Source organism: Rhipicephalus microplus, chromosome 10 (assembly GCF_043290135.1).
Source record: "Rhipicephalus microplus isolate Deutch F79 chromosome 10, USDA_Rmic, whole genome shotgun sequence".
NCBI classification, from domain to species: domain Eukaryota; kingdom Metazoa; phylum Arthropoda; class Arachnida; order Ixodida; family Ixodidae; genus Rhipicephalus; species Rhipicephalus microplus.
Genome location: NC_134709.1, coordinates 28,549,881 through 28,606,595, shown reverse-complemented (window position 1 = coordinate 28,606,595; position 56,715 = coordinate 28,549,881). Strand labels below are relative to the sequence as shown.

The window sequence follows — 56,715 nt, the reverse complement described above, 5'->3', positions numbered from 1 at the left end:
AACCGGTATTACATGGAATCGCTCCTAGACTACAAGTGTACTATTGATGTTCTCTCGAAATTTTTTAAATTATAAATATAGATATACATGTGTCTATACACACACAACTACGAAGTTTTTATTTGCCAGAACCTTTCAACCACAGCTTTCTTTCTTCTTTTGTCGCTTCAAAAAACACTACTACCGTGCACCCTTAAGTCATTGCCAAGCCACAAATTTCTCTACGTCTCTTTTTTTCCTTTCCTCGTCTGTTAACACTAGCGTGTCATCTACCTCCAACCCGCCTTTTTTAATTTTTTCCTTTCTTTCTGCCTTTCTCTCGTTGATGCTTATTTCCTTTGCATTCTGAATTTCTCTATTTCTCTGCCAACATGCCGCCAAATTCTTGAGGCAATTCTGTTGAGCGGGCCACCTACGGGTATAGTGAAAGCATATTTTAACCAATGACTTTCCCAATTAAACACATTCTCTTCCGAACACATCTGTTGTCACTTACCTTTGAAATCTTAGCATTTAAAAGTAGCTGCCTGCTTCTCTATCGCGCCTTTTCGTAACCGCTTTCTTACGAGTCCTATTCATAGATGTTCGAGAACAGCATAGGAATTTATCGTCGGCAACCCTTTGTGATGGCCAAACGCGGGGACTGTCTGCTGGCTTCAAACTATAAAGCTCTTCGCTTTTTTTGCCTCTGTAGCGGCAGCACACCGCTCCTACTTTGCGTGTTTCCTCTTTTTTGCTTCCATTTTTTTCTCTACCCTCCGAGAACATTGTGAATTGCTACCAGTGAACTTGAAATGAAGTGAGGACTGCACTTGTTTGCTTTCTAGTTTTTTTTTTCTTTTCCGGCGGCAATTGCCAACAAAGATACGCACCACCACCAGGAGATGACATCTCTACTAACCCCCTTAAAGCTAACATGCCAAGGATGAGAAGAAACGGCACTTTTGACGAACATAAGTCCTCCTATCGAAACATCAGCCAGCCTATCTGAGGAACTTCCACTGTTCACCCAGACTATCCCACTCTTCACAAGTTTTTTCTGATCCTAAGGCAGTTTTCAAGGCATTCGAAACACTATGGGCTGTTTATATAAGCTCTGCACACACAATTTAGCCATCTGATGTACAATAGGCAAAGTATAACAGAGTGACTTGTTGGGCTTTACACTCTTACAGAGTATAAAAGAAGGAAAATTCGTAACTTCATATCTAACTCAGAATACATGCAACAATCATTACCTCTTACAAAAAATTAGGAATGTAATAAGCACCAGCACACACTTCGCAGAGCTGCTCAGAAATGCATCTTGATAAAATAGTTAAATATTGCAGTAAATTACGAATGCAAAAACACAACACCAGTGCGCTAGTAGAGATGCCTGGTTGGCACCAAACTGCTGTACTTAAGATGCATCATGGAAGCAAGACTACAGCCCACAACTAATATACGCTTCAAGTAACCCTTGACTGCTAAACTGAAGGCCACAAAATCAAACCATGGCTGTGGTGGCTGCAATTTCGATTAAGGAGGAAATGCATGACACGTGTCTGCTTAGACGTGGATGGATTTAAAGAACCCCAGGTGGTCAAAATATCTGAAACCCTCTACTCCAGTGTCCCTGATAATTATATCATGGTTCTAACACGTTAACCTCAGTAAATATTATTCTCATTACACTTGACATGAAATAAAGCAAGCAGATATTACTATGTAGTTGAAAAAATTCACCATTCAACCCTCCGATCCAAGGACTCACGTTACAATATTCTAGTATGCCTTCTATCAGTTATCATTAACAATGTTAAACATGAGTATGTATCACTGTAAAATATCCGACATGGTTTGGTATTGGCAAAGTTAGGTACGATGAAGTATGACAGTGGGAAAACACTTGATTGTACTTATGAATTGAACTTCCCAAAGGCAATGAAATAACTACAGTGACAAAAATATATTAAAATAGAATATTCAGTGAAGGTTACACTGAAGATAAAATCATTAATGTGCTACTTTTTATCACAACACAAAAAGTGTTTCTAAATGGCCAATTGCACATAAGGCATCAATTAACATGACATGCAAGTCTGGCGAGCAACACACTCAGTAGATCTTGGAAAAAACAAAATATCCAATAAAGAGCTCAGTAAGCAGCACTGACACATTCTTAAATGCACTGCCTAGTTACATTGAATTTTAGCCTTAGGAACAGAAAAACACCTTGGCAGATTGTGTCCAGGGGGACACAAAGTAATAAAATAATGCTGTCATCTGGCCTATCAACCAAAAATATTGAAATTTTAGTAACGCAAATAAGCAGGTATGTTTGCATTAAAAAGTTGGAGGCAGTCGTGTTTCTACACAGTCCCACTTGGAAAACTTTTTTGATTATGTTTATGCTCCTAGATATCCCGTTTGAAAGTTTAATTTTGCTTTTCATGATTACGCATGCAAGGCAGTGAGGTTTAGCAAAATATCACTCCATAGCGGAACGAGCAGTCGGTTCTTGCTATCGCCAGCGAATAGCAAGAGTAACCATTTTAATGTTTGCCCATGCCTTCCACCGACGGTCAGATTAAATGCATGAAATCAGAGTCTGTGCTAGTGCTCACTGTCCTGCACACATAATAATGCAAGCCGCAACTAAATTTCCAGCAGGATATCTGAGCACAGGCATGCTAGAATTCTTACAAGTGACGATATGTAGAAATGTGACTGGCTCAAATATTTAACACATACATGATCTCCTGCTGTGGTCACTATTAAGTTGATTAATAAAACTTAATGGCACCGCTGACAGTGATAATTATTGTCTCACATTGCATCCTCCTCGATACATAGCTATCAGCAGAGGTGGCTTTACATAGATAACTTACAGCGCTGACTTCTCTTTTAAGGAAAAACAAAAGGGTTAACTTTGAACACCCTGAACCTTTGTGCTCCTTGAATACAGCTACCAGGTGGCTCTCTGCAGCTCGCTTTTCAGAAGAAACAGAAGCCATGCGCCACTGATGTGCACCAGCAGTCAAATTTTCCACGAGCCAGCCTTGGATGATGGGCTAGTCCAGACGTCTCCCACACTCTCTTCCTACGACGAGCATGTATAGACTGCGAGAGAAACAAAAAAACAATTTACTGATGTGTCTAGCGAAGCAGAATTTGGAACTCAATTTAGAATGATCTGGAAAGTTTTGTTTTAAAAGAGTAGGATGTAGGAAAACCAGACATGCTACAACAAAAACATCCTCAATGTTTTTGGCGAACATAGCTGCAACCTTACGAAAGAATATGCATTTTTCACATAACAGATCTGTCACAAAATATACTTGAATAGCGCTCTGGCATAGTGCGTATACATGCCAATTCAATAATAGGACAGTGCGTACATGACGGTATGCACTTTGATCAAGTATCCATTGGAGGTAACACATAAAAGTTATATTACGAATTTTGGTTTGAACACAACTAATGCAACTCTCTTTCGGCTGCCTACATTAGAACGATTATGCCGATAACGAAGAAAATTGGTTTCACTAAATTACTATTGTCAACTGCTAAATTATGGCTGTTAATTTAATGATTCCAGGTGGCTAAAAAGGCAGTGCCCCTCACTCATCCCTAACATACCCCTCATTACAGGCTGTCTAATAAATAATGGGAAAAAATGTGGAAGTGCTAATACAACGCACCCATCTTGAGCTAAATACCATCCCAATAAAGCATGCAAGCTTCTGCAACGATCTCTAGTAACAAGAATACTGGAAGGCATTGGTCACGATTTAGCAATGCACAATAAACGTTTGACGAGACTGATTTCTGAAGTTGTGTAATTGCGTCAATGCCAACAGCTTGGAAACATGCAGTCTATATTCATGATTGTCAGATGAACATACTGTCCAATTTTCCATTTTCACAGCAACACGTGCATGCCTTATGTATGCATACTATGATGTATAACATTATTGCAAGTTTTGAGCGTTAAATGATATATTTGTTTCTCCAAACACCACAGATCCCTTCTATAACTGTAGCGCATGCCTATAGAATTTACTGAAGCTTGTCATCTGATGTGAAGACAAAACAACATGCTGACCCTAATTGAAATCATGACGTTTTGGCCCCCACACAAAAGCCCTATTCACAAGTGACAAAGACTGTGCTTTTATTCGAGGCCAATGTGTGGTTTTTCAATGTTTTCATGTGTGTTTCTGACCAGATCGGCATAAGCTTGTCATCTGTTATTAAATGCCATTGGAGGTGATGGTCTAAACTGTTCTTACTGTTCGTACAAGTAAAATTGCTTAGCGAAGTTTGAACACAAAGTTTTGGCGAGGCACATACAATATTTAATAAACCACCACAAAATAATGAAATCTGAGCATAGCGAAAACAAGCTGAATAAAATAAAATGTGCTCTACCGCATGAACTACTGATCGAATTAGGGCTCGCTCAGTTAAGCTACAGTTATTCGGCCCCAATAAGCCGTGAAAATTTTGTTCGGAAATACAGTTCAAGTTTAACGAACGGCTCAAAATTCATGGGTTCCGAACGCATCAGACAACCTATGTTGCGAGTGTATAACGTAAGCTCAGATTTGACTAAACGGACTGCATAAACACGTAAGCGTACATACGTGCAAGCCTTGCGAGCCGTATCTAAGACGAGGCAGCATGCTGCACGCGAACTCGAATAACACGGTAGTTCGAAGATGCGTGCCGGCGTGGATGCATACACCGGCATACGTTCGGCTGCCCGCAGCAATTTCTGATAGCAGTTTAAAAAAAGGGCGTACAACATACGAAACTTTTCAAACTGCTTTGGACGTACAACGTATGAAACGTACAACAAATGAACCCGTTGACTCCTGTAGCACACAATATGAACAGGCATGCAAAAAAAAAAAAAATCCTCAAGTTAAGAGATCCAAACATACGCGCCCTAGGCGTAATCAACGCTTACAGCTAACAAACGCCGTCTTCGCCCAACAATTATTTAACCAAAATATTGGTCCATCGCGAGCAGGGCTCCCTGCCAACACCACTGCCGACAGAGGCGAGCGCCGTCACAACTCGCACAAATCCGCCGCCGAATTCCCACTGCGCAGGCACGCGCCATGTGCTTCACACACCGAAGCATGCTTGAATCGAAAGAAAAAGCTCGCCCACGCTTGACTTCCTACAAAAACGCCTTCATCCTGATGAAATGACACACACAAACAGGTTCGCTACGTTAAAAAACTTCACTTATCGCCCACATGTAACGAAAAACGTAGCATGGCGTCGTTATCACGCTCTCGGTGTTGACAAAGCGCCGACAGCAGGAATGTGGTACGTACCTGGCGAGTGTTCCAAAATGCGACGCCACACGTCCTCGCTTGAGTAGAGTTCATCTTCGTAATAGGCAGCACCGGCAGAACACAAAACACGAACGCAGCGCGCAAGCACACCTCAAAAAACGAGAAAAAACGATGCAGAACCGACAAGCTGCAGCGCCCGACCAGCGAGCACGCCAAAACAAGTTCGGGGTTACAGCTCCGCAGACGTACAAAGGCGCAATAAAATGCTTAAGTAATGCGGTTAAGTATAAAGAGTAAACGGAAATATAAATAACATAAAAACAAAGCAGGAAAAATAATTTTATTTTCACAAAAAAACGAAATAAAAAATTAACACGTGACTTTAGCGCGCGAAGTTTGAAACGCTTGCAGGTACAATGCATTTTTAACAAATGAAGAACAGCGGTAATAATCACCTAAAACACTCATGTTCTTGACTTCGAAATGTACTATGGTTGGCGCACACATTTACACACAAAATTTTATTGCAATGATTGATGGTGCCTATGCATAGGCGTGCCCACCACGGGGGAAGGGGGGCGGGGGCAACCCTTGGTCACTTAGGGGGCAATGTAAATCCCTATAGGTACATAGAGAAATAGAGGGGGGGCACTGTAACTCGACGTAAGTTTTTTAACTCGACGGGGGTTGCAGCGCCCCCTGCTGATCACCTCATACACCCCCCCCCCCCCCCCGAGGGGATGTCAAAGAGAATAGATAGCAAATACAAATTTTACGGCGTGGGTCGCAGTGTCCCACAATATATATATATATATATATATATATATATATATATATATATATATATATATATATATATATATATATATATATATATATATATATATATATACATATGTGTGTGTGTGTGTGTGTAGGGGGGGGGGGGCGAGAGGCGTGTCTCTTCCTCCTCTCGTACCCTTCTCCCCTTCGCTTCGCAAAGGCGCTGCGTGCACTGACCGTGCCATTCTCTGACCTTTATTTCTTCACCTAAAAAACCACTTCCCGTGCTCCCGCATGGTTGCAGAAGGTAGTGCATTGTTTTCTTTTTGGACCAAGCACGCCTCGTCTTCGATAATCTTGTGAAAACAACTTGCACTCGAACGGCTTTTGACCGAGCAAGGGTTTTTTGTAATAAATTCAAGCTTTTTTTTTCTCAATTGCTTCTACACATGAATATGTGCTGTCCGTAGATCGTGACAGTAGCCCATTCATTTATTCACATATAATGTGGGCGATATAAAGCGGCAAAGCATGTCGAATCATACAGTGCGAGAAGAAGTTAGTCTCTTTTACATTTTCTCAATTATTCTTATTGTTTTGTAAAATTTGTCAATGCCTCAATCATTTCCTTGATTTTTTTCATCCCTGCGACATTGTTATCTTAGGAAAGGCATGCATTCCTTGCGCTATGCGTGGTATTTGATTTGCAAGCATGGATACAGCTCGATTCTTGCACGTGCATTCCCGCGCCGGTGGTCTGGTGCTTATGGTGCTGAACTGTTGACCCGCAAGTCGCAGGATTGAATCCCGGCAGTTCACGGCGGCCACATTTTTAATGGACGAGAAAGAGTGCGAGACCTGTGTAGTTAGACTTAGGTGCACCTTAAGTAACCCCAGGTGGTTTAAATTTTCGGAGCCCTTCGGTACAGCGTCTCTAATGATTATATGACAACTTTGGGACGTTAAACGGAACAATTTTTATTCCAACAATTATAGGTGTACACCCTTCTGTTCTTCAACACCCTCACGAACGGCATAATAACACCCTTTTTCCCGTTACACCCTTCTCTGAGGGTGTACCAGCAAAGAAAAGGGTGTTAAATTCATTCAAAGAGGGTGTAAATCTTGAAAACACCCTTTCTACACCCATAAGGGTGTAAAAATTTTTATTGTGTAGACAAGCATTTTATAGCGACAAGATGAGCTAGCTCGAAGTTATGCAGTATTTCTGGCGCTCATATTTCGTTCAGCCTTGCCATACTATGTATCATTATGAGTACATACTGCGTCGCATATTTTGTTTATGATTATTATTCTACTAACATGAGTTTATTCCTGTGTTACATAGTTAACACTTCTTTTTTTTTAAGTTCTACAATTAGTTTTGTATGATTTCACTTGCTGTAGCAGTACTGTAAAAATGTATTAGCCTTTTTGGTTAGTTCCAACGATCATATTCTAGTTCGCTATAGTTTCAACATAAAAAGAGCAGCAGCACATCTTCCTACCCAAGGAACTACAGGTCACTTCAATATTCACTGTGAAACATCGAAGCAGAAAGTTAAAACTTTTACGTTGTTCTAAAGTAAGGAAATACTTCTTTTTCGATTTCGGGTAAATTGAAGGTGCTTAGAGTTACGAACTAACTCTTTTGTTGTTGTGTCTAGTTTAAAAGAATGTATATTTAAAATATTTGGCCAGACACAGAGAGAGAAAACTGTCGAAAGTGAGCGGGCTACTCGCTAAAGCTTTTGTATACTCTGGCGGTTGGGTTTCGTCAAGCTACTTACGCAACTTTTAACCCAACGCATCCGTAATGACTGAAGAGATCAGCTTCTCGAAACTGGGGCAGCTTTTTGCTTTCCCATAGTAGAGTACATCGCACTCCAAATCGTCGAACATTTGCTCTAAGCCAACCACATTCACCTAGCCTCGCAGCACGTTATAGCTCGCGCAATGGGTATACCTTCGACCTTCTTTGTCACCAGTCGGCGCTGCTAGCATGCGGTCTGTTAAGAAGAAGGTGAACGAAACACAAGGGCACATGTGTAAAATGGGAATGCTTACGCAATAAAAACTGTAGACCTACCGAACATTTAAGCAAGAAATTGCAAAGGAAAAGATCTACGAGAATTCTCGGGGTAGTTATCTGCTCTTCGAGGCTGGAACGGGAGTATTGCGGACCAAGACGTACCGAGAAAAATACGAAGGCACAGACACGGTGTGTAGTGCGTGTGCAGAGGAGGAGGAAACGGCTGAACATTTGATAATGTTCTGTAAAGGGCTCCACCCTATAGTCGAAGATAATGGCGTCGAATTTTTCATGGCATTGGGGTTTGGGGACAGTGAAGACAAAATAGGCTTTAAACGGGTAGAAATAACCAGGAGCAGGCAAACTTATTGGTGGCTACAATCGAGGGGCGAGTGAAATTCTATCCATAAATACACAGTGATAGTACTTAACTTTATGGCTAGGTGGCGTGAGCCACCACCTGATCTAAAGGGCACAGCCGGATCCATCCATCCATCTATCCATGCATCTATCCATCCATCCATATATCCATTCATCCATCCTGTAAAGTCCCTGGATATTTTTAGGAAAGTACCGCCATTCTTTTATTAACCGCGCCAACATGCCGCGCACCCTCCTCTCCCGACTCTCGTGCCGCCACGATCATCAAGCGTGTTATCAGCATAGTATTCTTGGTAGGAAAGTGACGCGAGTCGGGTTAGAAAACCGGTGCCCGCATGGTGGCCGTTCGGGAGAGGATACAGAAAAGGTTTGGACACTTGGGAGAGGATTGTTGGGCGCTTTGGAAAGGATATGGAAGAGAGTGTCAGTACTTTCTCCATATTAAGGAACTTTCGTTGTCTGCGCGTGGGTACGGTTACGTCCAATCTCAAGGGCAATGGCACACTGGTTTCGAGCATGCGATAAGCAAAATCTGACGCTATCCCTTCTATTTAGCTGTTGCGAATACTCCCCCCCCCCATCATGGCTCCCCCTCCAAAGATAGCTGACCTTCTTCCAGAGATTAGAAGTTTGGTGTATTCCGCCTTTGCCACTCGCAGCTATTTCACTCTCGAGCCATGCCCACTCCGGCTTTGATCTCGTTCTATCACCCTCCACTACAGCGCGGCGCTTCGACGATATCGTGGAGCACGCGACGGTGTCGGCGTGCGTGGACTTCTACGAGCACACGTGCGCCTACTGGCGGGAGGCGAACCCGATACCCGACTACGCGTGGCGCCACTCGTACATGGACCGGATACGCATGAACATCGAGGCTGACGTCCGCGACGCACTCAAAGGTACACGAACACACCACCGTTGCATGTGCTTCAACGCTAGACCACCTTAGAAGTGTGGCAGCTTGGGCTCGTGGGTATGACATCATCATCATCTGCCTGACTACGTCCACTGCAGGACAAAAGCCTCTCCCGTGTTCCGCCAGTTAACCCGCTCCTGTGCTTGCTGCTGCCAATTTATACCCGCAAACTTGTTAATCTCATCTGCCCACCTAACCTTCTGCCTCCCCCTAACCCACTTCCCTCTTCTGGGAATCCAGTTAGTTACCCTTAATGACCAGCGGTTATCCTGTCTACGCGCTACATGCCCGGCCCATGTCCATTTCCTCTTCCTGATTTCAACTATGATATCCTTAACCCCCGTCTGTCCCCTAATCCACTCTGTTCTCCTCTTATGACATGATGATAGTTAAAGCGCGGGAACAAAACGACGACACAGAGACAAGAAGTGTCCTTCCTGTCCTTCTTGTCTTTGTATCGTCGCGACAGAGAAACAAGAAGCGTCATTGGTGTCCTTCTTGTCTCTGTGTCATCGTTCTCTTCACGCGCTATAACTATCAGCTAGACCACCGTTAACTGCTGAAGACAGCTAGGCGAACATTCGAAGTCTCATTTGCGTTCTGACTAGATCGGCAAGAAGGGGTAGCTTATAGAACACGCCATCGGATTAGGTAAAAGATCCTGTGTATGCATGCTTTACCTTCTGCCCGCCTCCTTTTTTTCTCCTTCTCGCCCTCGCATCACTCTCGTCTCTCACTTATCTTTTCCAGCCCTTGATATGCTACACTAGCATCGCGTTGATATACTCTATCTCCTCCTCACTCTTACTTTCCATTTGTACCCTTTGCTGTAGTATACACAATACATGACTGGCCTGTGATTATCCCTATCCACCCCTCCTTCTGTGCATCCACCTTGCCGTAACTGCTCTTTCCCGACCCTTGCTTTACTATACCACGCTATACATGACAACGCTCTGCCTTAACTTTTTCCCTGCTCCTTTCCTTTCCCTTCCCTCGCTTCACTTTCCCGTCCCTCGTTGTATTATATTTTAGTTTGCGATGCATTTACTCTGCGTTTGTATGTGTGCGTATATATATATACATATATATATATATATATATATATATATATATATATATATATATATATATATATATATATATATATATATATATATATATATATATATATATATATATATATATATATATATATATATATATATCTTAGCATGCAAAAATGAAAATGTTGGGCGAGGGGAGCTTGGCTTTAAACGCCCTCCCATCCCTGTCGCAGCCCTTTCGGCTACGTCAGTGATGCCAAGTACTTCTAAGATTCTCATGACTTCTAAGAACTTACGGTAACAAGTGGTCTGGTGCAACATGAGAAGTCCAGAGCCCATGCCCAGACGTCCGAAGCACGGCAGATGATCGCTTCCACGACTAGAGAAATATACCCCTTCATGCACTTGGCTACATGCTTCGAAGGCGTGGCCAATGGCAAGAATTCTATTTATGACGCCAGTCAGGAGTGCACGCTTATTGGTGCAGATTTGTGTAAATCTGCCTTTGGGGAGCAAGTGCTGCACACTTCTACAGTAGTAGGCCACTGGAAATAGACAAATAATGTCGCTATTGGGGAAATGATCATGTTAAAGTTAGGCAACTTCATATAAGTATTTCCCCCATAAAGCCCAGTGGTCAAGCGGCTTCGCAATAAGCAACATCGTGTACTTTTTTCAGCCGAGAGCCGGAGACGAGCCAGGACAATCTCGACAGGTCTCGTCGCAACGATGATTGACATCTACAGAGGCTGCATCAGTAAACGTAAGTGAAATACTACGACCTGTTGCCTGTGTTTTGCACGGTGACTAGCCCGTAAGTTAAATCGATTTTTCACGCGATAGCGTTAAAAAGCTCGTGTCACAGAAAACCCACCGCCGGTGTCAGCCCCGTTGGTTGTGAGCGAAAAATTGTGTGTGCGTCTGTGACCGAAAAATCAAGTTACAGAGATAGCCGCGGGAGGCTGCTACTTGTACATGCATGCGTGCGCGATCACGATAAAAAAGCCGCGCATTCGAAGAAAAAAAAATGCTCAAGGTCACGAGGCGCAGCAGTTTCTTTGCCCTGCCACTCCTTCCTGATTAGCTTCCAGTGCTTTCGTCGGAACGAGCGAAGAGATAATGCAATTGCAACATGCGACAAACCTTTGTAACTCCACTCGCACTGGACGGATTTCTTTAGATTTTTTTGACGTCTTGAATTGGTGAGGCAATAAGCTCTTCTAGTAAATTCATTTCTTGGTTACTTGAAAAAGTGTTTGAGTACCCCTGAAACACATTTTGTTCGACAGGTGTCACGACGAAAACGAGCCCATTCGGCGATAATGGCGTGCGCTCGTCCGATCTACTGTGTGTGTGTTTGTGTGCGTGCGTGTGTATGTAAAAAAACGTATGGATAAGTATGCACTTAGCGGTTGAAGGGTGTACTAGGGGCCAGATTTCGCTATCACGTTCAACTCTTCAAGGCGAAGCTTAAGGGTCCCCCAATTGTTATAGTAGTTCGTGCTTATAGAACAGGGCTCTCAAGCTCATCTAAGCTAGCGTGCCGCAGTGACGACGAAATTTAGTTTCGAGAGGGCCGGGACTGTGAAGAAGCTTGGAGCAGAGGTTGAGGGATAGAGGTGGGGTGACGGGGGGTGTAAGAAAATGTCACTTAAAGTGGCCCCGCGACACTTCATGAGCGTTGGCAGAAAACGCTGCCGATTGGTAGTCGATCTAGGCTCTCTAGAAAACGCGAGCCAAATATTACAGCGCAGCACGCGGCCTAGAATTTACGACAAATTCTCAAAGCCTGCTTAAAATCACTTTCTTTTCTTTCAACAGGACTAATCACTAGTAGGCGTACCTGTCCTCGTTTTTACTTCTTTTTTTTAAGACATGTAATAGCCTGCTCCGGAGGACAATGGAGTCCCAAGTTTTGCATCAATTTTTTCGCAAAGAAGAAGTTTTATTAATTTGTGCCATTTTCCATATCTGCTCTACATCAAGTCTCGCTGAGGACATTTAATGCCTTGCAACAGAAAACGGTAAAGTACGACCAGAAAGTGTTCTCTTTCTGCATTTGTTTTGCACGAAGAGGCACATTCGTGTGGTTTAGATTTACTGTACATGTATTCCTCGCGCGGACGCATGGGTGTGTAGCCTATAGTGGTACAGACACTCGTTTTCGGAGCATGAGCGTACGCGTTCAAATCCCAGTGTCGGAAAGAAAGAGATTTTGATATTTTGTTTATACTGAAGACGTTATCTGGTCTGACCAACCACTCGTGGCGCTGAAAGCAGCGCAGTAGCCGGGCCGCAGGACCCTACGGGAGTGTCCGCTCGTTATGTAAGTATGTCTCTATGCCGAAATGCTGCGCATTCGAAGGGGGGAAAAAACAAGAAGTGCTCGATGTCACCAGACGCGCTTGAAGTATTTTCTGTACCCGTGCCATTCCTCCCTGTTTAGCTTCCAGCGCTTTCGTGGGAACGGCAGAAGATATAATAATGTTGCAGCGTACAAAAAAAAAATCCTTGTAGCTCCGCTCCCACTGGACGAATTTTAAATATATTTGAGAGGAGGGATTTGTGAGGCAATGAGCTCCTTTCGAGGATCAATTTCATGGCTACTTCGAAAAGTGTTGCAGGACTCGTTTAACGTAGCCATTTGGAAGAAGGGTTGTACTGCACCTCGCATATGGATCAATTCCGAAGTGATCCGACGTCAGCTTTCCATATATTGGTATTGATGTCAACTATGACTAAAATGTGGACGACCGGTATTGAACAGGAACTCTTGTCAACACCTTGATACGTACCAGTATAAAGTTTTTCATTCATATTTGCCGCGCTAAGGTTTTTTCTGGCTGATTTTAACCAAAAACGAGTGCTAAGTGAAACCCTTTTCCTCCCTCCATCGCCTGCATCAAAAACGCTTCATCATTTAAGGCTGCACTAACCGATTACATCTTCAGCCTGTAATAGCTCATAGTTTATTTCAGCATGTGTTTTCATTTCTTGATGTATTTTTGCGTTTTTGTTTTTGTTTATAACCTAGCCTCCTTTTTAGCGCATTCATGCGTCCTGAGGGTAAAATAAATAAATAAATAAATAAATAAATAAGCACTTTTTGTTTAGCGACAGTGCCTAAAAACAAGGTATGGCCGCATGGGGGGTGCTTCGCGAGAGACAAACATGCATCAGAGCAGTTCAACCTCTAACCTACCCGAACAAAGCAGTATTAACCACATTGCAGCAGAAAATAACACGAGTGCCATTTGGTGGAGTCACGATACCTTCTTCCTTTTAAAGCCGCGCATTTGGAATTCCTGCTATAGACTGGCAACACAACACTCACGGCTATTGACTTGAGGACAAGAGCATAGGCCTCTGCACGAGAGGGGGGACTTCTATTTCTTTTTGAATAATAATGGTAGAGCGTGGTAACGATACACAAGAACACGAAGACACACACAGCGCTACACTTTCAACGAATGGTTTATTTCTGGTCACCACATGGTTCTTATGCACTTTGTTTGCATACAGAAGGAACTAACATGTGTGTGTACACGAGCAATTCTTTGTCATCAATTTTTTATTGTCTGATAATCACGAAAGCGAACCATATCGCACAATGCGGCACAAAAAACATTTGTTATGATTAATGGATTACAAAAAGAATGTGTATGAAGCATTTCTTGTGCTCTCGCACGTGTTAGTTGCAGCTGTGAACAATAAATACATAAGAACCACGTGGTGCTCAGAAATAAAGAATTTGTTGGAAGTGTAGCGCTGTGTGTTTGTGTGTCGAGTTGAGTAGGCACACCGCCGAGCATCTGATAGAGTCCCTCTCTATCACTGAAAAAAAGCTAGCGCTGACTGGCGGTCGGCTATGCCAATTAAACCGATACGCCTCTCACTGGCGGCTGCAACACGTTGGCGACGGATGCTCTACCACATTGCATTGATTGATAAGTGGGGTTTAACGTCCCAAGAGCACCATATGATTATGAGAGACGCCGTAGTGGAGGGCTCCGGAAATTTTGACCACCCATGGGATCCTTAACGTGCAACCAAACCTGAGCACATGGGCCTACAGCATTTTCGCCTTCGTCGAAAACGCAGCCGCCGCAGCCGGGACTCGATCCCGCCACTTGCAGGTCAGCAGCCGAGTACCTTAGCCACTAGACCACCGCGGCGGGGCCTACCACATTGCAAGTGTTGTGGTTAATCAATAACAGCGCGTATGCTTCTCTAACTTGCAAGGCATGCATTGGTAGACAGGATCGAATGAAAGTAAACTTGCAGCAGCGTCGGCAGGTTTTTCCGTTAGATGATGTGGGTATTGAAACTTATCAACACGAATGAAAAACATTTACCTGTTTGCGGTATTTTATACTGAGATTAGACCTAAGCTAATTCCTGTAATCATGTACGTAATGTGTGCAAATTGGGCACCCAGTGTCACTCAGTGCGGGGTGGCCATCGTCACACACCGTCGCCAGTAGTCAAGGTTGTAATAATTCGAACTGCTGACTCCGCAGAGAACCCCGAGAAAGGCAGAAAGACGATGAGCGACCTGGACCTCGCCCTGTTCCACGGGAATAATCATCTGGTGTCGCAGGCGCTCATTCAACTCGTGCTGCAGTTCGACGTGGACGCCTTCTTTCGGGTCCGCTTCCTCCGTTCGCAGTTCGCCTACCCCAGGGAATACCTCGAGGTGAGGGCGCGACTTGATAAGACCGATGCTTAAGCCAGGTGGTGATTGGGAATCAGCATATTTACACACTCTTTCTGTCCTTGTTTTTTCTGTAGTTACGTCGTAACTACTCGTAGTCTTGCGCTGTGCAAATATGTCGAGGACACGACCCCTTCTGCGCACGCGCCAGGACATGGCACGAGAAATTCGCGCTGGCAACTCGACCGTTTCAACCGATGAGGTTTTAAATGAATTTTTGCCGAGGAACCGCGTCAGATTTACTTCAAGTTGACGAAACCTGTCTGTCGAGCACTAGGTTGAACAAGGCTCTTGTGTAGCGGGTCTCCTTGAAAGGTGCTAGCACTTTTGCGTTGCGGTGCTACTGCTACAGGCATGGCCTCAACAGTTTTCAAGGTCACTACGCTGCGACTTGTGCTGCCGACTGTATGTATCCCATTGTGTTCCGTTATCCCTTCAAAAGCTGAATACGCACGCCAATCACAAGAATACAGAGTGGAGCTATGCCTATATATATATATAGGCCAGTGTATCTCGAGATAAGGCAAAACGTAGTCTTGATTGTGATAGGAACGCTCTTTCCTTTTCGCTCTCCGATCCACGTTGCTAGGTGCCTGACGAGTGAGGTCGTGTGCTTCTGAACACTCGCTTGTCCGTGTGGGCAGTAGTTGATGTTCAAAGCACGCACGCTACGAATTCACGGACGTGTTTATGTGCGTATGAACACACATACGCGCGACCTTCGTGCGCGCGTTTGTGTGCACATGCGAATAAAAAAAGTTAATTTGGGGGGAAGGATTATCGCAGTTTAATTTGAGGATGGGTAGCACTACTACATGGGCAGAAAACGAGTATATGCGAAAAAATACACTCACACACGTAACGCAAGAAATTTTCTAAAGCGCTTGCTTATATAAACGAAAATATACTTCGCGCTCAGTGGGGCCAGAATATAGATAATGCACGCACGCTAAGTAATGGTATACTCACCGGGGAGAATTAAGTCGTCACGAGTGAATTGATTGTAACAAACTACCGTATACAATTTCCATCAACTTCAATGCGTATGTTTCTTATTTGCACCGTTCTCCGTCGCGCGTCGTGTGCATCCCTAATTCGGGAAGGGATTGAACCATACGTTGCCGTCTGTCCACTTCGAAGCCTTCCATTTCAGCACGCTGCAATGGTCTTTGGACATCACTTTTTTTTTCAAGCTTCCGTGTGTGGCATGGCGAAAATAAAGAAATTGTGCGTGCGCTTCTCAACGCTCTCAACGTGGTAACACATCCCCATTTCAAGGTTGACCCAGTTAGCGCAATCTCCAGGCTCGGCCACTAGGTGGCGACCGCTCAGCTGTAGTGGCGAATAGCAGCAGTAGCGCGTGATAAGAAGGTCATCTCGCGAGTGTCGACCTGCCTAGCGTCCCAGGCTCCTGGCGGCACGTTTCGCAACTCGGGAGGTCAAGAATGCGCATTCTTCTCTCCCTCGTTGGCTGTTTCATGCTACAACAATCGCCCCTACGGCGAACTCGGCACTTTTTCACTCTATTTTCAGCCTTCCATTAGTTGCAATGAAGAGTATTTCTTCGTGGTCTCTTATCTCTGCGGGTGATTGCAAAATTGCTGGGAAAAATGTGCGTTTGGCACTGCTTCGTTCCAACAGCTACCTCAGACGGGAACGATCGTACAGCTTAAGGAACTGCAAAAAAGAGTGATTGAACCTTCCCTGATACCACCCTCTCCCCAAAAGAGTATTATGGACGTGGTACTATTGTAGTTCTTGCTCGATGCTCGCGCGATAACCTTGAAATCGCGCTCGACTGTACAGACGGCCTGAAAGCGGCCTGCAGGTGAAAGAACGAATGCTTCGTTAGTGTGAACTCTGCTTGTTCTGGGTCGGGTCGCCCTCCAGCTGGACTTCCCCAGCCTGGTGATTCGTCCCGAGAACTTGCTCCAGAAGGGGGCCGTGCTCAAGGAGGCTGACAGGCGGCTGCTGCACGAAGCCACGCTCGAGGTGTACGACGCCCTGCGCCTGCACACAGCACCAGAACGTCGAGCACGTGCCGAGAAAGTCGTCGACGTGGTCAAGGCCGTGACGACGGTACGTTTGTTGCGTGTGTCTTGAAGTGACAGCCTCCCCCCCCCCCTCCACGGTGGATGAGTGGTTATAACGTTCGACTGCTGACCCGAAGGTAGCGGGATCGAATCCCGGCCGCGGTGGCTGCATCTCTATGGCGGCAAGACGCTCGATACCCGTGTGATTCGATTTAGGTGGTTTCCATGTTTGTCAGTATGTTTGTTGGGCTGGTTGGCAATCAATGAAAGTCTTTTCTTAGAGAATGGGCGAAACAAATTGGGACAGGCATTTAATGGAATGCGAATAGCCCAAACATACGCAGATTCCCAAGCTAAATTTCTAATTATACGAACCCCTTTGTAAATTGTGTCCATCATTCCAATTTTTTTAGCGCTTGTATGTATGGCAATTTTTTTCGTGCCTTGCCTCGGACGTCAGCGCTATGGAAGAAATTCGTAGGTATACGTGCACGTCAAAGAACACCCAGGTGGCCAGAACTTTTGGAGCCATCCACTACGGCGTTCTTCGTAACCATGTCGTCGTTTCTTGACGTAAAACCCCAGCAATCATTGTTCTTGAAGTGATACCGAAACTTCAAGTGCACTGCGCAACAGACCACGCACAAAATGGGAAGCACCGTCAAGGTGACTAAGCATTCAGACATGTGATCGTCGCCCATTTTCATGAATTGTGTAACACAAGCGAAGCTTGGATGCTTGCGCCTGCGATCAAAATATGCATGGAAGTGAAGTCGTTATAATTTTTACTCAAGCTGGCGCAATCGTATCTTGCCTGTTTATTGGCTTCTTGGTACCTATTAGGAAATAAAACATTTGGTAATAAAAACAAAAATGCCCCCACCTCCCTGAAGGGAATCGTGTGGAAATGCGAATGCATTTTTCACGCAGAGAGTACATGGCGTAGTAATTTTAACGGCGTAAATAATGACGAGACGAGGATTTGTACCGTAACGGTTTATTTACACATTCATCGGCCAGCGAACCGTCGACAGTGAGGCGCGCGCTTCACTTCATTTATATATACGTACGAGCGAGCGGACAGGAAAGTGGGCTGCAGGGAGGAGAGAGAGCGAACGGCGAGAGGAGCATAGAAGCGCTGCACCTACCCTCTCCACACACTCCACACACGCGAGAGGTCCGGCGAGCTCCCGCGTTGCGAGCGCCCTCACATGCTCCTCTCCACTCACCGCTACTCCGCCCACACCACCTGCTCGGTTGCTAGGGGCGACGATAAGCGCACGCACCCGCAGCTGTTTCTATGGGAGAGGGAGTGAGAACGGAAAGATAACACCTGCCGGCGCGCGGACACCGGCAGACGCCTGACATCCCCCCCACTAATAAATGCATTTGCATTTAAAAGGTGTCAGCAATGCATCCCTAGGTAGGTGTTGCGTGATGCATTCAAAATTTTGGCATGAACCATCTAGCTTTCAAGAAAAGTGCTCAAGACGCAACACGGTATAGTACAAACAACTTTATTGCAAGCATCCTGATAACCCCCTTTCGGCCCCCCCCCGCCTGCCTGACACCACGTGGCGCTCCCAGGTGGGAACATCATCTGGGGTGAACCGACAGATGATGTTGAAAGAAAATGGGAAACCTTTCTAAGCTGTAGAAGGGCTGCATCCCTTCTGATCAATGAAAAGATTAGAAGAAAAGGAGCTCAGTGGCTGGCAGAAGTACACAAAAAAGATAGAAAGTCAGCTGCGAAATTTTGGAACCATCTAAACTCCCTAAGAAATGAGACGAGCCTAGAGCAGAGTTTTATAACTACAGTCCAAGGTACCAAGCTAGAAGGGGACGAAGCTATTGAATATATAAGAACAAGGGTGACAGAAAAATTTCAACAAAGAAGTACTTTATGCACCACAATAGACAAGGACGAATCAAGTGGTGCAATGGCTCCATTTTCACAACGAGAGTGGGAAAGGGCGGAGAAATGGGTTCCTAGTAGTACATCAACAGGCCCAGATGGCATTCCAATTAGGCTGATAAAGACATTAGGTCCGAAGTCTAAGCAGGCTTTGAGAGAGGCAGTGAGCAAAATAATAATCGATGGTGAAGTTCCCGATGGATGGAAACTTAGCAGGATGAGCATGATCTATAAAGGAAAGGGGGACAAAGCTGACTTTAACAACTACCGTCCTATAACAGTGACATCAGTGGTCTACAGGCTGGCGATGCAGATTATAAAGGAAAGACTGCAGGCACGGATAGAAGATGAGGGGGTGCTGGGGGAACTGCAGAATGGGTTTCGGAAACACAGGAGCTTGGAAGACAATCTGTTCTCACTGACGCAGTGCATCGAAATAGCAGAAAAGGAACACAGGTCCCTGTGGCTAGCATTCTTGGATATCAAGGGAGCGTACGATAGCGTGGTTCAAGAGGAATTGTGGGGAATACTGGACACACTAGGCGTGGAACATGTAGTCACTAATCTTTTAAAGGGTATCTATAAAGGTAACGAGGTAGTTATAAAGTGGGAAAAACAGGTATCCAAGCCTGCAGAGGTAAAACGGGGGCTTAGGCAGGGGTGCCCACTGTCAGCCTTATTATTCATGATGTACCTACAAGGATTAGAGGCAAAATTAGAAGGAAGTGGACTGGGCTTCAACCTCTCTTTAGTCAAACAAGGAAAACTTATTGATCAGGCACTACCAGCATTAATGTACGCAGATTATATAGTGCTAATGGCCAACAACAAGGAAGATTTGCAGAGATTGATGGACATCTGCGGTAATGAGGGAGATAGGTTAGATTTTAGATTCAGTAAGGAAAAATCCGCAGTCATGATTTTCAATGACAACGAAGGTAGTGAGCTTAGGATACAGGAGGTCACGATTGAGATAACAGATAAATACAAATATCTGGGCGTATGGATAAGCAATGGGACCGAGTACCTGAGGAAACACGAAATATACATGACGACTAAAGGTAACAGGAATGCAGCAGTCATGAAAAATAGGGCACTGTCGAATTACAATAGGTATGATGTTGTGAGAAGAATATGAAAAGGGGCCATGGTTCCTGGGCTGACGTTCGGCAATGCGGTCTTGTGCATGAGATCAGAAGTTCAAGCAAGATTAGAAATTAAGCAACGTGGAATAGGTAGGCTTGCTTTAGGAGCTCACGGGAATACACCAAATCAGGGAGTACAAGGTGATATGGGATGGACATCATTTGAGGGCAGGGAAGCTAGCAGCAAGATAAAATTTGAGAAGCGATTGAGAGAAATGAAGGAGGAGGTTTGGGCTAGGAAGGTTTTCAGCTACTTGTACATGAAGAATGTCGATACAAAATGGAGGAAGCGAACCAGGAAGTTGACTGGTAAATACTTAGAAAACAGCGGGTGGCCAAACCAAAAAGAACTATCGGTTAAGAAGAAAGTGAAGGAAACGGAGACTGACATGTGGAGAATGGGCATGATTAAGAAGTCCGCACTAGAGATCTATCGAACTTTTAAGCAGGAAATTGCCAAGGAAAGGATCTATGATAATACTCGGGGTAGTTCTCTACTGTTTGAGGCAAGGACGGGAGTACTGCGAACCAAGACATGTCGGGCCAAATACGAAGGGGTAGACACAGTATGCAGTGCGTGTGGAGAGGAAGAAGAAACTGCCGAACACTTGATAATGTTCTGTAAAGGGCTTCACCCTATAGTTCAGGATGATGGCGCAAAGTTTTTCAAAGCACTGGGGTTTAGGGACTGGGAGGGCAAAATAGACTTTAAGCAAGTAGACCTAACTAGAAGGAGGTTATCTGATTGGTGGCTAAAGTCAAGGCACGAGTGAAAATTAAACTCTTCACTGCAAAGCACGAATCCTCAAACTCACTTTTTAAGGAAAAAAGATAAATATAGTTTTGGGTTCATTAAGTATTACGGCTTGGTGGCGCTAGCCACCGCCCGATCTAAAGGGTGCAGCCATATCCATCCATCCATCCATCCAGTTCGATCTAGCCTGACAACCGCATCGGAGGCACTCTGCAAAGCCCGAAGTTGTTAGTGATGCTTCGATTGATATGATATGTGGCGTTTAACGTCCCAAAATTACTACATGATTATGAGAGACGCCTTAGTGGAGTGCTCTGAAAATTTCGACCATTTGGGGTTATTTAACATGCACCCAAATACGAGCACATGGGCCTACAGCATTTTCGCCTCCATCAAAAATGCAGCTGCCGCAGCCGGGATTTGATTCCGCGTCCTGTGGGTCAGCAGACGAGTACCTTAGCCATTAGACCACCACGGCGGGGCCATATAATGATGCGTAGGAGCCACTGTTATATAATGGGTGGTGTTTCACGTAACAGAATATGAATATGGGCTTCGAAAAATTTTCACCATCCGTTGTTCTTCAACGTGCACCTACCTAAATCTTAGTACACGGGCCTCAAGCATTACTCCGTCATGGAATCGCGGGCGTTAAGGCCTGAAGTGATATATTGAAAGAGAAACTAGGAATAAGTTTAGAATCATACACGCCATCCTATGATAAGAAGAGAGCAGAGTGGACCAGGGAACAAACCGTGGTTAGGGATATCATAGATGAAATCAAGAAGAAGAAATGGACATGGGTCGGGCATGCAGCGCGTTGGTAGGATAACCGCTGGTCATTAAGGGTAAGGCTGACTGGATTCCCCGGAGAAGCCAAGCGGGTTAGGGGGAGGCAGAAAGTTAGGTGGGCAGATGAGATTAGGAAGAGATAGATCGTGCGCCAGTAGCAAGCGACACCGCAGTGCTCCTAGCGGCCTCCACTCAAACCAAGAGCACGCGCCGGGAGCGAGGGTTTAATTGTTTTTAATGGGCACTCTAAGTGTCACACTGATGAGAGGACAAGGCTCAACCATTAAGGAGCTTCGCCCTTAAATGTTCCCTAAACGCCCCTAAACGTTCCCTTTTGCATTTTCTAAAGGCCGCTGAAAGGCCATCTACTTTGTAGATTAAAGTAAATTCTCCCCCCCCCCCCCCCGGAAGGTCTCTGCCTCGAACCTAATTTAGCACTGTTTTCGACATCAGAGGGGCTGGAGGCTTTCTTCGCCTCACGTGGTTTTGCAGAGCCTGCTGGATCGGCACCTTTCACGAAGCGAAGAAGGCGGGTGGTGACCACATCATTTGACGTAAGGGTGTACGTCATCACTGTATGATGATTTACATCACTCGGGTTGACGCCGACTGTCGCTTGTCACTGTTGATGAGACACCTAAGACTTTCGCGTCAATAGTTTTTATTGGTGCTCCAACCGTTCGTTCATTCTAGGGAAGTCGGGAACTTCTGCACGTCGAACTTGCGATTCTTCCGAACGTCGCGGAAGAACAGTTATAGAAGTTCCGGACTGTTGCAGGCGCTAGCAACACATGCTGTGCGAATCAACCGAATTGCTGTGAAATGCGGTTGTCTTAGAATATCAGCCTCTAGACTTTTGACTCTGACTGTGCGTACATTCTAGGTATATTTCTTATACACCCCTACTAACGAACACCGTCCCTGGCGTTCTCGTCTGCAGAGGATACTGAACCTCAGAGCGACCGCGGTAAACAACCCGGTGGCCTTCAGGAAGGTGTCCGATTTCGGGGGTGCGAAAGTGGTGAGTGGCAGCGAGCTGTTGTGATTTCTAATCCAGACGCGACCTGTTGCCTTATCTTCGCTCGATCTTTTGCGAGAACTGCCCATTTAACGCTTACGCGCAATATTTTAGACAGTGGCATCACTGACAAGCTGACAACAGCACATAACTGCGGCGTACTAAAGGACTACTGACACCAATTTTAATAGTACCCCAGTGGCACGTGCCCCTCGTGTGGACGCACGAAGACACTCGCGCACATGCTCTGGCAGTGTAGAAACGCTTCTCCCGGCTCTACCTCAAACAAGTGGGAGAGGTTCCTCAGAAGCTCACTTCTCGCCGACCAGCAATGGACATGGGCAGTCCAGCGGGCCCACGAAGCGGCCGCCAGGTACTCCCTGTCGCTTCCTACAGGGGAGACGCCCGCTACGCGCTAAGCGCGTCCTGCAGGACTAAAATATATTTTTTTCTTTATTCACTTGGGGTTTAACGTCTCAAAACCACGATATGATCGAATAGTAATAATTATTGGTGTTTAACGCCCCAAAACCACGATATGATCGAGAGATGACACAGTGGAAGGCTCCGGAAATTTCGACCACCTGGGGTTCTTTAACGTGCACCTAAATCTAAGCGCACGGGCCTCAAACATTTCCGCCTCCATTGAAAATGCGGCAGCCGCGGTCGGGATTCGATTCCGTGACCTGCGCGTCGGCAACCGAGTGCCTTGGCCACTAGACCACCGCAGTGGGTGACATTTATTTCTGCAACTGACTTTACTCCGCCATACAAATATCTTGTCTACAGAGACGGCTCGGAGCAAGTGCGGAAAGTATATTTTATCTCAATATTAGGATCAATTTTCCCATGACGCACCTACTGATATCGCCACTAGCATGACGTCAGGAGTGAAGCGCCAGTAAAGCTATAGTTGCGATGTTGTCAAAAACCAAAACTTACAGAAGTGCCTCTTGTGCGTCACTAACAAGAGTCATGTAGTGGTACGGCCATGGAAACGTCACGAATCCTGCTAAACTGCATGTTTTTTTTTATTTTTTGTTTGCTTGCTTTTTGCCGAGCTGCCGTCGAAATTCGTCGTCACATTCGCACGCATACGGTTTCAGGTCGACTGGCACACGTTTTTCTCGGAGGTGACCCATCACTCCATGCCGCAGCTTCGTTTCACCATGGTCAAACTGGTCAACAGCTACTACCTGCTCGACATCAGCCAATTCATCGACTCGCTGGCTGAACATGCGTGAGCAGCGCACATATAGGCGACATGCCTTCAATCTCTCTATACCGGCGTCAACATAAGAGAACGTTATGTCTAGTGTTCTGCGGAATCGCATATTCCTTGTTGCGCGATGTTTCTGAACGTGTTAACGAGCTCCTTTCGCTGATGTTAAAAAGCTCCTTTCGACATCGACACCAGTGTCGGCGGTGTCTCGGGTTGCGAGCGAAAAATCAACGTTATCCGCGAGCGAAAATTCGAGGTAGATTAAAAAGAAGTAAAGAACTAATATGAAAGCCGAAGTTCACACGTAGCCGTGCAGAGCTTAAGATACAGCAAAACTTATTAACGCAGTAGCCTTCATGGCTAATGTTAGATCTTTCCTTGGTGTAGACAGAGTAGAGTCTAACTGCAGCCTGTCGTGGACCTTGCAAGGATGTCCTAACTGCAGCGCCAGGAGCTAGCGTGTGAACCTGGCTGTGGCATCTCCGGTAGAAGCGTGAGCCTTTCGTCGCTCGTACTTGGCTCGGGCCACAAGGCGAGGCGGCTGCGCGGGCTGTCTCCGTTCCCCACGCTTCCCGCACAGCCGCAGCGCACGTGCCGGGACCCCTGCCGCACGCAAGCGGGGGACAAATAAGCCAATTGGCGATGCTGCGGGGGGCGAAAGAGCGTCGCCAATTGGCTTATTTGTCCCCCGCTTGCGTGCGGTAGGGGTCCCGGCACGTGCATTGCGGCTGTGCGGGAAGCGCGTGGAACGGCCCTTAAGGCTCAACGGCACGCGCCTGTCGCAGCGCGCCGGCGCGTGTCTTTCTGACGCGCGTCGAGCCCTCTCCCATATGGAGAGAGAGAGTGCGGCTTCGCGTAGCCACGTACCCACTCTCTCTATAGGGAGAGGGCGCGGCACCGCGTCAAAAAGCCTCGCGCCGACGCGCTGCGACGGATACGTGGGGTCAGGCTTTTAGTGGACGTGGCTTGGCAGTGGCTGGTCCTTGGCGCATGCACGGCTACGCAAACGGCGCGTAGAGATTTTGCCGTTTTGCCTCGAGCTTTGAGATATTCGCCCTTGAAGTGATTGGTCCCAGAGGGACAGGGGATTCCAACGTACGTCCCCTCGCTCTGTGGTGCCACGCATACGCCCTGAAACACACTAACGGCGGCCTATTTATATACACCATTTAGCATTGGTGGTGTACGCCCATCTCGGGGTTTTTTCCGCGGTTTTACACAACAGCCACGAGATGGTGCGCAAGACACACGGCCGTGCTTTTAAACGACATCGCACCACCGTTCAGCCATGTTTTGTTGATCCGCATGCATGGATGATGGACCCGGAGGGCGTCAGCACTTTGGCTTTTCTTGTGGCATGGTTCAGGTCTTTACCTACAGAAGCGAAGTCAGGCTAGCGGTTGGCAAGGTGATACGAACACGGTCCGATCACGCTATCGCGTTTTTCGTTTATCACAATGGTTCAGAATGAGGCAAGAGCATCAAGTGTATAGTGCCGAAAGCCCATGAATCATGTGCGTCCAACGCTGTTCGAAATTCTTTTATCGGCATAAAACTGGCTGGTTATGTTAATGGTTAACTTCAAAGGGTCTAGGTATTTACATTTCATTGTCATGTCACAGTTCTAAGAAAAGTGCGCCCGTGTCTCCAAAATAACTTGCTCCTGGCCTATTATTTGTTCCTACTCGTTTGGTGATATAATTCAGGTACAAAGAGTGGAATATTAAAAACCCTTTATCATATCAAAAAAAAGGAAGCAAGTGAAGCCTTGCGTGCCGGTGCCTGACTTATTCCTTCTTTCTTTTTTTCTGCTATCTTTCTTGTGAAAGCGAGACCGTTTTGTTTACTTGCGGGCATCAAGTAATGGTGCGCTTACTCATACGGCATCGTGCCTAATGACTAAGGTTCCATCACCGAAGTGCTAAGTCATGCGTTCGTATCCAGATAACAATGAAGTGTGGTAAGGATAAATGACAAGTAACCTGAGTTAAATATCAGACAGGCATATCAGAAACGGCTGATCATTGACAGACCACCGATTGAGAGAGCATCGATTACTGGGGCAAGGCACATACTAATTACGCACATTACCGGCGCACCGTCGAGAGCCGTATCTGCACTGTCGCCATCGCCGGTTTTTCTCCGTGCACGAAAACGTTGCCACCGAAATTTGGAGCTCAAAAGAAGTTTGTCTTCGATCAGTAATTTCATGTGGCCTGCCCATGGGACGGCTTTATGCTCTCCCGTAGTAGAGTACCATGTTCTCTAAGTCGTCAAAAACTTTTTCTAAACAGACAGCTTTGCTCGGAAATCGGTTACCAAAAAGTGTGTGTCATCAAAATTCCTGGAGCTCACTCAGACTCACTTGTGGAATACAGTTTGAGCCGTGGGCTCACTCGTACTAAGACTTGCCGGAATTTCCTATAGTCGGACTCAGTCGGACTCAAACTCTTTCTCTTTTGCTCCTTCTCTGTCTGTGTTTTCTGGTGTTGCGTTGTAAATAGGTTCACGATGGATCCTAACCAACTGGCCCAACTTACTGACTTACTTTTATCGCCAAAATGTTACTCACTCGGATTCGGATGGACGGCTCGACCTGAGCCGGAGTATGGCCGAGTGGGTCGACTCCTGAGGGAATTCGCCCACCTGTGCCGAGAAGAGACAGAGAGGGCGCCGACTACCAAGCACAAACACGTGCGAGGTGTTTGCTGCTGTTCGGCATCGTCTCATTTACCTCGCATACCTCGCAAGATAGCGACTGCAGCGGCCATCTTACTAGGGACATCATTCGATGATTATTACATGGAAGTTTATTGTGAACTGGTAACAACTTTTCGGGTGAGTACAACTGTCTGGTGTTACGTAAACTCTTCTGTGGCACATGCAAACAAGATAACATAAACATGATGTAACACACGGTACTTCAATACAGTGGCGCGCACAAACAAGATGTAACACACAGCACTTGAATATTTTCACAGACCACGATTCACTCAAGAAAAGAAATAGAAAAGGAAAAGCAAGAAGCACTAAGTTGAAACAGATTCACATATTATGTGCGACGAGAAGCTTTTTTTTCTTTTTTTTTCTTCATGCCAGTGAGTTGAAACGGCAGTAAAGCAAATTCGATATTCCCGTTCGGAACTTAAAAAAAAAAAAACGTGTATGCCACCTCCTGATGAAGGCTTTTTCACCCTGCGTTTCAATCTGTTCAGTAAAATACCAAACCATTATCATTCTAATTTTCTGTAATGCTGGGTATGCAGCTCGTTGGGGTCGTCGGCGTGCTTCGGCCATACAGCGGCGACGCCACAAGACGAACATTGTGACGTACAGTACGAGTTGTTCAAATAAGCCCCTTCTGCGCTGTTGGCTCGAAAGAACTGACACTCCGAATTGACGACGCACGACGTGCCCCACGCCTTTGGCTGCTACGCATCCAAACATCGTGCGGCGGATCGTTTCTCTTTTCCCGCAGTTATGGCAGTGCTCATTGGGAACGACGCCCTACTTTGACAGTCTCTGACGAGTGGGCAACGCGTGCCACCGCCGCAGCCAATCGAATTCTCTAACTACTTCCGGTACGTGGTTGTTCCGTCATTTCTTCCACTTGCTTGGCCTCCATCTCTGTTTTTCCTCGTCAGCGATCGAGCGACCGATTAACATTTCGCGGCGGCGCCGTCAACCGAACGCTTAAGGCCCTCTGCTGCTTTACAAAAGCCATGTGGGTGTTCTGCCTGAGGTCCCCGGTACCTTTCCGACGTGAATGCGGTTCCAAGAGTTCCGGTTCAATATAGCAATAAGCTACGACCAGGATAGTCATTGTCCTGAAACAATTTGTAAACAGTTTTAGCTGCAAGTGCCTTCGTGGATGTCGCAACATCTGGTAGACTAAGTCCTACACAACTCTTTGAGGGCTTCAAGAACTTTTGCTGAACTTTTGGTGTCTTCCCATCTCATAGGAATGCTCCAACCAACTACGCAAGGCGGCTCGCAAAAAGTTTGGGTATGAGTGCAATGTGTCCGATATAAAAATCATATGTGCATGCTTTGGTTTTCACCACCGTCAATTTGGTGTCAAGGGACAAATTGAAGTCGGCGGCATACGCGAAGACCTGCGTGGCTCTGTGTACGGCATCCTCCCAATTTCTTTCGGCGACCTCCCCGTCTTGAAAGTATACCCCGATAACTTTTACGGCATCCACGTATTGAATACCGCCCGGCAAAGAGCCGTGGAAACCACTGAAACGAAAGGCTTTGCTTTTCTCGGCATTCAGGAAAGCACACGATAAACTGGCATACTCTTCGAACAGCTCCAAGAAAGCGCGGTAACTGGCTTGGTTTCGCAGGAACACAGGAATGTCATCCGTATAAGCGGTGATGCTAACTGACCCCAGTCCTGTCATTGGAAAGCCCTGAATATTAGGGCACTTTGACACTATTTTATTGAGAGGATCTATGGAAAAAACAAAGAGCACCGGTGCGATTGGGCATCCCTGGCGAACACCTCTCTTGTTACTGGAAAGCTTGTTGTCTCCACGCCATTGATGAGGAGTCGGCTGGTCATGTTGGTGTATAGAAGCTCTATGCAGCGCGCAGCGGACGTAATGCTCAGGCAAACCAAACATTCTCACTACGCAATATAGGTAGTCATGTGTGTTTGGCAAAAGTTGTTAACGATTTAGAGTACCGCGTACTCAACTATGGGAGAGCAAAAAGCCGTCCCGTGGGGTATACCGGGTTAGGTGGTACGCGTGAAGTATATGGTTACAGCTCTTTGTTGGGGGGGGGGGGGGGGTTAGAAAAAGGGGGTAACGATTTAGAGCACAGGGTACTCTACTATGGGAGAGCTTAAAGCCGTCCCGAGCAGTGAAACGAAGCGTTTCCCTCGCTTGTTGTTGTTCGACCCTGTCGAAGGCCTTAGCTTGATCCAACGGCACAAAAGCACATTTTTTGGTTACATAATGCTCGGAGTGCGTCTTAGTGTTACTAGTTTTCTTTAGTAAGCCTCCCATTGGAGGCAAAGTTCGTTGGAGATTCAGTTACCCGTACTCGTTTCTGCGTGTTGTTTCGTCAGCAACAACTACCTTTTAATATAGAACTAACGTAGCACTTACACTAACATATCAAAGCCACTTGACTTCTAACTTCATTTCTGCTGGAAAGGCATTGCGGGAGCTTCCTGTTCAGCAATTTTCATTTAAGCCTCCTTGGTAGCGTGCGTGCGTCTGTTCGTGCGTTCGTCCATGCGTTCGTTCATGCGTTCGTCCATGCGTTCGTCCATGCGTTCGTCCATGCGTTCGTCCATGCGTCCGTTTATGCGTCCATCCATGCATCTGTGTGTGTGTCCGTTCGTCTATCTATTCAACACTCCAAGTACCACCATTTCGCATCTTTTCATCACTTGTCAGATAGTGCTCAATGTACGTGCCAATGGCTGCTAGTGGGGAATGAGAGACAGGGCATTCGGCTTTTAGTTAACGCGCACGCCGCGAACTTTTTATTGTTCAACAAAGCACTGGAGAAATCTCCCACCGGCACCACCTTGCAGGTCAAAATGTAACACTTGTTACACACTACTACTACGACTACGAGGGACGAATGGGTGCCGCTTTAAGGAGCTTCGCCCCAAAAAGAATTTAAAATGTGTAGTTCATTCTGGCCAACGTGATGTCTAGACCACAAGCGTACTTCCGATGAAAATGTCCCGTTCGTTATGAACAAGTGACAGTAACGTGTTTCTATACTTACCTGGTGACGCAGGGGAGACATCGTCGCCCTGGCGGACTACCTGCGCCTGCTTCTGTTCCTGCACTTTGCGACCGCCTTGCCCAGCCTCTCGAAGGTTCGCGTCGAACGCTTGAGTAATTCAGAATGTTTTGTTTCTCGAGAGTACTCCAGAGGGGAAAAAAAAAGAAACGAAGATATGGTTTTACTCAGGCAATCAACGTTGTATTAAATCACAATGCAGAGCCGCGTTAAGCGATGCTAAGCCGTTGCTGAAACGCATAGGTGGCACCATCCGCGGCGGGCACGGGGGCGAGGGGGAGGGGGGGTTAACGTTTCTTGCAGCCAGTCGTCCCACAGGGAGCAAACATGGTCAAAACGCAACGCACAATTCCCCCGCCTCACACTGCAGCTGCTCCGAAGCGATTGATTGATTGATATGTGGGGTTTAACGTCCCAAAACCACTACATGAGTATGAGAGACGCCGTAGTGGAGGGCTCCGGAAATTTCGACCACCTGGGATTCTTTAACGTGCACCCAAATCTGAGCACACAGGCCTACAACATTTCCGCCTCCATCGGAAATGCAGCCGCCGCAGCCGGGATTCGAACCCGCGACCTGCGGGTCAGCAGCCGAGTACCTTATCCACTAGACGCTGCTCCTAGGCGACTCATTTGTGTTGGATATACGCAAATAAAGACAATACTCGCGTCGTCCTTGCTTAATTTCAGTCTCTCCTTTTTTTTTTTTGTCGTTTGGAATTCGGAACTCTCATCAAAATCGGTTAAAGATTTTTCACGGTCATATGTCAAGTTCGCTCACTTCGCCGCCCCGGTAAACTTCATTCCCACTTTCCGAATACAAAAACAACGTCAAAAAATAAATATGTGTGAAAGACCCTGCTTAATCTTGTCAGGTTTAAAACCAATCAAATTTAATTTAAAAGGGGTTTTAATTGCCAGTAGTAGATTATTTAACGCACAAATGATCTACTATGACGTTGATAAAAAAAATCTGTAAACTGGGGTTGTCTCGAGCTGACGTTTCTCTGAAGCACGATCTGCGCCGAGCATTGCTGGCACCAGTCTTTGGCGTTGAAATCGAGCACATTAAAATAGCACGCGTGGAAATATTTTTGCCGGGGCCGGGGAACGGGGGTAGGGGTTAGCCGCCTTGCTCTCGTTTAACATAGTTTGGAATTCCCATCAGATGCTGTCAAGGTCATTCCAAGACGAAATTTCGTCTAGGCCGTGATCGAGTGGCCGTGCCTAGGCGTTCTCGTTGAACGAAGCCGCCCATTGTAAGTGATATCTTTCAGGGCCATTACCAAATTGTTCATCTACTTCTTGCGTTTCCGCGCCCATCCATTAACCCCACCCCCACCCCTCTTGTAGTCGAATTGAAGCCTCGTGCTCATTCCAGAGACCCGCTAACTCTCCGCACGTAGAGTACAAGTGCCGTCGAGCTGAAAAAAATAATAAAATAAGTTTAGGTAACTTAGCACTACGGGGCTGTCAAGCGTTAAGAAAGTATGAAGCTATAGGCAACTTACTTTGTTAATCTTCGATTTTCACTTTCTCTCCTCTTTTCTTACTGCTTCTCTTTTTACTGTTCTTTTTTTTCTTTTTCTCTCTTTATAATTATTTCTTCATCCAGTTCTTCCTAACTATTTATTTCTATTTCTAAAGCTTTCTATTTTCGTTCCTATCTTGTTTTCATTCCTTCTCCCTTTTGTATTTCTCGCTTGCATCCTCTTTTCTTTTTTACTATTTTTGTGGCATGTAGCGCGGCCCCTTAAGTGTTCCGTCCCTATCATCACTAAGGCCCTCGAAGTGCGTGCTAAATATGCTGCAGATAACTACGCTACTCTTGATTTCTTGCCTGCGTTACGACAGGATACGATGATGACAGCGTGCGACAGTCCGCCTCCCTAAAAGTATAGTTCGCACTTAAAACAAAATTGGGGCAGGTGTACGCATACTTGGTGAAACAGCTTAGCTCGTTGCCCTACCCTCCATCATTCTTTCCTCAATTTCCTTTCCCGCCCTTGCTACACAAAAATGTGCTTCACTTTATGCTCTCCCCACTTCATTACCCTTCTCCCAACTTTTCTAATACTGCACCTCACTCTCACTTCTCTTTCCCAACCCCTTGTTAAACTATACACTTTGCTCCCGCCTAAACTTAGCGTGACTCCGGAGACCTATAGGCCGGCGGGTCGGACCTAGGCGCAGATGTGCCAGGTTATTGCTAGGCAACGCGCGTTGACATCTTGCCTCAGTGCAGTTTTTGTCAACACCATCGATAGTAACCGCCAGCTTTCAATAGCTCAGCCAGTGGCGTAGTCAGGATGTGGCACGCCGTGTCCGTGCCGCCCTCCACTCCCCCCCCCCCCCCTGGAAATATTTCGTGCCATTGCTATTTTCCGTAATACATGTGGGTGCCGCCATATCGGGTTGTTGAAGCCGATGTTTTCTTGTTTTTGCACATCGCGACGTCATTAAATAAAAGCATGATGCATCGTACGCGCCAACAGAACTCTTTTCTTGCGCATGCGTCTACTGTAACACTGTTTAGTTGTTAAACATGCAAACTACAAAGGTTACCTGCGTAAAGATGGTATATTGGGGCACAAAATGACGCTCGGTCACATCGGCCTGCCCTGCCCTCAGTTCAGATCAAGGTAGTGCCCTCCCGCTCCCACACGGAAAAAAATCTACCTACGCCTTTAAGCTCAGCTCTTGAAAGGAACAGTGCAACAAAACAGTTCTCGGGCGACCAGGTGACACACGGATGACGTTGGTGCGATCGTATGCGATTTTGTGTCCACGTGTACGTGGCACCGTTTGCGTTTCCCGTATAGTATACGAACTTCCGTCGCGATTCCCCGACGCAGATCACCGAGGCGTACTGGCGGTTCGCGCACGACCTGCGCCAGGAACCCGAGAGATGGCGCCTGTGTCTATACTTCATCGACGATGTCCTGCCCCGGTCGCTGTCCTGGTTCTACCATCACTATCACCTGACCCTGAGAGTCGCCAAAGAGGTACGACCTGTTGTCTTGGCAAAAAAAAAAAAAAAAAGTTGAAGCCACTTCCACGGCTGGGCAACCTGGCGAACAAGCGTTATACCGCCTTGTAAACAAAGATTCAGTTTATCTTTCTTCGTCATCTTTTAAAGACAATAGTTTATTTTTAGTTTTTTCCCCTTGGGATACATAAACACAGAAATCTTGGTTTGTCTTTCTATCTATCTGTTTGTCTGTCTGTCACACGATTCAGCCACCCTGCCAAGTTTTAAGTACACTCGCTGAACGCCCGGACATCTTGAACGGGTGACTGCGTTCATACTTGTGAACATTTTCGATCAAATAGCCTATAGTACGCATATCTGAGGCGCAACATCAATATGTAAATATTAGGTGGTGTGTTCCTGTATTAGAAAATACATAGACACGTAGTGCTGAAGACCCTAGTGTTTCTTAAATTGCACTGAAAATGCGATGTTACGCACGAAAGAAGGCCGGCAAAAGACTATCGTTTTTTTTCTTTTTATCTTCCTTTCTTGATCACTTTCTACACCTTCTTTCTTTCTCTTTCTATATTTTCCTCTCTAATACTTTTCGTTCTGCTTACCCTAACTTGTCTTTCCCACCCCTTGATATACGATACTATAAGTGGATATGCTATGCCGCCGGAGCTGCTTAGCACATAGAGTCTTAAAAGTAATTTGATGACCTTTTATAGCTAATGGTAATGTGGCATCATTACTTTAGACCACCTATAATTTGCTATGTAGTTAAGTTCCGTTTTAGGAGTATAGTGCCATCCGTGTCTTGTAAGCACGTGCGCCTCAGCTTTCTCGAGAAATAATAATAATAATAATAATAATAATAATAATAATAATAATAATAATAATAATAATAATAATAATAATAATAATAATAATAATAATAATAATAATAATAATAATAATAATAATAATAATACACCATCTATCTCGCACCGAGAGGATGAGAGAAGGCGGGAGAAAAAGTAGACAAGCTGCTTGTGTCTTCATGACTGCAGGCGCCGAATTGTCTTCAGAAGACTGTGGAAGCATGCCGCGTGCACAGAAAAAAAACCGCAGCATATCGACGGACTGAATGATGATGAGTGGGGCGAAGCGTGCGTCAGTCCGTCCATCTATTGAACACTCCAAGTTCCGCCATCTCACATCTTTTCATCATATATTCATTATATAGAAGTCCCGCCATCCAGCGGACATTCCAAGGACTAAACAAGAGGTGGCTACCTACTACTACGACGACGGCGACTACTACAACTGTTACTATAGATACATCGCGGACGCACGACCCACGGCATAAGGAGCTTCACCCCTGAAAAGTGCCACCGAACTTCGGCACGGAACGCACGAAACTGCAGCGGCAGGGAAGCCAGCGGAGAGCATCCAGTTACTCGGTGCAAAGTGCACACAACGAGCGAATTGCGCCCGCCTCGAAAGGAGGAAGAGTTCGGAAACTGAAAAAGTATCTATATATGTTGGGCAGCACATTTCGTCGGCAGCACCTTTTCGTGCATAGTGTCGCATTTTCAGCGCAGCCTGAGAAACAGTAGTGTCTTTAGAATGACGTAGCAACTTATTTTTTAGTGAAGGAACACACCGCTTAATAATTTCTTATTGATGTTGCACCTCAGATATGCGTACTATTGGCTATTTGATCAACAATGTTAATAAGTATGAATGCAGCCACCAGTTCGAAAGGGCTGGATGTTCAGCAAATATTTAAACATTGGCCGGGTGGCTGAATCGTGTGATAGACAGACAAAACAACATTTCTGTTTCAATAAAAACTATAGTATTTAAAAGTTAAGGTCGGTCACCAGTTCCGCTGTCAGCTTCGTACTTTGTGTCGCTAGTGAAAAGCTGACGAGATATACAAGCGAAAGCCTTGGATTTGTCACTAGATTTTTTTTTCCCTTTTGTCGGAAAAATGTGGATGCCACACCAAACCCGAAAATTAACTTTCGAAGCCAGCGGCGTCGACAAGAGTGATGCAAAAAGTCATCGCTCGATTACGTCATCACGTATGACCTAAAGCTGGCGCCACAGATCGCCAAAATCTCGTGAAGTCATATCACGTGACGTAATCACATGACATAGTCGTTTGGTCAAAGGGAGGCCGATCACGGAAGCGATGCAAAATCAAGTGAGGTGAATACATGCACTGCGAAAAAAATATCACTTTCGCTGTTTAGCCGCCTTAGGCGAATGCCTATGATACCTTGTGAGTTTTTTTTTTTTTTTTTTGCGTATTACCAACTAGCCCAGCATTCTATTCTTCGAACATTGGTGATTGTCAGTACCGCTTTAAGGTTGCATATATGCTTGACTCTTTTTTTCTTTACCGCTCAGGGCAGTGTTGCAGACCACTTGAGCACCGTGACGGCGTTGAAGGAGGTGTTCGCCATGTTTCTCGCCAACACAGCCGCGGCGCCTTTCAACATGCGCGCTGATGGCGCGACCAAGGTATGGCGCCCGTTAAACGTTTCGCGCGCTACAGCGTGTCTTAGAGATTCCGACGAGAATCTATCTATCTATCTATCTATCTATCTATCTATCTATCTATCTATCTATCTATCTATCTATCTATCTGTCTATCTATCTATCTATCTATCTATCTATCTATCTATCTATCTATCTATCTATCAACGAGGTATAGTGCTCAAAGGGTGACGTGGACTCAAACGAAAAAAAGAAAGGGTCTTTCGTTTGTCCGCCTTCGTCCATATCATCCTTATCTGGGACAAACTACCAACCAATTAGAAACTTTCCGGCTTTGCCGAGTAAACACCTGCAAGGAAGAAATAAAAGTCCTAGTAAATATGGCGTCAAGACTAGGATGCCTAAAATCTGGTTGTTTTGTCTCGTTGTTAAAAACCGATGCCTTCAAGTCATTTGCATATTTCAGCGATGATTTTAAGACTGCAACGCATTAGTGAACCACTAGGGCGTCGTTTGCATAAACCACACTTGGTTTGTTACCATAGTAGGCTTAGGAAAAACGGCCCTCGTAGCTCAACGTGGCTTGCAAGACTTTAAGGCCTATACGCGGCAAGCCATGTGCCATAAGTCGCAAATGCATACGGTAGTGTCATACAGCACGTCACTAAGAAGTATAGGTGAATTTGCAAGTTGTAGCCTATATCTCGAGAGAGATGATTGAATTCGCATGCTGTGTGACAAGGCCTATGCATTTTTCTGTGACATTCCCTGCTGCAATTTCTTGATATCCTCCCTCGGGCAGCAGGGTCGTAACTAGCGACATCTTTAGTTTTGGGGATTGTAAAGCAAGCTTCAAGCCTTCCATTGTGTGTGTTTGAATGTTAGCGTATTCACAGTCAATTTTCATCGAAAGGAATACGTGAGCGCGTGGCCAGCGTGCTCCGGCGGCTGCTTGCAGCGCGTTCAAGTGGGAGCGAGAGCAACCCCAATAGAGTACCTCGATGCGCGCGTAGGCGAACGAACGCATCGAGGCACTCTAAAACTACAGCCTCTATTGGCGTCATCTAGAGGCGAACAAAGCTACCAGTCATTGGTGATACAGAAACCGGCGGCGAAGATTGCAACTCTCTCCCACGTCAAGACGATCACGCAAGTGGCCCGGCCTCTTGCGTAATCGCCTTGAGGGGGAGGAGGTTGCAATCTTGCCGCCGATTTTATTTCACCTGTTACTGGTTATTTTGCTCGCCACTAGATGACGCCAATAGAGGCTGCAGCTTTAGAGTGCCTCGATGCGCTCGTTCGCCTACGCGCGCATCGAGACACTCTATTGTGGTTGCTCTCGCTCCCACTTGAACGCACTGCAAGCAGCCACCGGAGCGCGCTGGCCACGCGCCCACGTATTCCTTTCGATGAAAATTGACAGTGTACTACATATTCGCACGCGAAACGAAATATAACTTCAGGTAGGGGAGGGCAGTCGCCCCCTTTCGTTGCGCCATCAACCACGGTCGCTCGATGCAAACGCGTCTCCTACTTGCAGCCGTGCAATGACACTTGTATAGATGAACAGCCTGCTTCCTCGCTAACACTTAGTGATGTTGCGATTGTTACGTTTTTGCGCATGTTCGCGTGCAGACAGTACAGGTCTTTGAACGATGGCTGCGCCATCTCACATCCACGTTCATTACACCACGTTCGCATGTGAATGGATGAAGACGTTAAGTCATTGGGATTCTTTTTTTTTTCGTGATTTCGAATCAGCTGGAAAATATGAACGTCGTCATGTTTTTCGTGCCGAATCTCATCGAGGGCGACGTCATCTACATACCACCACCTACAGTGAGTATCCCCAACATCATTCATTAGAATCAAAGATTAAAATTGCGTGCTATCATTTTGAGTTGTCTGAAAACCACGATCCGATTACGAGGTGCCTTACAGAGCTGAAATAAAAAAAAAAAGTATCTTGTACGCAGTGCAAAAAAAAAAAGGTATCTTGTGCGCTGCACGTTGAAGATATGTAGGTGCTTAACATCTGTGCCGAACCCTACAGTGAATAATTTCCCACGTGTAGGCCTTTAGTTATATTTGGCCAGATCTATGAAACCACCAATACAAAAAAAGTCACTGCCCAAGTACTCAGTACAGATGCTTCACCAGCCAAGCTGAAACTCGCGGCCACAGGTGGTTAATGACGTCGCAGTCGAAGCCACCCAATAAACTGCCCACCCGATGAACTGCCCACCCGCAGCCGAAGCCGCCTGGTAACACTGCTCAGAAAGCCGCATGCGGTCCGCGGTCTGCATGTTGCCGACCCCTGATCTAAGAAATCGGGCGTCGTCAATTCTGCCCCATACACATTCACTGAGCTGGGCTATTCACGTCATTTTTTTTCTTTATATTCAGGGTGTCGGCCACGCACCACTTTTGATTATAATAGCCGTTGAGGACCCCTAATGTTGCATTCAAAGAATGGTTTACTTCTAAACTATATGCCTCGAAAGCTGGGGACCAATGATGCGCCGTTCTGGGAAGCACGTCATCGTTTCATTTTCACCTTTGCCTCTATTGCGATTCTTCTCTCGAACTTTGCCCAAAGGGGGAGAGGTAACATCCCTCCCCTTTGGTAACATCCCCCCCCCCCTTTTGAAGAGTCATCCTGCATATTGTGTACGCATATGCTGACATGGTACACGTATCGCGTGTCTAGCATTTTCTCCACAAGACGGCGCTGTGTCTTCGTGCTTCGCAGATCGACGTCGACCCGAGCAACATCGTGCTGGCGGCGATAGAAGCACGCAAGGTCGAAGTGGCCACCTACTACAACTTTAGCAGCTTTCTGGAGAAGGGGAAGCAGTTTGGGTGCGTTACAAAGATGTATCGAAGCTATTGACGTCTGTACTCACTGCAATCGCTGTCCTCTCTCCTATATGTGGTGTCAAGGTGGGAGCCAAGTGATGGAAAATTAAATGGGGGATAGGATGAACGAGCAGCCTAGTATGCCTCAGACAAGCTCGGCGACCTTTCTATGGGAGGACCTGTCTTTGTCAACGATCAGTCCTGCTACAGAAACTTCACCAAGCCTATCTGGGGCACTTCCTCCTGGGCCCACGTTTGCTCAATAAACGGGTTCATATTTAACAGTCTGACAGCCACCTTCCTTGCTGCCACAGCAGTGCTGCATATGGTGGAGGAGCTGCGTACCATTTCCAGTACCTCTCGTATCTATGTTGTGATGGCAAAGAAAGCGCAAATCGGACTGTTAAATGATGGAACTGTTTATTGGGCGAACTTGCGCCCAGATGTTTAACACCCTCTGTGCGAGCGAGTGTAACTTTGGCAACACAACGGCAACGGCGAGTACGGTTTTCGGTCGTCGTATAATCTGATCTTCAGTGAAATGCGCATTTTTAATAATCTCAGTGATCGAAAGTTCCAGCAATCTCGCTTATACTTGTGTTAGCACTAGAATAAAGTCATGTTCAACTACTCGCGTCGTTCGCTGAATCTTATCGGAACAGTGCGGCGCAGCCTGCGTCGAGCGGAGGTAATAGCTTTTTCTTTCTTTTTAAGGGATATCCGATCACTATAAAGTAAATATAAGCGTGCGTCGAAATAAGGCAATACCATTTAGCAATACACGCAATGAATCATGCGCACATTAGATACGACTGACTGTTGGCAAAACTTAGTCGTTCTGTTAAGTGTTAAGGGGCCATAGAGAACTTGTTGAGAAAACGCATCCTGTAGATAGCAGACAGTGCTATGAACATTTCAGTCTAATCTAGCGGTCATGCGCGAAAAGGAGAGGTTACAAGAGGGGAGGGACGTTGCCATCTTCTCGATCACCCTAGCTCTTCTCATTCAGAGGCCTGTGCTCACTCTCGTCTGAGCTGCTGTGGCGCCTCCTGTTTGACGTCAAAGAACAGATAGCATGCTATTTGCCAGAAGCCGGTATAAGTGAAGAAGTGGTGGTTATGGCTCAGATTGCCTTCTTGCCAACGGGCTTTCGCCACGTGCCGACGCTGAGCTCCGTATAGTCTCTTAACGTTGCAGAGTGACACCCCTGTCACACGGTCACCACCAAACTCCGTTGAACACCGTCAACGTAAATCTCCCCTAGGGGGTTCGACGGAGAAGGAGTTGTGGCAGTGTCACACGGCAGCGACAAGGTTGTAACAGTTGCCGCGAGGGAGCTCAGCTGGCGCTGTTTGATTTTCGGAAAAGTATTCTAATTTCATCTGTATTGATTTTTTGTGAATTCTCGTTATGCGGTTCTTACAAAAAAGCACTATTAAATAAGTACGCGACTAACAAACCAATAAAATAATTTCAAATGAAAACGCATTTGCTGAATGTAGCGATGCTGCTAGTGACGCTGGCCACATTGTGCTTTTAGTGTTTTTGTTGCCTGTGTACATGCCCGGTACGAAAGTTCTTATGCTTCCTTGCCTCGTGAGCGCACATTTTGTGTTCTTCAGCCATGAGTGACACAGCGGACGACGTGAGGAAGTGGTACGATATTGCGCTGGTAATGACGTTGATCGGCTGGCACCGGCCGGCCCGACTCGCGAGGCACGGTGTGTAGGGCATCGGTGTTGAGAGTAAGTGAACTCTGGCGGGCGTAAATATTTGTAAGCAAACACGCGTTGTGAATGAGTACTGCAACGAAAGAACTTTTAATATTGCCAAAATGAATTATTCTTTCACTGCGGCCACTTACTGCTCGAAAATTTTCTCTGACCTCTAGACTGCTGGGGACGAGAGTACCTCGTTTCGCTGCGAAGGGAGATCGTTGAACGTCCTTTGCGAAATGCTCCGTTTACCTTCCTTTGCGTAAGGGTGGCCGTGTGACACGGACCACATCTTCGTTGTCGTAAGGACTAGGGAGTTACACGGTCTTCGCGGGTACCCGTGTGACAGGGGTATTAGTCGCACTCGCTCACCGGAACCCACAACTAACAAGTGGAACAGAGCGGTGGCGTTTAATCACGTGTTCTCAGGGTCATGCACCCTGACGTAACTTGGTCACCCCGTGTCATCCCTCCCTGCTTATCTTCCAGCGCGCTCGTCGGGACTATATACGCGCTCAAGACGCACGACAAACCCGTGTGACTGAGCTCGTTCTTTACGGATTCGACAAATTTTCGTGGTAATCGATTCGTGGGGCATAAACAGTTGATAACGTGAAAAAAAAAAGTGTTTCATGACTGCTTTAAGCAAGCATCTCATTCTCTCGTATATTCACTGATTCGTTGTATTCCTCGCAGACCTCCGTACAAGGTGTTCGACCTGAACTGCCGCTACAACTACGACACGAACACGCTGTGTAAGCTTATTCGATGTCTTCCGCTGGTGCCTGTTACAGAGAAGCGCTTGATTGGCGTTCAAGAAACTGTGAGTGGATAAAAGAGCCAATACGGAGGAAGGGTCAGAGGACCTTCAGGGCGAACTTCAACGATTTTTTTTCTAAGTTGATCATAAGGCCAGAAGTGTGTGCTCACTGAAGAGTTCTTTCTGAAAGCCTATTTCTTCCCATGTTATGCCCATTTCAAAAAAAAAACGAAAAGTGAAATTCGCAATAGTAGCACTGTGTCCATTGGTTATAGTGTAAAAAAATTGTGCTGTCTTCGCAAACACACTCTTAATTCTAGCGCACTAAAAGCGTAATAAGGGTTTGTTATCGCACGATTTGTAGGGACTTGTTTTCTTTGCATAGCTAGGGCTGCTACATTTTGGTATTTACCAGCAACATAAACTAAGAACAAGCATGAGTGGATTAACAAGTGGAACAGTACATGTCCTTTTTAGGGGCGAAGCTCCTTATAGTGCCACCCGTTCGTCCCTCGTAGCCGTTGTAGTAGTGTGTAACAAATGTAACATTTTGACCTCCAATGTAATGCCGGTGAGAGATTTCTTCTGTGCGTTGTTGAACAATAAAAGATAGTGCTCAATGTACATGCCAATGGCTGCTAAGGGGGAATGAGAGACAGGAGAATTCGGCTTTTAGTTAACGCGCACGCTGCGAATTTTTTATTGTTCAACAACGCACAGAAGACAAGAAAGGGTTGCTACGTTATACTCGCTGGGCGTAACCTCCTAGGTTTTAGAAAGGTTTAGCGAGCGTTGGGCCGCAGTGCCATGAATACAGTGAACAAGTATATACCATGAACTCGAGGTGGTTAAAGGTGGGAAGTAGACACGAAGCGCAAGCCGTAAAAAAGTGTGCGCGTGCCTCCTCTCGTTCAGTCCTTGGAATGTCCGCTGGATGGCGGTGCTTCTATATGAGGAATATGTGATAAAAAGATGCTAGATGGTGGTACTTGGAGTGTTGAATAGGTGGACGAACGGACACAGAGACAGATGCATGGACGGACGCACGGATGAATGCACGGACGGATGGACGCATGGACGGACGCAGGAGACGATGCATGGACGAAAGCAGCGACGGACGCACGAACAGACGCACGCACGGGCGGGCGGACGGATGCACGGGCGACCACACAGACGCACGCATGGATGGACGGAAGCAAGAAAGAATGTACGGACGGATGCTTCGCCCCACTATCCGTCATTCGCTCCGTGGATATGCTGCCATTTTTTTTTTTTGGTATCGGCACAGCAACTACTGAAGCTGCATGTTTGCTTAGAAAACCCAAGTGCAGTACGTCCTTCGTTCTGCGTCTCCCGTTAGACCCCGTCCTGAAAAAAAAAAATCACGGCATATCCACGGATTGACTGATGATGAGTGGGGAAAGCGTCCGTCAGTCCGTCCGTGCTTCCGTCCATCCGTTTGTTCTTGCTTCCGTCCGTCCTTGCGTCCATCCGTGCTTCTGTCCGTATGTCCATCGGTGCGTCCGTACGTCCGTCCGTCCGTCTGCTTGTCTGTCTGTTCATCCGCGCGTCCATCCGTCCGTCCATATAGGGAACACTCCAAGTACCGCCATCTCGCTTTCATCGTGATTGTAGTCACGCGATCGTCCCTCTCCTTCCTCTGTGGCACATACCCGCCCTCTCGGGTATGTGCCACCAGTGGTTACGCCCAACGGCGACAGGGGACGCACAAGCCACGCCATAAGGACCTTCGCCCCTAAAAAAACTTGCCTACCATAACGTTCTATTCAAGTGTGTTAAATTGCCCTAGCCCCTATAGCGCTTGGTGAGCATCAGTTTCATTGGGTGGACTTTAGAGTAAAAAAAAAAAAAAGAAGATTACGTTTTTAGGTATGTGCTGTCGTAATACCACATACTTAGGAGAACTCGGCCTGCCATTTCAATGAACTCGTTCAATTACTTTAGGCGGACTGGACGAATTGAGCTGCGCCTACTTCGGTGTGGCCTTTGCAATCGACATGAGCAGTGTACCGTCGCTCTGCTGAATGTGAATCTCGAAGGCCACGTAAGAAAAAGGCCAGGTTGGGATTCGCTCCGCCAGGTGCTTCAACACAACCCAACTGTTCACAAGAAATATTTATCTAACTCGTTTATTAATTTTAAATAACTATGCTGTCAGGTAATTGGTCCGTATATTGATTAAACGTGTGCTCGATTTTATGTGCCACCTTTTACAAACCTTAACAGGAACATCTACGTCATCTTTTTATGTGTTTTTATACCTTTTTTTCGTCTCATTCGAGCCTACGCCAAACTCTGGGTTGGCTAAGCGGAAATTACGTTGTAAAGTGCAGTAACACGTTCCGTAAAGATGGTAAGGAACTAGCCCATTCTATGTCTAGAAAGTGACTATGTTCCAGTCCTAGATTTCGCTCGTATATCATTGGTAATTTCAGTGCTAGTTGCGGCAGCTTAAAGGGACTCTAAAGGAAAACAGTCAGTTGTTTTCGATTGATTAACTGCGCTTTGAGAACTCTAATGTCATAACATTCACTGTCGTAATTTTATTGTTAGCAGAGAATATCAAGGTTGAAGTTTAATTTTTAAATTTCGCGCCGTGTACTCCGCGCGTGACGTAAGAAATTTCCTGATGTATTTTTCGTATTTTCGCTGCAATGGCTCGATGAAATGTTCTGAAATTTCGTATGCTAGGTCTGTGACACTCACAAATTACAATGTACTTCACTTTTATCGATTAGAAGCTACGTAGGACCCGGCAGACGCCTTCGAAATTCTGTGACGTCATGGTGTCTGGTGCGGGAATCTCACGGTGGTGTCTCCACCGGCAGTTTCTTTTCGTGCGTTTTCTCGCTTACCAAGAGTCGTGTCATGGTAAGAGCGGTGTTTTCGGGATTGTGAAATATTACCTTACCAATACGCGGGAAACCGTTTTGCTCTTTAGTGTCCCATTAACTGATACAGTTATGTGCTTTATCAGGATAAAACAGGAAGCGTATACCTGTACTACTGCGCACCTTTGTTGACACACTTGACATCGCTGCACACAACTCTGTGCTCGCTTTTCTCACGTCTATCACAGATGTTCCGCACGCTCTGTTCCACGGTTCTCTCTATGAGGAGGGAGAGAGAAAGTGAGTAACATGCAATACTCGTGCAGTGTTCGAATGTATCGACGCCGAATTTTCATTTTATTGGCGCAAGTGCTATGGTATGTAATGTTTGTAACATTAATGATAGTTTCCATGTCTTTCTTTTTTTTCTCTTGCGTGCACAGTGTAATGCGTGTTGGTGTACAATTTAAAATAGAAATACTCGTTTAAAATTTATGCAATGTGTATTAATTCATATACTGTAAAGATACATCGGATAGATTGTATCTTTTCGGAGATATCTTATCGCCTGCTAATTTTTCTGATTATTGCTACGTTTACCTTTTTCAGCCTTGTGTACCTGCCCAAGCTGCTGCACGTCATCGGTACGGGCGTGGGGAAGGCACTGGATCCACGCGGTGAACTTTCATTCTGTCGAAATAATCAAGCGATTACAGTCAACTTTTGCGAAAGTTTCAAAACGAAATTTCATTCAACCTCAAGAGAGCGTTATTGGGGATCATGAAGAACTTAAGAGAAAAGCAGCAAGTGATACAGCAATTTTGTAAGAAATCCACCACATTTTTTTGAATGAACCTACACGTACGTAGTTAATAACTGTCGGGGATATGCGTCTGAAAACAACGACGTGATTAAAGCGGGATGCCGTGGTCGAGTGCTTCAGAAATTTGTACAGACTTGGGTTATTTAAAGTGCACTTAATTCAAAGTACGCGAGACTCCGGCGTTTCGCTTCTATCGCGATGCGGCTGCTGCGACCACAGTACCGAGTGACGTGGGCAAGAACGCTTATCTCTACCGGGTAGTTTGTCGAGCTGCTTGTTATGTATTTTGTTCGACACCATTTTAGGGGCGAAGCTCCTTAAGGCATGGGCTGTGCGTCCCCTGTATGTAGCCACCTCTCGTTTAGTTCTTGGAGTGTTCAGTAGATGGCGGTACCGTCCCTTGTATGTAGCCACCTCTCGTTTAGTTCTTGCAGTGTTCACTAGGTGGTGGTACCGTCTCTTGTATGTAGCCACCTCTCGTTTAGTTCTTGCAGTGTTCAATAGATGGCAGTACTTGTAACTGATGATGAAAAGATGCAAGATGTTATAAACTAGACGGCGGTACTTGTAGTTGATCATGAAAGATGTGAGATGTTATTAAATAGGAATGATGTCACATATGGCACGTGTCATTGGTGGAAGGCAATTGTTCGATTTAGTGTGGTGACGTACGCTAGAGGGGAGCATTGTAATAAAATCCAGTGGGCAAAATGTACGGAAGATTCATGGTTTACCAGGTTTTTCTCCAGAGCTTCGCCCACTCATCATCATTCACTCCGTGGATATGGCTGCACTTTTTTTTTTCTTTCTAAGAGTTGAACTGCTCATCTGTTTCCTGTACACTTGCGTAATGGTCGTATCGTAAATACCAAAATTTGCGGAGGAATAGTTCTGCGTGGTGTCCTAACGAAAGGTTCGAGGTGGCGCGTACACAGGCCGGACAGCTTCAATTGCCCTGTCAGTATGCGGCTCTTGTTTTAATCTTTCACGCTTTCGTCCAACAAAGGTGTTCGAGTGACCGACTGTACACCGTATACTTTTTCGCTAAGATCTGCGAGTCAGCCGCGCTGGAGCAAGGGTTATGGTGTTCTGCTGCTGAACCCAAGGTCGTGGGTTCGATTGCAGCCACGGCGATCGCATTTAGATGGAGGCGATGTGGTATGGCCCGTGTGTCTGCCAGGCCGGTGCTCGTTAAAGAGCACCATGCAGATTGTCGAAATTCCCGGAGACTTCCACTACGGCGTTCCTCATAATGACATCGTGGTTTTGAGATATTATTATTATTATTATTATTATTATTATTATTATTATTATTATTATTATTATTATTATTATTATTATTATTATTATTATTATTATTATTATTATTATCATCACAGCCTTCGCAGGGTGTCAGGAACTGTAGGTAATTCATCGAAGTACGTATACACTGCTCACGTGTGAAACACAAGTTTGTGGTTATAGGTATTGCACGTGCTTTCGTTTCCACGTCTGCAGTCGGTGTCATATTGGCGTATACAGTAACTTCGACCCGAACACTTATAGAGCCTACATTTTCTGTAGCGACCAGGTTTGCAGCGATGGGACACAGTTACGACGAGCAATCGCTCATAGCGGTCGTTAAACTACAAAAACGATGCGATACTCCAACCCGCGAATTCGTCACTCTCTAATCTCCACGCACCCCTCCCCCCCCCCCCTTTTTTTGTTTTTTCTTGCCTGCAGTCACGGCGCTATTTTAATTTTCAAACATGCAGTTAGCCAGTAAAGACTGTATCTCAGTGCTTTCTGCGCAGGTATGCACACCAGCTCCGAAGCGGAGGACGCTGATTGGCTGTGGGGCGAGTCGTTGCAGCGCTGGGAGAACATCACCGCTTGCTTTCGCGCTGTCTACAATGTGATCGACCCAAAGACGAGACGAGAGGTAGGCGGGATATCTATCTATCTATCTATCTATCTATCTATCTATCTATCTATCTATCTATCTGTCTATCTATTTATCTGTCTATCTATCTATCTATCTGTCTATCTATCTGTCTATCTTATCTATCTTCTATCTGTCTATCTATCTATCTGTCTATCTATCTGTCTATCTTATCTATCTATCTATCTAACTGTCTGTCTGTCTGTCTATCTATCTATCTGTCTGTCTGTCTATCTATCTGTCTATCTATCTATCTATCTATCTGGCTACCTATCTATCTATCTATCTATCCATCAATCTATCTATTTATCTGTCTATCTATCTATCTATCTGTCTATCTATCTATCTGTCTATCTATCTGTCTATCTTATCTATCTATCTATCTATCTATCTGTCTGTCTATCTATCTGTCTATCTATCTATCTATTTATCTATCTGTCTATCTATCTGTCTACCTATCTATCTACCTATCTATCTATTTATCTATCTATCTATCTGTCTGTCTACCTATCTATCTATCTATCCATCTATCTATCTATTTATCTATCTATATATCTATCTATCTATCTATCTGTCTATCTATCTGTCTATCTATCTGTCTACCTATCTATCTATCTTATCTATCTATCTTATCTATCTATCTTATCTATCTATCTATCTGTCTGTCTGTCTGTCTATCTATCTACCTATCTATCTATCTGTCTGTCTGTCTATCTACCTATCTATCTATCTGTCTGTCTATCTATCTGTCTATCTATCTATCTGTTTATCTATCTGTCTACCTATCTGTCTACCTATCTATCTATTTATCTATTTATCTATCTATCTATTTGTCTATCTATATATCTATTGATCTATTTATCTATTTATCTATCTATCTATCTATCTGTCTATCTGTCTATCTATCTATCTATCTGTCTATATATCTGTCTACCTATCTGTCTACCTATCTATCTATTTATCTATCTATCTATTTATCTATCTATCTATTTATCTATCTATCTATTTATCTATCTATCTATTTATCTATCTATCTGTTTATCTATCTATTTATCTATCTATTTATCTATCTATTTATCTATATCTATCTATCTATCTATCTATCTATCTATCTATCTATCTATCTATCTATCTATGAGCCGCACACGCACCACGCTTCGGGAAGTTGTTCTCGTGCCCTTCTTATACGTCGCTCTGTAATATTGCAAAATTTATCTCGCAGGTGGACCCGGTCAGAACGTTTCCCGGCAATTTCGTGGACAGTATGGCGCTGCAAGCGGCTCTATGGGTAATCTTACGGCCATGTAGTATTTATTGGTCAAGTTGTACCACCTTTAAGATTGGTCGAGTATGTTATCACCTTTAAGTTTGGTCGAGTATGTTATCACGTTTAAGTTTGGTCGAGTATGTTATCACCTTTACGTTTGGTCGAGTATGTTATCACCTTTAGCTTTGGTCGAGTATGTTATCACCTTTAAGTTTGGTCGAGTATGTTATCACCTTTAAGTTTGGTCGAGTATGTTATCACCTTTAAGTTTGGTCGAGTATGTTATCACCTTGAGGCTTGGTGTAAGCATTTGTGTACGCCACTTGGTTTAGTCATGAGCAGCAGCGGCTTTGTGAAAGGAGCAGTAGATGACAATTTGGGTGAATTCGATAGTCTCCATGCTCGATTTTTTATTCGTGTAACTTGCAGTGAGCTAAGTATCTTTAAACTGCTGAGAGCAATGGTGAAGGGATAAATTTGTTTTTTTTTCTTTTCTTTTCATCTGTCATAATGCTGCGCTGCTAAGGATTTACATTGGCGTGTACGTGGAGTCGTTAATTGATTCAATTATTTCTTTTCGTAAACGCTATATGATGTACTGTCTAATAGATAGATGGCTAACTACGATCCTAGTTCGTTATGAACAACTAGTGTATGCACCGTAACTTTGTCAGCATATCCTGTATTCATTCTAACGGTAGAAATAAAGACAAACTCTAACAAATTGGCAAGCTAGATTCGGATTTTCAACAAATGTAATTATGGATTGTATTTCATTTTTTATATTGCTCGTTATGTGAATTTTGAGCCACGTGAGAATGAAAGAAATAGTATTTCGTTACAGCCGATATCGTGGTGGATTTCGCGTTTTCAATTCAATATAGAAGAGATTGGCCTTCACTGAAGTGAAGCGTGACCTACCAAAGTTTCGTATTTAATTCACTATAACCTATAATTCACCGGTATCGTTGTGGTAAATATAGTTGGGGCACACTCCATTTATTTTATTTTTGATACTCCCACTCTATCCTAAGAACATGACTGGTACATGGGCGGTGAAAACAAAGTAATACGCCATTGTACAGGTCTTACTTGGTCACTGAGATGGTCTAACTAAACTAATTTTTAGAATTGACAGGAAGATGAGTTGCGAGGAACAAATAAAAATGGTGACGTTTTAATAACATGATCATATAATAACGATATCGCAATCGATTCAGAACATTATAAAATCAATGGCAAGCAATGGCTGTATATATGTGTCGTCGGCGTAAGTGAACATTCGTTACCGGTGCCAGCTCCAGTTGTTTCATCAAGTCTGCTTTGTATTATCCTTGTAGATGGCTTTGCATTATTTGGTCTGCTGCGGGAACATATACCACGTGACTTTATGCGCGACAATGTGCTAATCAAACCTTCATCTGCTCCGCGGGAACTGCCGCTATCGCACATGCGCAGTACTATCGCCGACGGTCCCGGGAGGTGGCGCACCCGAAGCCCGAGTTCCAGCTTCCCAGGGGCGCCAACCTGAGCAGCGACGAAATATTCTTCTATTCGTTTGGCGAGGTACGAAAGTCGCACGGCGCGCTCACTCCCGACACAAAACACTCGCTAGCAGATGCCGCCTGCGTCAGCGTTGCGAGGGAAAAGAGAGGGAGGGGTGCGCATGCGCAACGGTGGTGCAAACGCCTCTGGGAGGGCTGCCTAGAGGAGAGGCGGGAGGGGGGGGGGGGGGCATAGAGTTTCTCAAAATTAACTAGAGGGCACTCTGGCGCTGCGATCGTTCAGCGACCATGGGAATGATGGGTAGTACACACATTTGCCTTGTCTTCGTACTTGCGGGCGGCAAATCGTATTTGCGGCTTCGTTTATTGCTGTGTTTCGATTTTGAAGAAAGATTCAACCCTTTTAAACTTCGGGACCCAATTGGAAAAGGTAATTAAAGAAAATAGGGTGGTGAAGCGCAATCGCTGAACATTTGCCGATTTTTGTTTCATGAGAAAACAGCTTCAAGCCAAACGAACACACACGGAGTCAAAAGCAGGCCAGAAGTACGAAGTTTAGACAAATGTGTGTACTACCCATCATTCCCATGCTCGGTGAAGCGCTGTGTGTTGCAGCTCCCATAGACACTAGCGCCAGAGTTCCCTCTAGTAAGTATTGTGAGAAACTCTAAGGGGGGGGGGGGGGAGCAGACGCTGCTTGCATAGAGAAACCTACTATATAGAGTGGCCACTGAATCCTCTATCACGGCCCAGCAAGAAAGGGTCTGACCAACCGCTAAATGACGCACCAATCCTCACTTTTACTCTTTTGTTAAGACATGTAATAGCCTCCTCAAGATGACAATGAATACCAAAGTTTGGCATCAATTTTTTTTTGCAATGAAGAAATTTTATTAATTTGTGCAGTTTTCCATCTCTGCTCTACATCATGTGCCGCTGAGGACATTTAATGCCTTACAATAGAAAACAGTAAAGTATGACAAGAAAGTGTTGTCTTTCTGCATTTGTTTTGCACAAAGAGGCACATTTATGTTGTTTAGATGTACTGCAGATGTATTCCCTGTGTGGACGCATAGGTGTGTGTAGCGTAGTGGTAAAGACACTCGCTTTCGGAGCATGAGGGCACGGGATCAAATCTCAGCGTCGGAGAGAAAAACATTCTGTTATTTTATTTATGCAGAACACATTATCGGGTCTGACCATCCACTCGTGGCGCTGATAGCAGCGCCCTAGCAAGGCCGCCGGGCCCTACGGGAGTGTCCGCTCTTTATGTAAATTTGTTTCTCTATGCTGTCTGTGTCGGCGTTGTGAAGTGAGAAGGGGGAGTGTAGGGAAGGAGTGAGGGGGAGGTGTGCGCATGCGCTGTAAGGGTGGTCACGTATGGTACAGATGGGAAAACAGCAGCGTCATTGTGCCAAAATGGCAGCACCGAAACGTGCTGTGCGAAATATACTGCATATTGTGAATGGCTGTTGGTTGCGCTATCATTCGTCCAGGCATCGTAACATATTTGACCCCATGTTGCTCTGTTATTCCTTCTCTATACTTATCTTACTACCAAACTTTACAGCGTATACGTTGCATGAGGGGCTCCCAAACAATATCTGCAGATACCACCGTTATCACTGGCGGCCTCGTAGGTTACAGGACTTACTGTAATATCTGCGTTTTGAACGTGTTTTCATCGGAAGGTTCTAGGATTATTCATATCTATAGCTCCCAGTCAATCGGGTACGCTTTGCGTTAGGTAGCACTTACACGTGTAATGACGCAGCAACGTGAAAGTAGAAAAGGAGCATGTGTGGCCATATTTGATCCCACCTTTCTTCCATCGCTGTACTTATCTGCCCAATAAACTTCCAAGCGTATATTAACTAAAGGGCTCCCTAAACAATATCTGCATATGTAAAAAACTAACGCGTTATTTTATCTCACAACGTTGCACTTTTTTAGCGCAATTCGTAACACCGGCAGCTGCTCACGTGACATCAGGCAATACGCTGTCGATTGATCCGCATACCAGGGATACCAGATGTGAATTCTGTACCCTGCCTCGTTTCGTCCGTTTTTGACTGCTGCCGAAAAGCGCGGCATTCAGGTTGGCTTAAGCCCCGCCGCGTTGGTCTAGTGGCTAAGGTACTCGGCTGCTGACCCGCAGGCCGCGGGTTCGAATCCCGGCTGCGGTGGCTGCATTTCCGATGGAGGCGGAAATGTTGTAGGCCCGTGTGCTCAGATTTGGGTGCACGTTAAACAGCCCCAGGTGGTCGAAATTTCCGGAGCCCTCCACTACGGCGTCTCTCATGATCATATGGTGGTTTCGGGACGTTAAACCCTACATATCAATCAATCAATCATTCAGGTTGGTTCAACGCCTAAATGATTCCTAAACAATATCTGCAGATTTTAATAACAGGCGCGTTATTTACTCCCAGCATTTCCCGTATTCGCGGCACCGTTCGTGATGTCAGGAGTTTGTTTACGTGACGTCAGGATGAAATGAGCTCTCTATTGGTCGATATACGAGAGATATCTGTTGTGAAATGTTTTCTACTTTGCTTTTCCGTGCAGTGGCGTGCCCTTTCCGCCTTGTCTCGCATGATTAGCGTGCTCGATAAACCAACTTTCCTTCGTTTTCTCAGTTTGTGACTGTGCCAAGCGGTTCTGCGGAACTGACTGCCGAACTGACTGGTTCAACGTTTAAAGCTCACATTCCCCGTGTTATATGGAGAAATAAGCGTTAAGAAAGAGTTCGCGCTTGTAAGAAAGGTATGCAGTGAAGGCGAGAAATAAACTGCGACACTGTCTCGACTCTGTGTAGTTTTGGGTGTCAACGAGCTTCTCGTTCACCCCGCAGGCGGAGGCGCTAGAGCGGCAAAGTTGCTTTTGAACGCTTCCAGGTGGCCAGTGTGCCTACCGGTTTGTAGAATGCCGTGTCGATAGAAGGACGCATCTCAACATTAAAAAAAAAATGCGTAAGGATCGTTTATTGACGCGGTAGAAGCAGCTGGGCAAGCATGCCGATGCTTCGCTTGAACGGATACCCTCGTATTCACAAACAATCCTCCACTTGACTTTCACCATTCACTTGACAGAGTTGAGCACTGCGCCACCACTTGGCTGAAAATGACGCTGCGCTACTGAAGAATCGCAGGAGACTATCGCTGATATGCAGTGACTTGCTGTGCCTAAAGATGGCGCTCCTATCGGCTTTCTCAAGTGAAGGCGAAGCGTTGAGTGAAGGGAGGCTCTAGAATACGGGGGTTAGAGAAGCAAGGATGAAACTGAGCTTGGCAGCTTTGGCTTTATAGCCGCCAGTGATGACGTAAGTTTCCGGTGAAGCTGCGATGGCGCTGTTCCTTATCGGAAGAGTGTTGCAGCAAGCGGCCATGATACGCCGGGCTAACCAGTGACAAGACGGAGGCTGTGCAGGTCTGTGTGTAGTCGTCTCCACATGTTCATATCGCACGGTCTGAACAGTCGGCCAAATCTTTAGCTAAATCGTGCATGAGTGGCCTTTTTTTTTGTTCGTGTATCTTTACCATATGACGGAATTAGGTATCACTTGAACTAAGAACAAGTGTATGCCTATAAAGCACATGTCCACGAAGCAATTCTTTACAATTTAGTCCCAAGATATGTGGCGCCCACAGACACTAAAAAAGTGGCCGCTACGCACAATAGCTAAAATAGCTAAAGGGGGAGGTACGTGCACTCGCCGTACCTCCCCCTCCCCGTAAGAACGTTGCGCACGTTTATGGCTTCGAGGTCCATGTTTGTGAAGTGAGTGACGCGTAAGAGAGTGCATGACGCCGATCATTCAAGTCTGTGTGGCAATGCGAATGTGCAGTACATGTGCGAGGCGCTCAAACCGGCCGCCCTCAACAAGGTGCTCGACTTTGGCCTCCTGCCACCGAACCACGTCAGGTGAGTGTCACTGCTGCTCTAAATCGACCCACTGTTTCCTAAATTATTAGCGCGATACCCGGATGCAGCGAGAAGATTCATTGATATGTGGGGTTTAGCCCCGTCGCGGTGGTCTAGTGACTAAGGTACTCGGCTGCTGACCCGCAAGTCGCGGGATCGAATCCCGGCTGCGGCGGCTGCATTTCTGATGGAGGCGGAAATGTAGGTCCGTGTGCTCAGATTTGGGTGCACGTTAAAGAACCCCAGGTGGTCGAAATTTCCGGAGCCCTCCACTACGGCGTCTCTCATAATCAAATGGTGGTTTTGGGACGTTAAACCCCACATATCAATCAATCAACCCCAGGCGGTCGAAATTTCCGGAGTTCTCCACTACGGTGACTCTCATAATCCTATTGTGATTTTGGGACGTTAAACCCCACATATCAATCAATCAAATATGTAAAGTTTACTGACATGATTTGGCCGCAAATAATACACGCACAGAGTAAAGAAACACTGAACGACAAGCACAAGCGGCTTGTCATTGAATGTTTCTTTACTCTGTGTGTGTATTATTTGCGGCCAAATCATGTCAATAAGCAAGCACCAACTATAGGCCAACACTCAGTAATGTGGAGTTTAACTCCGGAAATTTCGACCACCTGGGGTTCTTTAACGTGCACCCAAATCTGAGCACACGGGCCTACAACATTTCCGCCTCCATCGGAAATGCAGCCGCCGCAGCCAGAATTCGATACCGCGACCTATATGGGCAAGCAGCCGAGTACCTTAGCCACTAGACCACCGCGGCGGGGCGGATGCAGCGAGAAAAATATTTGTGTTGCGCGTTAGACACAACTACATGAAGCCGATGGGCGATTAAGCCAGAGAAAGCATAGAGCTCATTAATTTCTATCGTTAAATGTGTTATAATAATGATGCCGTAAATTGATTTCAGTATAATGTTACTGAAAAATCTCCCTGTTCGTCGGTGGGGTCCCAACCCACTACTTTCAAGTTACTAACAAAGAATGAGCCTCTCGAAAAAAAATTACCTTCTTCTCAATGTGTTTTCAATATGTCTTTTCATTTGTATATGCAGTGCACAAATATTTTACCTTGATTTCATTCCGCTTTGCGTCACTTTTTAATATTTGTGACGCACGAGCTTTTTTTGCGCTTCACTTTTATCTATTTTAGAACGTCTTCATGTAATGGATCCATCACTGTGGCCTAACAGCATCCAGATGCGTGATCATGATACTGCTGCACTATTATTGTTTGCCAAAAAAGTATAAATATTCATTATTCACCAGGGGTTATTCCTCTGTGCGTAAAAAAATGTTTCAGCAAAAGCTGATCGTTCATTTTTTTTTTGCGTGGATCAGTTCACACAAGCAGAAAAAAGTAAAGGTTATTCAAAGCTCGTTAATCTAAACATGAAAAATACCATAATCCGCCCATGCACCCGCACTATAAGGTAGAGCGCTCAAATTGGTTCGTGGGTACGAGAGATGGTAGCGTCAACAGGCCCTGCAATGCTTTTCTTTGTAACCATTTAAAAACTCCATTGCCTGGCGAATAGACCACTTCAAAAAAAATTTAGAATACATCAAGTACGAGTGGACTTAGAGATTTGTCACACGCTGCAATTGATTTCTCTCTTCTCTCGTCGTGGTGAGCGCTCTGAAAGCTAAGCAGGTCACGCGCGCGTCAGAACCTTGGGCACTTATCAATTTTGTTTGTCCTTGGAAACTACGCCTTACTTGCAGTGTGATCGCGAGCACGCACTCTGGCGCGTGGCGGCCTCCCGCGGCGTCCGTGATAACTATGCAGCTCGTGATGCTCTAATCAGCCGATGGCCGTGGGTATGGTACATTGTATAAAGAAAAAAGAGGAGATTATTTCTAGTTGACTTTTAGAATTATTGTAAATTCGAGGGCGTGTGCTCCGCTGTAATGCTTGGCTCGCGAGGACCAATCGGCAGCGTTTTCTGACCCCGTGGGAAACTGTGGCCCCTTTAAATATGTTAGTGTGTGCATTGTGTAACCGAGGTACGGCTCTAGATGACGAAATAGAAAGAAACATTACTGGCTACCGAAGTAAGCCCTGTTAGTGATTACGCATTTTACACCTTTGTCGTGATGCGGTAGTAGGATTCGAACCCGTGACCTCTTGCTCAACAGCCAAGCACACCATTTCACAGAAACGTCAGTTTGCGACGTCGCATGACCGTGTCGTCACGTCGTTACGTTGCGACTTCGCAATTCCGCACCATGTTGCGACAACGCAGGCTTAGCGCACGCTGTTGGTGTTTTACGTTTGGCCTCACTGTCTGCGTGTGCGCTCTGACGTCGTATGTTTCGTCTCGCTCATGCGCACATACCCACGCAGGCTTAATACGTTGCTCCGTAACACTCCGGAATTCGCCGCTGCCTTCAAGTGTCCGTCGACCAGCCAGATGGTGCTGCCCACGGCCGATTACTGCGTGGCCTTTCCCCGCAGGGAGCGGGACATCGTCAAGCCCATCGACGCGTACGCCATGCCGAGGCCAGCGGTTCTGCCAGTATGAACACTACGCCACCTGCGAATTGATATCTAAGCACGCGTCTAGAAGTTAGGGTGTTCAGTGAACCGTACTGAAGATGATTCAAGACTGATAAGGTAGTGTGTTTTCTATATATATATACATTTTTAAAAAGGTGCATGTCACACAGAGACACTCTAAGTACGTCGCGAAGTGCAGATTGATTACGTGTGTAAGCCTCCCCATTAATTGATTTGTGAAATAAATCACTTGTTGAGTCCATCTCAATGTTTTTTTTTTATTTCGAACTATTGCGTTACGCTCTTATTGAAAGAGTACGCGGAGTATACTACAGGAAAGAAAATACGTGCTAAAATACAAATGTTTCATGTCTACAGTCTCTAAACAATATTAACTGTCAAGTTGTCGACTGTAGTTTCATATCTATTGCGCGAATCCCCGAATCAATATTGACAATATCGAACCGTGATACCCAAAAGGCGTTGTTTATCAACTTAACAAAGTGATTTGTTTTTAGAAGCACGCAGTTGTTTCCTGGGACAGTCGACAAAGACTATTCGACATTTTAACAGCTAGGCAGTTTAATCTATCGTTAACAACTTAGCTCCATCGTGCAAAGCTCCACAGGTGAGTTGTGACAAACGTCTGGCATTCTCGGCCATGCGCCCCTTCGTCGAAGGACGAAGGGGGGGGGGGGGGCGCCTTCTGCCTTCGTATTGGGAAAGAAACTTCCGGCAACAAACTACTCGGGAATGGCCGGCCGAGTCTTCCCAGCACCCGCTGCGACGGGGAACGTTGTGTTCGGAGAAAATGACCTCCAGGGGAAATGCGTACGCTTCGATACAAGATATAAACGACGACGTCAGCGCAGCTCTGTCCGACTGAATGAGCCCTACGCCACCTCCTGTCGTCGACAAGAGCTCTCGCAAGTTGTGCCCCGTCCTCGGACTCCTGTGACCGTGTTTCCATCTTTCCTATTTCTCCTATCTCTCCTATCTCTCTTATGTCTGTCGCTCGCTGTCCTGGCGCCTCCCTATCTCTCTACCTTTAATCCTATCCTTTTTATCCCTCCTTACCCCCATCCCTTGTGAGCTACTGTTGAGGTGTCGCACGCTGACGCAGACAGCTACGGGGCTCACTTTTCTCTTCTTTTCCCTCTTATAACCACAATCTCACGTGTTTTAAAAGCCAATAAAGTGTTTACGTATTTTAACAAATGCCCGTGGCTCAGATTTGAGCGCACGTTAAAAAACCCCAGGTGGTCGAAATTTCCGAAGCCCTCCACTACGGCGTCTCCATAAT

General features: G+C 45.7%; 1 protein-coding gene across 1 annotated transcript; it reads left to right on the top strand.

Moving 5' to 3' along the window:
* Nucleotides 1–10,994: 10,994 nt before the first annotated feature.
* On the top strand, nucleotides 10,995–55,674 carry LOC142774899 (uncharacterized). The gene is made up of 18 exons (XM_075876044.1): nucleotides 10,995–11,194; nucleotides 14,952–15,127; nucleotides 17,036–17,224; nucleotides 22,725–22,805; nucleotides 23,909–24,042; nucleotides 29,788–29,869; nucleotides 32,649–32,798; nucleotides 35,168–35,281; nucleotides 37,019–37,096; nucleotides 38,010–38,119; nucleotides 40,528–40,586; nucleotides 43,692–43,743; nucleotides 44,053–44,120; nucleotides 46,063–46,190; nucleotides 47,413–47,478; nucleotides 48,916–49,023; nucleotides 52,810–52,886; nucleotides 55,260–55,674. The coding sequence occupies exons 1-18, from the start codon at nucleotides 11,161–11,163 to the stop codon at nucleotides 55,435–55,437; spliced, it is 1,884 nt and encodes a 627-aa protein (XP_075732159.1). The 5' UTR covers nucleotides 10,995–11,160; the 3' UTR covers nucleotides 55,438–55,674.
* The last annotated feature ends 1,041 nt before the right edge of the window (nucleotides 55,675–56,715 follow it).

Coding starts and splice junctions, on each gene's coding strand:
- LOC142774899 (XM_075876044.1), top strand. CDS start 11,161: ATGATTGACATCTACAGAGGCTGCATCAGTAAAC. Junction 11,195..14,951: donor CAGAGGCTGCATCAGTAAAC/GTAAGTGAAATA, acceptor CTGACTCCGCAG/AGAACCCCGAGAAAGGCAGA. Junction 32,799..35,167: donor CCCTGAGAGTCGCCAAAGAG/GTACGACCTGTT, acceptor TTTACCGCTCAG/GGCAGTGTTGCAGACCACTT.